This window comes from Gigantopelta aegis, unplaced genomic scaffold, assembly GCF_016097555.1.
Source record: "Gigantopelta aegis isolate Gae_Host unplaced genomic scaffold, Gae_host_genome ctg1976_pilon_pilon:::debris, whole genome shotgun sequence".
Lineage (NCBI taxonomy): Eukaryota > Metazoa > Mollusca > Gastropoda > Neomphalida > Peltospiridae > Gigantopelta > Gigantopelta aegis.
This window is the reverse complement of record NW_024532818.1, coordinates 4,028-76,116: the sequence shown is the minus strand read 5'-3', so window position 1 is coordinate 76,116 and position 72,089 is coordinate 4,028. Positions and strand designations below refer to the sequence as shown.

The 72,089-nt window shown below is 33.7% G+C and overlaps 2 pseudogenes; both read right to left on the bottom strand.

Moving 5' to 3' along the window:
* Positions 1-9,809: 9,809 nt before the first annotated feature.
* On the bottom strand, positions 9,810-19,652 carry LOC121391246 (annotated as a pseudogene).
* A 36,793-nt stretch (positions 19,653-56,445) lies between these two features.
* LOC121391245 lies at positions 56,446-68,006 on the bottom strand (annotated as a pseudogene).
* Positions 68,007-72,089: the final 4,083 nt, after the last annotated feature.

Below are 72,089 nucleotides of genomic sequence, written 5' to 3'. Positions count from 1 at the left end.
AAGTAACTTTATCATTATTTCTCTTATAGCCATCGTCATGTGATATCAATAAAGATAAGATCTACGATATGATTCTATTGACAGAGGACCACAAAACCCAGCTCATTCAAAAGATCATCAGTAAGATATCATAGGAGCTAATAATAACATTGTAATTATATAGGTTTGGTACTGATGACATACATTATTTACTGGATATTGATATGATATACTAGGACAGGAATGGCAAGTAAACAATCCATTAATATACTATTCTTCCATCCATTCTTCTTTCTGCTCATCCAGTATATGAAAATACGCTGCTGATATTCGAAGAGATACTCTCATATACCTCACAAACATATATGTCAGAGACGAGCTCAGGTTAGTTATTAACTATTCCGTTACCATAATAGTTTGCTAAATATCATAACCACACTCTTATAATGTACTTGCCCAAAAACAGATTTATTCTTGGTCTACAGGTTCTAACAACTTTTCTTGACACAGGCAGAGTATATTGTACATTAATATTTCATACATTATATGAAATGAAAGCTCGAGTTAACATAAACAAAGAAGTAACATTGTTAAAGGAAAATATAATACCAGTGACAAACTGTGATATAACACAATGGTTGTTTGATCCTAATGTATTAAATAACATTTGAGCTTAATACATCAATGTTTAAATTCTTACATATTCTAAAGTATATTCAATTCTTGAGTGTGACTGTATATCTGTAATAAGGTATTCATTATTTGTCCTGGAGGAAGTCCATACACTTCATTGATATCGATCCCACCTCCCAAAGACTATGACTTCCTGCCGGACAAATATCTATTTCATTGAATGTTTTTACTGAAGAGTATCTAATCTCAATAATTATTATTATTAATTATCAATAAATAAAAGAACAGATTTTGTAAAGATAAAAATATTTATAATTATAATACACGAAAAGGAGATTGAGAGATATGGAAAGAATTTTATAATAAAAGATATTGTTTTTTAATATAATATATTTTATTTAATGAGTAATAATTATTATCACCTCAATTGTAATGAATCAAGCGTTTGTTGCAATAAATAAAAAAATATTTTTTAAAATAAAATGAGGAACTTTTATACGATGATGTACTTACTCCAGACTAGAATTACTGTAGAATGTTCGATTGTGGATTAATATTAAAATGGAAGACTTTGTAGAGAGAAAGAGAAGAAATAAGTAAACGATAATAGTCTTTAGATTAATCTGCTTGATAGGTGTGTCAGCTGACTGACAAGTATAAAATCTCTCAATCCAGTTTGTTCACAATTTTCATCAATTGACAATATTCTGTTAATCGCAGGAGCCATGGTAAGAGATGCCACTCATACAATGAAAGTTATCTCTTCCACCCATAATTAGTAATCATTACAAATTGACATATTCTGTTTATATCGGCTAGGAGCCATGGTAAGAGAGCACTCATAAATGATAGTTATCTCTTCCACCCGTGATTAGTATCATTACCAGATAATGTCTTCATTTTGAAGTATTTACTACCCCATAAAACTGGGGTGATGTATGATGGCTTAAAAATGAAGTCGCCATTGAGAGCGATTCAAAAATACGGCAGGATATTTTAGAAGTGCATTCAGGACATCGTGGCACTACCTCCGGTAGTATCATCTGTGTCTGAACTGCCACTGACTGTAAGTGGATTGGTTACACGAGGTGAGATTCCACGCCCACTTAGGTTATCTATGCTGTCATAGATTCCTGGAGTTGGCTGCCGCTCTATGTGGTCGTGATTTATAATAGGATCGTGATTGTACGATGTAAGGTAGGCGGACATTCTGTGGTGACATAAGCTTCACCTTCCTATACAAATACAATTTAGTAATTAAGCTTATCTCTTTATCAGCTAAGACATCCATTTTGTGAATTCCCTTCTGATTATTTGTTCCATCCATTCATCAGTTAATTCTATGTACTCTTACTCTTCCATCTACCACTCTTTCCATCCATCAATTGGTCCATACCATTTAGGTGATATAGGCGATCCTCCATCAATAACACTAGAATCTCGTCTAGTAACACTGCCACTTCTCTTCCTCTGATTGCCCCTATAACAATAAGAGAAAGTAAAGGAATGCTATACAACACTTAACACTGCAACTACTATACTATGGATAAGTCACGTGATAGCCACTTTCATAGTTGTTATCATAACACGTATGCTGAGATCAGTATTAGTACACGTACAAGATTATCAAACATGCAATTTACAATTCAATACATGCAAAATAGAAGTTTAACGTTATAATACATATAACATTCATTGAGAATAAAGTGCTGAGTTTTTTTGAGGGTGGGCATGGCAGACATATTGTTCGGGCTGGCTCCAACATGCAATCACTGACACTGCAACTATTAGTTATTTGTTTTAGTTGGGGTATCATAAAGATACTATTCTTTGTTCTAGTTCCTCATCAACACCCCTTATTTTATGATTCTGATAAACAATCACTATGACACAACTACAAGAATCATTAGCAGAAGAAGAATAATACCCCTGCCACGACAACAAACAGCACTGAATGATTAGAATCACAACAGTCCATACCGGCTACAGGGTAGGTTCTGAAGTAACAGTTGGGTGTTATTGACAAATAGGATCGCCAGCAGAGGATATATTGACAGTACAAGAACTATCAACGCTAATTAGTAGCAACTCCTGAATATAGCCCAGACCTTGATTTTACCCAGTCAGTTATATAGTTAACAACTATTGAAGATGATACTACGTCAGCTGTACCAACTACATAAGCTCTGTAGATAAGTTCATTTGAGTTTGATTCATACAAAGAAAGGTGCCATTAACAAGATGGGATGATGGGTAATTGCAGTTACAACGCGCTGATTTTCTTTTGAGATCTCATTTTTCATGAAACTTTCAAACCAGAGATGAGTCTAACACCTGTAGCAATAAAGGAAATGTTAATGATGAGGGGAGATAGATTTATATTTAATATAATATGCTTGGAAATATACATGTCGATATACTGTACTCTTCCATTACTACAGCCTCTAAAGGACCAGCTTTGACTTGAATAAGAGCTGGAGGAGAGAAAGGGAGAGAGAGAGTGAGTGAGTGACTCATGTTTAGCACGCATACAATCCTAATACTAACTCTATACACTTACAAGTTTTGTTGTCTGAAATGAATCTACAGCAGACTTTGTCTCAGTATAATTATTATAGGACACCACTGAATAATATAGACTGCATTATGGATTAAGTGTTGTAATGTTATTGAATATGTTTTGACTTTTAGCAGCAATATCATTGGCCGCCATTAATAATGAGCTAACATGTTTTATTTTGTTGCTACTAAGTCCGTAATCTGATGTAATAGGTCTCAGGAGAATAGGCTATTGAGAGTACTGTCCATTGGAGGAGAGCACTGTTATGGTTGACATTACACAACATAATACCAGTATGGTATTAAGAGGAGCACGTGTCCTAAGAAATTATATTTAAGGTTATTATAATTGTGTGAACTTCATAATGTCTAAGTCACTATGTAAGTACTGAGTTTACTAGTCTAGAGCTTACTAATGGTCACTATCCTAGGTCACATGGTAAGTCTGATGTTTACTAGTCTAGAGCTTACTAATGGTAACTATCCTAGGTCACTGGTGGTAACTACTGATGTTTACTAGTCTAGAACTTACTAATGGTAGCTATCCTAGGTCACTGTGGTAAGTACTGATGTTTACTAGTCTAGAGCTTACTAAATTAGCTATCCTAGGTCACTGTGGTAAGTACTGATGTTTTACTAGTCTAAGAGCTTACTAATGGTAGCTATCCTAGGTCCTGTGGTAAGTACTGATGTTTACTAGTCTAGAGTTTACTAATGGTAGCTATCCTAGGTCACTGTGGTAAGTACTGATGGTTTACTAGTCTAGAGCTACTAACTATGATACTATCCTAGGTCACTGTAGCAAATAAGCTTACTGATATTCAAGGTTACAGGCTTTAGAGAGGTCACTGTGGTATGTTAACTCCAAAAAGCCTCAAGGGTCAAGTGAGCTAATTAACAAATGTGGTGGGTGAGAGGGGGCTGGCTAACTGAAGTTGTATTAATACAAGGAGGAGTTTCCAGAGGCCATTAAAGGTACTAATTAAAACACAAGTGTGGTAGTCACAGTATGAACAGGTGCACAGAGGAAGAAAGCTAACAAATAGAGTGGAATGATTCATGGTCAAAAAACCTGATCACTTGTAGACCAGAAACATTACCACATATAATCTGTTAGACTTCTTTAAAAAATCACACACCATGCACAACAATGTAATATCAAGCTAGTCATTAAAGTACAATAAGACTGTGGTACATTATTCTCTTACCTCTTACTGTAACTGTTGCATTGTGGGTCAATGTCAAAATAGGTTCTGGGCCCCGCAGGGAGATGTCTAGTTTACAAGTGTATTTATCAACACCAGGGTTATTGGCTGCCAAGGAGAAGGATACTTCTCCTGACATCACTGACTATGGAGATACCATTAGTACCATGAACTAATGTCTGGTTTGTATTTTTAAACCACTGGAATGTAACAATAAGTGATAGTTCATTTGGAATATAGTTAGCTTAACAATTAAATTGAAGTGTATTATAAGGATGGAAGTTAGGTACTGCAGCTGATAGTGGTGTTAAGTGAAGAGTGACTGGGGGAGCTGGAAGATAGAGAGGGGAGAGAGAGGAGAGGAGAGAGAGGGGAGAGGAGAGGATGAGAGGGAGAGAGAGAGAGAGAGAGGAGAGAGAGAGAGAGAGAGAGAGAGAGAGAGAGAGATCATGATCAGAGATCAATTCAGTCACATCATAAAAACTTGAACTCAGTACCCTAACGACTGAGCAAACAAACAATTACATTATAACAAATATTACTATCTAATGTCTAAACAACTCCAAATATGACAACTATTCATATTTTTTAACACAAGAATGATTTCTCTGGTACCACAAATCTGCTATATAGTAAATATGCTTACTCCTACAAATAGTATAGTTACATGTCTTCAATTAAAATTTGTTACAATTTCTTGGCAGTTTTACATAATAATATTAATAAGGCAGAAGGCGTTATAAAAATATTTGTTAAAGTAGTGTTACCAAGATAACAATACTGATAATGATGATATGATTGAAATTAACACACGTTTATATTATAAGATTACAACAATACATGTCTATGTAATTATAATAATTGCTATAAAATTCTTTTCTTGCTTAATACTGATGTATTTAATGTACCTTCAATCCTTAGAGGTGTCACAGGTGACGTCACTACGGAGCTAACAAAACTTCCAGACACTGTTTTTTCAATTCACAAATATAACTACCGTTGTCTTGAACAATACTTGCTTGACTTAACGACAGGGTACTTGAATAGGTAAGCCCTCCATTATGACTTGCACTAATTGTGACATCACCAGACTCCAAGACTTCGACGCCATTTTTCTTCCATGTAAAGTTAGCGGAGAGAGAACCAGAATAAAAGGACGTGTCTTGAAGAGTCCCCTGACATGTAAGCATCACTTGACTTCCAGCATATAGAGGTCCAGAAGATGGTGATACAGTAAGAGAATTGATAGAGGGAGTTGGCACTGTAAAAAGAAGAGGTTATATTTTAAAATATATTGTGGTAATTTGTTAATTGTGTAAACAGATGGTATGATTAATAGAGAAGGACACTCCCATTTAACATATTGTCACAACAGGACACAGCTGGAATAATTGGATAGAGCACAAAAGGATGAAATGAAAAGGGGACAGTTCATGACTGTGGGATTTTGGCATTATATTACAGTTAAGAGAATGGGGTAGCTATATATGATAACACTATTATATACATCTCAGTAAAGGGAAACCATCCCATTGCTATACCCCAAGTATGCTTAGCACAAGATACACCCCCAAAATGTTATCTAAGATCCTCCAAGTCACATGAAGCTATCAAAGTTGTTTTGTCTATGATCTATTAGTGGGTGGTATTTCCAAGTGGAATGAGATAGACTATGAGAACCACAATCCCATGACTCTACTCAAGTTTATTAAACAAGATGAATATATAAAATGCTTGTGGTCTAGTAGACACTCAAATTACATATGAATTATGTTGCAAAGTACCACCCACACAAGTACAGTATTCATAGCAACATTAGTATACTGAGGTTTGTCTAGTGAGCAAACAAATGTCAATATTTAGGCTTGCTTAGAAAGGAAATTACTACAAGATTTCTAGACTAATGTTACTTACTATAGTGACATAGTTTAGTTACCATTAGTAAGCCTTAGATTAGTAAACATCTAACAACAGTAACTTAGACTAGCTACCACTCGCATTAAGACAGTGAACATTTCAGTTACTTACATAACACTTCCAATGTATAATACTCAGAAGTTTGATCAGCCTCATTTACAGCTTTACATCTGTATCTTCCACTATGATTAAACATAGTATTTGATATAGTCAGTATTGATGTATTAGTGTTAACAGTCTCAATATTGTAACCACCAATACCATCTATAATATTAGTCGCATCTGTAGACCAGTAAAAAAGGGGGCTTGGTGATCCTTGAGAGTCTATACAAGTGAGAGCGACATTATCACCAATTATGATAGGTTGACTTTGTGAAGACGACAGAGTGAATGGAGATGCTAAGGAGGAGAGAGAGAGAGAGAGAGAGACGAGAGAGAGGAGGAGAGAGAGAGAGAGAGAGAGAGAGAGAGAGAGAGAGAGAGAGAGAGAGAGGAGAGAGAGAGAGAGAGAGAGGAGAGAGAGAGAGAGAGAGAGAGAGAGAGAGAGAGAGAGAGAGAGAGAGAGAGAGAGAGAGAGGAGAGAGAGAGAGAGAGAGAGAGAGAGAGAGAGAGAGAGAGAGAGAGAGAGAACAACATGTTAACTAGTAGTATTGTCTAATATGTATTCAAAATGTCCACACCTCAATCATATAGGCAACACAAGGAAAGTAACAAGACTAAAACATTCATTGTTGACATATAAACTTTCAAAGAAGTATATAATTACAAACAACTATGGCAATACCCTAGAACTCCTACTACTGCCAGATAAACAAAGTATTATGTCATAGCATTTAACGCTTTCATGATGTTGTCTTCCATCTAAATGAATTACCAAAACATCTACTAAATATTGTGGCTAGGCTCGCATCCAGTCTTCCTCCATTATGTAAAGTGTTTGGGGAATGTAGCTACACAGCGATCAATGTTATGAATATAGCTATAATGATTGTTTAGGTATTAAAAGGAAGAATTGAGGCAACAGTCTTAACAATGTATTAAGAACAGGATTCCTATAGTACTCATAGCAATGGTAGTATATAACATAATAGTTTATACTATAGGATAGCAACAAACCTATATAGTATAGATAGTAGCTAGACATTGTTTACATTTTACAGTAATGGCATTTATTAGCACTGATGCAATATCCAATTACATGTCTTCAGTTATGTAAGTAATTGGATCACTAGTGGCCACTTAACAGGTTTTGATAACCAGTTGCACAAGGCATGTAAACAAATGACCATATATGGAAAAAAAGGTGGGCGGATGGCATGTAAACAGGATACACGATTAGTTATACACAGAATGAGTTATGATTTTTGGGACAATGGCATCAGTGGGCATCAAGGAAGCAAGTCTATTCACAGTAATGTCAAAATACTATTAAAATGTTTCTTAAGACTCACCTTGAATGACAAATTGTGAAAAAGTCTGTTGCTGACCAAATTGATTAGTAACATTAACAGTATATACACCGGCATGTTTGAAATCAAACTCTCCATCAAATGTTAATTCTCCTTTCGATGCTATTATATTTATAATTTCTAGATAGCCATTTGTGATAATATTCCCATTGTGCATCCAGACAACAGTGGATATATCTGGTTTAGGATTGCCCGAGATAAATATTGAGAATAGTCTAGTGTTAGCATCACCATGAATAAAGACAAGAGTGTTATCTGATGCAATCACAGAGGGATTACCTGATAGAGAAAGAGAGAAAAAAACAAACACATCCAAGTTTATTACATCAATGATGATGACATAGTTCACAAGTTATGATATCTCTTCAATTACATTTTACACTTAAAGCCTTCTTACATCAATATACCATGCCCTTGTATTACCATAATAAACAAAACGGTTGCTAACACAAGATCTTAAAACAAACAAACAAAGATTCTTTTTCATCGATCCACTATTTTACTGTACTTGCTCTCAGTAATGTATTAATATTAATAGTACCTTCATTGATAGTCAGAGATTTGTTGAGAGTAGGTGATATACAAACATATGTGTTTGTCATAGAGCTAGCGAAGTTCTGTAATCTCAGAATCCATCTGTTATTATCATCAGGATTTGGCTGGAACATGTAGACAGCTGACTCGTTATTAGATGCTGGAGTATTTTCTGTTATAGAGGTTAGTGTACTATCAAGGTTCACAGTAAACCATTTTATTATCGTTAGTATTAAATCCAGCAGACGAAGTACATCCAATGTCATATGATCGTCCAGGTGATAAAGTAATAGATCGTTCTTTATTGTTCTCGACCATGATTGCTGTCTGAGGTTCTGTGTTACCATCTTCTTTGATATCAAGATCTAATTTGATAGGTTGAGCTGAGGAAGGAGAAAGGACGATTACAAGTTAAAAACTATAGTAATAGACCTACTAACTCTTAGACAAATGAATATAATTATACTCATACAATGTGATACTGAAACAGTAGTCTATTACATTCTTTCAGTGAGATTATGGCAAAAGATCATTTAAATCGATTGACTTTCTAAGCTTGAAAAAATATATCTTGGTGATCATGTTAGGCTTACTAACAGCCATTATAATATTTTTGACTTTTAATACACTTTGCTACAAATCCCAGAGGACTTAATTCGTACGGCTTTCGACAGTGAATATTATAACTATTGTCTTTGAAAACGAAACTCACCAATCGTCTCTCGATGGATAGAACACATCAATAACATTGATACTAGCACTATACTTGTCGTCATGACTTAAAATAGATATATTTATAACTATAATCTTTAGACAATAAAGCGAGAGCTATAGTTATAGTCAACTTAGAAATACTCGTAATAGCTGTCTTATCGTTTCTCTCTTTCCAGCTGCAAGAGTGCTAATTCAGCAAACAAAACGCGACTAGGTCTTAAAACTGGATAGACGACGACACCACTTCTTTTTCTGCTTCTCTTCCCTTTGACTTACTCTCTGTTAGTATAGCAAACACATTCCTAGAAGCTATTATCGTCTCTATCACTATCTTTTATACCGCCATAATACATACCGGCAAAACCTGTATTGTGGCGCGAAGTAATGAATTAATCATCACGTATTGTTTTGTAAGGAAGTCTAAATTAGCTCTCCTCAAAAGTCACCCGTCAGGTTTGCAAAACCTTGTTAATATACGAGTTATATTGTATACACGTGAGTAGCTACAATATTTTTATAAGACTTCTGAAAGTAACTTACTTTATTTAAGTAAACATTCACTTTATCTAAGATTTTGAAATTATAACATCAAACAGGTGAGGCCATTTCTAGAACATTCCCACTACATCAGTACTTTCAAAAAATAATTGTCAGACTAAAAATTTACAAAAGTTATAGAATAATTAAAACAATAAATAGATAATACACAATAAAACTACAAAATTATTAAATATTACATTTTCACACAATAAAACAACAATAATATAAATTAATAATGACTACATCTTAATACTAAGCTTTATGATCCAAATTCTTCAGTAGAAGAATCGATCTGTTTAAATTCATATGCACCTCTACCATCAAGTTGCATTACATATGGAGCAGAGAGAGAGAGAGAGAGAGAGAGAGAGGAGGAGAGAGAGAGAGAGAGAGAGAGTCATTAGTATTTCACAACACAATCATAATTATTATCACTCCCATTGTCATTCTTTCCTACTTCCAACAATCTATTGTTAACACTATCTTCAAATATACATAAACAGAAACATATAGACCAGCTGAATTATCCTATCCTTTGATAAGATAATAACCAGCTGGCAGGGTAGGCAATCACTAGAGATCTCAGACATGTTGACAAGTTGATAACCAATAATAACTGTAGTTCTCAATAATATCTATCTATCTATATATATATATTCATTAGTAGTTAACTAAGGTCTGTTGAGGGACTGTTGAATGTTATTATGGAAAGTTTATAAATGTTATTAACGTATGTAAAGGGGATTATAATTTCTTAATTTAGCTAATGTAAAAAAAACTCACTTCATGATGTTTCCATAGTGATTTACGATGTGACACAGTAAACAATGTTATTCCTTTCTGTGTTTATGTGTGCGTGTGCGAGAGCGAGAGAGAGAGAGAGAAAGAGAGAGAGAGAGAGAGGAGAGAGAGAGAGAGAGAGAGAGAGAGAGAGAGAGAGAGCTAATACATTTAACACCACACAGATGATAATTAAAAAATATCCTCAAAACATGAAGTCACACACAAAAGGTATTAATCCACTAACATCCATTACTCAAACTCAAGTTTTGACCTTATCCCATCTCACCACGGCAACTAATATTCCTAAGACAACACATCCAACACAGACACCACACACTCACACTCCAGATAACTGTAGTAAACTAATGTCTATTGTCTAAGGCCAGTACATATGCTATGATAGTTATGTAAATGTCCAGCTTTTTAGACAATTAGGGTGATAGAACAATGACAGGAAGTGTTTCTAGTGGAGACAGTACATAGCAGTGCTTTACTAAAATCAAGACAAGATTGGGTATTAAGTGTATATAGTTGTAACAATAGATGTGAAAACAATTGAAGCAATGGATGAATACAATGAAGCAATGGATGAATACAATGAAACAATGGATGAATACAATGAAGCAATGGATGAATAGATTTAATGAATTGATTAATGGATAGTGATTAAATGGATGGGATGGCAAATAGATAAGTTGTATATTAAATATTTAAGTTGATAATAACAAATAAACAAACCTCACGACAATGGGAATAAATAAATCCTTCAACATCGACACTAACCGCACTAGTGCACTCATCAAGAATAGCAAATTGGGGTTGATGATAGAACAATCTAGCCATCTAGAGAGAGAAAGAGAGACAGAGAGAATCACTGCAATATACAGGTCAGTAAATAAGAGACTTACAGCCATCCTTTGTTTTTCTCCTCCACTTAATACATCCATCCAATCCTATAACAGTAACACAACATTATAGATTTCAACCACATCATTAAATTCTACCTGAACACTGTCCCACCCATTTTTCTCGTTCAAGTAGATAGTAAAGTTGGACCCTAGAAAAAGAAATACTAACTTAAAACAACACCTTGATATATAAATAGGTGTGATCACAACAAAGTAACAACCAGATGCATGCATGTGGTTGGTATTAACATGTGTGAACAATGTGTGTTAATAACAGCTTGTATTGTGTTTGAACAAATGAATATCACAAGCTTCACATGACACTATTAGTAATGAATATGTGATATAATTATCTATATGTTGCATCATTCATCTCATTGTTTATAGTTTGTTACATATATAACATTACAATACACAAAGATCACTTCCTACTATACACTATATATGATATTATTATCCAATTACATCAAAGTATAAGGTACTTTTATAATCAAATTATTACTACATTGATATTATGTGAAAGCTATTTCTTGTATGTGTACATGTTATTTGCAGAGGACATATTTACTGTGTATAGTTCAAACATCAACAATTCCTTCAACAGTTTGGGAAATCTCTCCTCTCTTTCTCTCTCTCTCTCTCTCCCCACAGTTACCATACTACTTATCATCATAAACCACACAAAGACACATTCACACACAATTGTAGTAAACATTTAATACTAAGAGAAATATAATAATTCATTTCAAAACAGAAGCCAACCATTTCTCATGAATATGTCCTTAAACAGACCTATTTAAATACAGATTGTGCCAATGTCCATATAAACAGTTAATATTATTACAACAAACATTATTAACAATTTGTTTGGACTACAAAGTGTTAAGATATTGTTAAGTGCTTATATTCAGTCTATACATGAACCTACCTAAAAGAGGGGGAGAACCTACAAAACGTCAAATGTGATTTCTAAGAATACTAATCAATTAACAACATAATTATTATAGTATATTATGAGGAAGTCTATTTCCTACACTTAGTAAGATAGTGTTATTGTATAAAGGTAACTATTGCCAGAAGAAGAGGAGGAGGACGATGAGAGGGTTATTCTAGCTACTCAATAAGAAAGGTTATAATAATTGTATCATGTCTAGACAGACTTTATATTTAATGTTGTCACTGAAAGTAAAACAATTATATTATATTATTATAAACTATTAAAATACAGATAACAAAAAACTATATAAATATTTACTATTTTGAAAGATTGTAATACAATTTTCTTTAATGACAATTAAGTGTATCTTCCCAATAATTTCCTTCAGTCACACTATAGACTGTCATATGATATGTCACATGACATGAATGTGACCAATTGTTATCACTGTGAAAGATATCACATTGTCTAGTGTCATATGACATGTAGCCTAATTGTTAACTGGTTGTTATCACTACGAACAACATCACATCGTACACTGTTAGCTTTTTGTTTACTTGTTCTAGTGATGTTCAGTGTGTTTAAAGAGACAGAGAGACCGTCTGGTTAATACTCTAGACAATAGTATTATAGATAAAGGTGTCATATCATTTCAAAGTCTAGCAGTTATTACTATAATGGGATAAGGTTCTTAATAAGCTAGTGTACTATAAGTCAAAATAAACTGCACATAGTAACGACCATATGCTATACAATTATAGGATATTTGAGTCTCAATTGTTCGAGTTAATTTCTAATGATACAAGCCACTCCCACAGACAATTCAATTAACAAATTGAGACTTGTAACTTTTCTAATATGTACAATGGATTCCTCTAGTTCAGTGTTTGTATTTTATGACCTTTTTAAATAAACAATTTTAAAACTAACCACATGTTATTATAATAAATTACATTAATTATGAAGTGAAATATTACCAAAATAACACCTGCACAGTTTAAGAGGATTTAACAACAATAGATGATACAATTCACACCAAACAAACAGAGAATACAACACTTTAAATCAAACATCTGGTACTTTCAAAGCACACGTGTTTAATTTACAAGGTCTGATACATGAATATGTATTAAACCTTGTAAATGCTACATGACTATCAACCAAGAATGTTCAATACCAAGAGGGAGTATTATCGTGACAATCATATGACAAACATTGTTGACATATTTCTTACTGTTATATGTTCTTATATGTATAGTTAACAGAGATAACAAAAGATGATGAAATAATGCCATTATTATATTACCTAATTTAGTAATAATGTAGTCAACAGAGACTAGTATTAACTGTCCTGAGACAAAGTTTAATCGAATTATGTTTATTATAAGTAATTAAATCAGTAACATTTAATTTCTACCGTAATGGAGCTTAACAAAACTTATTCGACCAGTTTCAGTGACTCAACAAACTAGTTTGACCAGTTTCAGTGACTCAATTAAACTAGTTTGACCGGTTTCAGTGATTTCTAAACTAATTGAGTGGTTTGTGTGATATCACATGTATCCATTTTAGAAATATCTATCTATCTATTAATTCCAATATAATGAATGGATTAATAGATAGATGACAGACAGAGAATGGATGGATGGACAAAAAGAACTAATGGATAAAGAAAAACATTATAATATCCTTCAAGTGACTTTCTTAAATATTCATCTAAGACTTCATCTGATATTCCTTTACGTTGTGTGATCGTCCTGAGTGTCTGGATAGAGAACTTGATCTCTTAACGTACCTAGAGTCATGTACGGTCGCTATGACAACAGAGGGCAAACAAATAAGGCGTGGCATTAATTATTTAAAGTATCTTACCTGTGAATGTAAAAAAGTTTACTTCTATGAGGTTTTGTCATTTTACCACCAAATAGAGGCCATAACTAAAAAGTATATAATTATAAGAATGAAATTAGTAGATGAATAGAAACTATATAGCCAAACTGAGAGAATGGGGTATATTATATTATAATAAACAATGTACCAGACACAAGTGGTATAATTATTATTGAAATTTTTTTCACATATATCTCTTGTCAATAGGGGGGATTAACACAACATTAGTATACTACAGTCTAGAGAATTAAAACAATTTACTAATGGTAGATATTCTAGGTCACTGTGTGTAAGTACTGATGTTTACTAGTCTAGAGCTTACTAATGATAGCTATCCTAGGTCACTGTGGTAAGTACTGATGTTTACTAGTCTAGAACTTACTAATGGTAACTATCCTAGGTCACTGTGATAAGTACTGATGTTTACTAGTCTAGAACTTACTAATGGTAGCTATCCTAGGTCACTGTGATAAGTACTGATGTTTACTAGTCTAGAACTTACTAATGGTAACTATCCTAGGTCACTGTGGTAAGTACTGATGTTTACTAGTCTAGAACTTACTAATGGTAGCTATCCTAGGTCACTGTGATAAGTACTGATGTTTACTAGTCTAGAACTTACTAATGGTAGCTATCCTAGGTCACTGTGATAAGTACTGATGTTTACTAGTCTAGAACTTACTAATGGTAAGCTATCCTAGGTCACTGTGATAAGTATTGAGGTTTACTAGTCTAGAAACTTACTAATGGTAGTTATCCTAGGTCACTGTGATAAGTATTGATGTTTACTAGTCTAGAACTTACTAATGGTGACTATCCTAGGTCACTGTGGTAAGTACTAATATTCACTAGTAACTTACTAGTGACCGCATTTTTAGTAACGGTCAATATCATGTTATTGATACTCAAATAGTAACTACTATATATATCCATTAGTAATATATTATCAAGTATATTACATTACATTTACTACATACTAACATTATATTATAAACCACTATACAAGTTACTGTCTAGTTTGACCAGATGAGGATACCAAGAAAGTTTACACTGGGTGTGTTTAGCAATAATTATATTAAGAGAGTGGAACAACCTTTGACCACAACTACATAATGCTAATTTTTAAAATTTGATTATGTATTGAATAGATAGATGGATGGATGAATTAATGGTTAAATGGATAGACAGATAGATGGATGGATGGATGAATTAATGGTTAGATAGACAGATAGATGGATGGATGGATGAATTAATGGTTAGACAGATAGATGGATTTATAAATGGAAGGAGTGGATGGTTAAAATGACTCAAACATGCATATTTTACTACTACATAATGTAGTAATTGATGATTTAGTCATATAAAATCATTTTATTAACTTACTTCTCCTAATATTCTAAAAAGAGAACTCTTTCCACAACCATTGGGGCCACATACCAAAACATTCATACCAGAACGGACCTGAAAAATATAAAAATACCCATCTAACTAAAAATCATTACATAATCATTAACATCATCATTGCATCACCTATCTCTTACTGTTACCATAACCACCTATCGACCATTACATCATCATTACATCATGGAAAAAAATACCTCAAAGTTCATATCTTTGACAAGAAACATCCCCATTAGGAGTAACCAATGGAACATGCTCAAACCTGTTTATAAAACGAGTTCTATAACAAGTAAAACATGTTTTTGTGTCCCATACCCTAATGAGGTGATCCACTTCAATAATTTCTCCATTACCGGGTACAAGCGCCACAGAGGGTTCTGTGATATCTATATATATATGACAAAAAGATGTATGATAACTAAATAGATATGAACTGATAGACAGATATATAAACTATCTAGTAAAAAACCTACAGAGGAGAATAGGGCTAGACTCAGCTGGCTAATAGATCAGATAGTAGAGCTGTGAGTATATATTGTTCAATATATCAGTGCTTCAAGCCCAGTAGAGTCCACATTACCTCCTAATTTTACAATTATTCTACTTCTTTTCAAACCAAAAGCTTTGGTATTCAAAAAACTATTATGAAAGAAAGCTTGGTTAATTATTAAGCTACATGTCCCATAAAGTATTTTGCTATAAGGCAACAAAGGGAGATAGCAGACAATATATAATGTACCATCTTTAGTTTTCTCATTGGAGGAGGACACCATTGTTCTACTGTATATACCCTTATGTAACTCTCTCAATACAACCATTAACTCGTGTACACGAGCTGTAAAACCAGACAGACGAGTTAATTCACGTCCGGCAAGTGTCAGTCGTCCAATAGCCTCTGCCATACGTACCAACATTCGACCACTTCTATAATAATCCTATAATTGAATATTGCCATGGTTACTAGGTCATAAATACTAATAAGATATTTTTATACCAGCATAATGTCGTGATAGGAGCTGTTCAAATGTCGAGGATTGGACAGTTTAAAAATGGCCGACTGACGGCAAAATATCCTACAAGTGTAGCAATATCTGTGAAAGAAATGGACGATACTAAACACAAATAGATACATGAAAAAATGAAATAGATGTATAGAGTGAATGAATGGATATATGAAAAAATGAAATGGATGCATAGAGTGAATGAATGGATATATGAAAAAAAGAAATGGATGCATAGAGTGAATGAATGGATATATGAAAAAAATGAAATGGATGCATGCTATAACAAATTCTCATCACACAATTGACAGTAGAGTGGTTATTATAAATTGGTACACCTGTAATATATAGCTATATGTATAGATTATACAATAACATTATATTTACACAATTATACGTACATAGTAACATTATAATCATGTTTAGTTACATTAAACAATAACATTCACGGTAATGTTATCATGTACATGTACATATACATGTATATGTACATGTATACTTACATTTAGCAACAAGATTGTCGATAAAGCCCATAGCAAATCGAAAATGGATGACATTTCTAAGATGATTGACCTATGAAATAAACATTATTTAAATAGAAACAATAGCTAATGTCAGCAATATAAGAATTGTATAACTTAAAATATAAGGTTTGAGAATTAGGGTTTTAAAGATAGAACTGAAAATATAGGTTTGAGAATTAGGGTTTTAAAATATAGAACTGAAAGCATAGGCTTGAGAATTAGGGTTTTAAAATATAGAACTGAAAACATAGGCTTGAGAATTAGGGTTTTAAAATATAGAACTGAAAACATAGGCTTGAGAATAGGGTTTAAAACTGAAAACAAAGGCTTGAAATTAGGGTTTTAAAATATAGAACTGAAAACATAGGCTTGAGAATTAGGGTTTTAAAATATAGAACTGAAAACATAGGCTTGAGAATTAGGGTTTTAAAATATAGAACTGAAACATAGGACTTGATGTTTTGATATTTTGAGATTATAAACTATAGGGTCAAAAAGTTGAATTATTAATGAATTGCAAATTGCTTACAGACTTGAGTTCAGATGACATGTAAAATATATGTAGATATAAAAATACATGTACATATAAAACAAATTAAAATAAGTGGTTATAAAGTGCACTATTTCACTATGGTTACTATAAAGTTATGATAACAACCTCTAAAAAGGAGTGTACATGTACATATATATGGGTACATGCACATATATATGGGTACATGTTTACTTGTACCTATATATGGGTACATGTACATATATATGGGTACATGTTAGTTGTACATATATATATGTATGGGTACATGAGAAACCACTTAATGGTGAACACATGTAAGTGCATTTCCTTCATTAATTGAACAAATTAGAACAAGTAAACAAAACTAGTAAGGTGGGTTTAATTAGATATATATATATATATATCATATACTAAAGAAGACAACCAGTTTCGTCATAATAGCAACAGGCTATCATGATCATCAATAGGTATGATTATTAATACATTTTATTATCTTATCAATATCTTTTTATTGTCATACTGGGTCTTATCAATACCTTTTATTGCCATATGGGTCCATCATACCCTTTATTGCCACACTGGGTCCTATCAATACCTTTAATTGTCATACTAGGTCCTATGACTCCTATCAATACCTTTTATTGCCCCACTGGGTTCATCAATGCTTTTTTTTGCCATACTGGGTCCTATCAATAGCTTTTATTGTCATACTGGACCCTATCAATACCTCTTATTGTCACACTGGGTCCTATCAATACCTTTAATTGTCATACTGGGTCCTATCAATACCTTTTATTGCCACACTGGGTTCATCAATACCTTTTATTACAATCCTACTACTGTAATACCTTTTATTGTCATACTATCAATGCATTTATTGTCACACTGGGTCCTATCATTACATTTACAGTCATACCAGATCCTATCATTACATTTACAATCACACTGGTCCTATCAACACATTTACACTCACACTGGGTCTTATTTACTTACTAATCGTTTGAATGTATTTTTTCAATTGTAAGTCTTTCATTAACACTGCCTTGATAAAATGAAATTTTCTTCACTAAATAGAAAACATAGCAGGAATCATGTGACAATCATATGATATTGATTTATGGTAAACTATATATGTATTACAAAAATTAGCAATGTCACATGACAATCATGTGATTTGTGTACCTATTTGTATATAACACGTGAATTAACATAACGTAGTGTACCCTCTAGTTGTTGTTCCTTTATAGTCATACCACCTACTGGAGCTCGTAACCTAAAAACAGGAAAGACAGACAATAAATAAAATAAACAGAAACGAATGTTAGACAGAGCAGGGTTTCCATTTAGGGGGGAGGGGGGGGGGGGGGGGGGCATTTGCCCCCCCTTGCTAGAGTCTTGCCCCCCCCCTGTCTATTTTTCTAAATGAAACCCTGCAGAGGAATAGTGTAAGAGATTATTTTATCAAATTTGATAAAACAATAGTAAAGGAAGACAACAAAAAAAATTAGAGTTTACAAAACTGGTACAAATTGATATATAATTGTACAGTGACAGTAAATATTAAAACAAAGAACTCTTGTAATTATGATTAATAATTAAATATTATTAATATTAATTAATATTAATTAATATTAATTAATTAATATTAATTAATATTATTATATTAGCTTACGTTGTTAGTAATAATCCAGAGAAGGCCAAATATGCTAACATTATAAATGGACCTTGAACTCCGATACTACTTGAAAGACGATAGAAATAAAGACACATGTCTAATAATGGTTTGCTTATGTTAGAATACAGTTCAGTTATGTATCACAAACTTGTCAACATCCTAGAGAGAGAGAGAGAGACACACACACATACACACACACAACACACACCACACACACACAGAGAGAGAGAGAGAGAGAATTTAAAAGACTGTGAACTAAATACGTAATACCTGTGTGAGCAACTGATCAGCATTAGCAATTCTATTATCCAAATTGGCCATCTTGTAAAATGTAAAACCTCTAAAATGACAGTATCAAGTATTAATTGACATAATAAGTTAACAAACTCACCCACTCCATGTATTGTTTGTATAAATATATCGATAATCTAGTTCTAAATCTTAACCTCAGTTCTTGTAATCCATACTGCATTGAGAAAAGAAAATAATTTTAATGTGTAAATTTCACATGCTAAATTTCAAATTAAATTTTAGAAAAAAATATACTTATTGTGGGAAAAATTTAGAGTGAATACTTAAGCTAAATGTTTCAAAATGGCCACAAAGCAACCATATATATATACATTCACTCTAAATTTTTCCCAGAAATAAATAAATTCTTTCAAAAATTGAGCCACACCATTTAATATCATAGAACAGCTGCTAGATAAAATATATAATTCCCTCCAAAATGATATTGTGATAATATATATAATACATATTATTATTATGCTTGCCTTGAGGAAGAACATTGACGAGAGAGATAAATGGCATTACACAGAGAAAACTTAAGCAATTCTCTATAAATAGAGCTCTATTACGACCAATGATTGATCTGCATGGAAAAGTAATAATAGACTGAAACCTATTCCATAAGACTGAAACCCAATCCATACTGAACTGCTCATTGCTATTATACTAGAATGAGTCTCATTAATTTATCATATATACTACTATTAAAGTTTGAAAACCCATTCCATGAGACTGAAACCCATACTTAACATCTACTAATAATATCACAGACAGAGACCCAATTTGTCTTCAGATATTCAGATCTTCACGATGTAAGACTTAATCTCTCAGATCGTCGTAGTCCAAATATTTCTCATCATCAGACACATACCCAATCATTTCAGACTGAGACCCATACTACACTACCCTTCAACAAACTGATGTTCCATTCTGAATCATCCAGACATCAGCATATGTTCTTAATATCAACATCAGCGGGGCAATCAAAAACCATAAACCCAGCCTCAGGACAGAATGGTCCAGGAATGAGGACTTTTAAAAGACGAGATAAACGGCTAGATAAAGAAGGTATTTAAAATACTTGTAGAAAAAGATTATACACATTACATGAAAAAGCGCACATCGACAGCTGCTCTATCTTTTTTCTTCTTATTATCGGAGTCCTAACATAAGATATAGCAGTTAAGGTAAACCTCTGGTTAAATATATTTTAATAATTTACTAGACTTATATCTGTATACTAAGTCGTATATTTCAGGATACATATGGAATACTCCTAGTCTCATTCCTAGACTCTCTGACTTGTGAGCCAGGGAGTCAGAAGGAGACTGGGATATTTCCTACGGTGATGCAAGTGAAAGCTGTTTTGTTTCTATAGCAACATAATAATTGAACAAACTAGTTCATAATTCATTCAGGGGAATTACAGTTGTCTACATGTGGACCATGTACACATGTACATGGATGGGGGGTGGGGTCAAGTATAGAATTACAAATCTCTTCTTCCAAATGTTATTTGATACATGTGACTCACTTTAGCAATAAACACATTTTGATCTTTTCTAAAAAAAAAAAAAAAAAAAAATGGTTGTAAAAGGTCAGCTGCTGAAGCCCCACCTACTAATCAATGCACGGCTCGCGTTGCTTGCTTGTTTGCTTACGTTTTTCGATGTAGCACTTTTACGAACTGAGATATAAAATCCAGTCCTGCAATACAAGTTGCAATGGCAACCACTACTCTAGGGTTCTCTGCTAGCTTGGAAAAGACAGCCATCTTGATTGTGCAGCAGATACCCACGCACTTAATAACCACGCCCTTTAATGAGATTCATAGTACTTAATTAATTTTTAGTCCCACCTATTTTAATTAACCTTTCTTTTAACAACATTAGATAGCTCTTTTCCTTAAAGAAAACGATACAAGTTATCATTATGTCTAATTCGAACGTTAAAAAGCTACAAACTATTTTCCCAGACGCCGATCAAAGTCTGATTCGTGATGTACTACAACAATGCCATAATAATGGTAGTTAAATAAACTACTATGCTATCATTTAATATACTATAATATGTTACCACATTATTTGTTTTACAGTGGATGCTGCAGCTGAGAGACTTATAATGCTGACCAATGGTGTTAGTAATGTCCCAACATCTGGTACGTCTTTATCTCATCCTGTTGCCTCTGCTTCAAAACCATCTCCCTGGCCTTTGACACCCTCTGATATGTCCCATAAGACTCCAGTCTTACGTCCAATTAACAATCAGCTCCGCCCATATCACAGTACTTTTCAGCCACGTTCATATCATTCACATGCTAATCATCCTCGTTTACCTTCTTATCAGTCTAATATGAGGCCCCATCCACCTAATTACTATAATTTTGGTGTACATCCTGGGTCACATTTTGGTGTTCATAATCCCCCGCTGCAAAAAACCAGTTCCTCAAACTGGTCAGTCAGGTTTTGATTTCCATTCTTCAAGAGCAGAAAGGAAATTGATTATTTTACGAGGACTTCCAGGAAGTGGCAAAACTACATTAGCAAAGTAAGTATAAAAATGGATGGATGGATGGATGGATGGATAGATAGATGAATGAATGGATCTATGGATGGGATGAATGGATGGATGGATAGATAGGTATACAAGACATACATGTTGTCACTGTATATATTTTCAGACAACTTGTTAAAAGACACAGGTGTGATTTGTTCAACAGACGATTTCTTTTGTTGAGAATGGAAGGTATACATGTATAATACATTCATACAAGTTATTGATATCCATTAATAGATATCTGTTTGATCCTACAAAGTTGACTGAGAACCATCAAAAAAATCAAGACAAAGGTTCTATCCATTCATCTATTCATCCATCCATTCATCCAACCATCTATCCATTCATCATCCATTCATCCAACCATCTATCCATTCATCCATCCATCTATCCAACCATCTATCCATCCAACCATCTATCCAACCATCTATCCATTCATCCATCCATCTATCCAACCATCTATCTATCCATCATCTATCTATCCATTCATCCATCCATTCATCCAACCATCTATCCCTTCATCCATCCACCATCATCCATCTATCTATCTATTCATCCATCCATTCATTCATCCATCATCCAACCATCTATCTATCCATCCATCTATCTATCCATTCATCCATCCATTCATTCCAACCATCTATCCATTCATCCATCCATTCATCCATCTATCTATCTATTCATCCATCCATTCATCCAACCATCTATCCATTCATCCATCCATCTATCCAACCATCTATCCCATCCAACCATCTATCCAACCATCTATCCATTCATCATCCATCCATCTATCCAACCATCTATCTATCCATCCATCTATCTATCTATTCATCTCATCCATTCATTCATTCATTCATCTATCCAAAACCATCTATCTATCCATCCATCTATCTATCCATTCATCCATCCATTCATCCAACCATCTATCCATTCATCCAGCCATCTATCCAACCATCTATCCATCCAACCATCTATCCAACCATCTATCCATTCATCCATCCATCTATCCAACCATCTATCTATCCATCCCATCTATCTATCCATTCATCCATCCATTCATCCAACCATCTATCCATTCATCCATCCATTCATCCATTTCTATCTATCTATTCATCCCATCCATTCATTCATCCATCTATCCAACCATCTATCTATCCATCCATCTATCTATCTATTCATCCATCCATTCATTCATCCATCTATCCAACCTCTGATCTATCCATCCATCTATCTATCTATTCATCCATCCATTCATCTTTCACTATTTAGTACAACAAGCAATGAGAGAGCACAAATCACCTATTATTATTGACAATACCAACTCTGTTGCCTGGAAATGAAACCTTATGTTTCCATGGTAACAGAAACAATTGAAATATGATAATGTGTATGTCTTTTTTTTCAGGCTCTTTCCTTAAGATATGACATTGAATTTTATTGAACCAGATACTACATGGAAATTGATATTGATAAACTTGAACGGTATGTGATGTTAAATGTTTGCTCATATCTGTCTGTCTGTCTGTCTGTATTTCTATTTCTAATGTAGATTTAATAGCCATGGAGTTGGTCACGAGAGTTTGCAAAGAATGTTAGAAAGATATGAATATGACATGACTGTAGAGAAAGTTCTTGCCTCAGAGAAACCAGTACAACGTTCTCAGCAACAAGACTGGAAACGTCAGTCATATACTGGTAGTTACTATAGACATCCAGGTAGCCATGGCAATAGACAATATGGCAGCAGATACCCAAATGAAAGCAATAGGCGTTATTTGCCTGGTGGTTTTCAGACTCGTTCTAGAGGTTGGTCTGATTCCCAGACTAGCATAGGATTACAATCTCATACTGAAAGGCAAAGTCATGCTGGGTCCAGTGATGAATCAAAGGGTCTTGAAACTAATAGTACTTCAGAATACAGGATCAACTAGATTTCAGTCCCCCTAAAGTGTTGGACCCTTACAAATTTCCCACTGAAGTACCTCGTAAGAGATTTCTCCTGTTAAATCAGATGAGACAAAAATCAATAATGCTGGGTCTGGTAGTGGGTGGAGTCAATTGAAAGAGGAAGATTCATCAATTGTGTCTGCTAAAATAGAATCAGATATTCATAAAATTTGACAGGGTTACTGGGTCAAATTTGACAGTACAAGTGAAAGGAAGGAATGAAGATATTTCACCTATGGAAGTAGATAATTCCACATCTTTAAATGACAACACCAAGGAAGAAGAAGCAGAGAAAGAAGAGAATTCAGAATGGCCATGTTTAGAACCTGTCATCATTCGAACCTCCCCTGCTATGAGTCATAATACAACTGTATCTCTTGAATCATCAACTTCAAATATAGTCAAGACTGAGACCCATTCCAGCAGTCATGGGGCTCAGGGTCATTTGAAAGCCAGTACACCCACACACTCTAATAGTGATACAGCAGCATCATCAAATGAAGGAGGTAGGACAGAAGATGTCCCCATTGTTGTAGAACATGAGAATGACTTGGTATTTTTGAAAGGATGTTTTCCTAACTTTTCACAAGCTGTTCTTCATCTCTTATATGACAAAGCTAATAAAGATATCATGACGGCTGTTGATTTTGGCCTTCACATTCCTATCTCAGACCATGAAGAGGAGACACCCTTGGCAGCCAAAAGTGATAAGAGGACATGGATGTTGATAATGATGTTGACGAATGTAGATCGTCATCCGTCTAATGACCCTAGTTTACTAAATTCATCATTTGATGAACATACTCACGGTTCACCAAACAGTTGGCCACTTTTAAAAGCAACAGCTGATGTAGAGGAGGTTGGAGTAGTGGGTGAAGTCAATGCACAAGAACTTATTAACCGATGATGTTGTTTGGCAGCTGGGCTTCACAGATGAACAATATGCCAGAATATTGCAGGACCAATTACGAATTGATAACCACTTATGAAGATGAACAGGAATCAGGACACAGTCCCAGAATGAAACCTTCAAAAGAGAACTCTGGTATAAGACTTTCAGACAGAATCGAGAAACAAAGACTTCAGAACCTAATAGATCTGGAATGAGACTATCAGAATCTACTACAAAAATAGATACTGAAAAAAGTCATCAAGGTTATGATGAAGAAGACGACAGCTCAAACTTGGTGCTTCGTTGACTCCATCTTTAGCTAAACAACTACAAGCCATTTATGGATCAGTTACTCCTCACTTACCATCATCAAGAAGTAAGTATATTGTAACTAATATTTTGTTCTGACATTGATCTCTGTTTTTCTACCATAAGTTTCCCTTTTCTTTTTCAATTTATGATTATAAGGTACCAAATCATTACTATAATATAATTTAGTACAAAGTCTTCAATTATTATGTTTGACAGTTTCAAAGCTAGCTATATGATAATAAAAAATTATCATAAAAACACATATAAATATACAGATATTAAAAACCATTGAAGTTATTTATAAAGTAAATTATAAGGACTATTTAGTACATGTTCTGAAATATATGTACATGTACTTCTATAGACGACTTAGAAGAGGAGGATCTTCTTGTCTTATTGTCGGAAAATGCTGCCAGAGAGATTTATAGAAAGTGGATTGACACGTTACAAGTAATAGTGGAGATATTATCTAATTAGTTTGTAAATGTCCAAAATATTTTTAATTTAGGCAAAAAAAATTGAATATGAAATCTTGGGACACAAAGACATGTGTGTGTATACATTGAGTCACAGGAGAGAAGGATGGATGGATGGTGGATGGATAGATGGATGGATAGATGGACGGACTGACAGATGGATAGAGTTTCATATAGACTTGTTATTTTCATTGTAGCTACCAGTTGGTCTCAACCAAGACGCCATCATTCAGGACCTTCATTGTCTCCTGAAAGTGGAAGAGAGAAAAAAAGAAAAAAAAAGAACGTGTTCGTGTTGCTAGCTCACCCACGTTAACTCACAGAAAATTGGACTCATCCTGGTCCTTGGTGGGTGGGGCTAAACAAACTCCATTCTCCCAAATAATGGATGAACAGTTTGCTGATCAACTGGGACAGAATGAAGTGGTAGGTGTGGTAGTGTTAATTTTAACTCTTTAATAACTCCATTATGACATCATAGGAGCAGCTGATGGGGTCAAATTATTAAAGAGAGACCTGATATTAAATCAAAGCTAAATAATCTATATTCTCTGTGTTCTCGACTTAGTCACTCTGTGATACATTGGAATGTTTATAAGAGCAGGTCTGTCTGTCTGTCTGTCTGTCTGTCTGTCTGTAGTAGTCTAGCTGTCTGTTTAGTATGCTCCTATAATTAGCAGTCATTAATCACACTCAATTATCATTATTCATTCATTTTAGATTTGACTTTACCAAAGCACACTCATTACTAAACAAAATAGCCCCCCCACTGAGGTCCATCAGAGACCAACATATAAACCAGGCCAGGTCTCACGGACTAGACCTGAACCTATAATAACACAGGTATGAGACCACACTTTAGAAGTATTAAGAATAACCCTTGTATATAGATAAATGCTACTAGTACATCTGATGACATTGATGACCAAGATGATGAAGGTAGGTCACCACTCTCTCTTCTACCACCACCTCCATCACACTCACTTGTATCATCTCCTCCATCACACTCACTTGTACCATCCCCTCCATCACACTCACTTGTACCATCTCCATCACACTCACTTGTACCATCTCCTCCATCACACTCACTTGTACCATCTCCTCCATCACACTCACTTGTATCATCTCCATCATACTCACTTGTACCATCTCCTCCATCACACTCACTTGTACCATCCCCTCCATCACACTCACTTGTATCATCTCCATCATACTCACTTGTACCATCTTCTCCATCACACTCACTTGTACCATCCCCTCCATCACACTCACTTGTATCATCCCCTCCATACACTCACTTGTACCCTCCCCTCATCACACTTACTTGTACCATCTCCTCCATCACACTTGCTTCTACCACTTTCTCCATCACACTCACTTGTACCATCCCCTCCATCACATGCACTTCCTTCAGAGTATGATTATGATGACTTAAGGGCTGAAGCAGCTATACATGCTAAGCTAAGAGCAGAAGCATTTCAAAAGGCTGCTGAAGCTAGGTCTCGTAATGAAGGACAAGTGGCTTGGCATTATGCTCAACAGGTGAATCTGATGGTCATGTGACACCTGTATATTGTCATATGACTGTTATGTGATTTTTGTGTAGGGCCATCTTCATACTGAAAGGATGAAAGAAGCTAACAGAAGAGCAGCTGAAATGACATTCAAAATAAAGTTAGAACCTCCATCCATCTGTCTATCCATCTATTTGTACAGTCAACATCCTATCCATTTATCCATTCATTAATACATCTGTCCATTTATCATACAATTCCTTCATTCATTTATCCAGAAACAAAGGCAGACCTGATAATAATCTAGACTTACATTGTCTACATGTTGATGAGGCATTACAAGCACTGGCTGAAAAATTGTCTTCTCTTAGGACAGGTTAGCACTCTATTCTTGAATATCTCACTTTATTATTTGTATAACTTTGTTCAGAATGTTTACCATTAGTATAACTTTGTTTACTATTAATATACTATTAGTATAACTTTGTTTACTATTAGTATAACTTTGTTTATTATTAGGATAACTTTGTTTACTATTAGTATAACTTTGTTTATTATTAGGATAACTTTGTTTACTATTAGTATAACTTTGTTTATTATTAGGATAACTTTGTTTACTATTAGTATAACTTTGTTTATTATTAGGATAACTTTGTTTACTAACAGTATAACATTGTTTATAGTATATATATAATTGACAGGTTCTTGTTTATTTGTTATTACTGGGCGTGGTCTCCATAGTAAGGGTACTGCTAAGATAAAACCTGCTGTAACTAACTACTTACAGAGACATCATATAAAGTATTGAAACAATGGATGGTATTAGTAACTGTAGAATAGGAATGGAATAAAGTAGTATTGGAATGAAATTGTATTGGAATCGGAATGGAGTAGTATTGGAATGAACAGTATTAGAATGGAGTGGTACTGGAATGAAATGATGGGAATGGATTGGTATTGGAATGAAAGATGAAATAGTATTGGAATGGAGTGGCACTGGAATAGAATACAATTTATAATTTTTTTTTTAATTTTAGATATGAAGAAATTAATGCTGGATTACTAAAAGTCAAGAAATAGTTCAAATTAATATATCTCAGATCTGTAATTATAATAATCATTACCTATTATATTTTTTTAATTCTCTCTAATATAAACTACACAATTGGCCTGTTATCATTAATTATAAATATATATATACGTATACAATCTATTGTTTTTACGTTTGTTTATTAGAAATATCTTTATTTTCTGTATTAATTTTATTTTAAAATAAATACAGAGCTCCTCCCAATTAGGGGCACGTAGAAGGTTTCTTTATGTGGTCATGGACTCTGCGTTTGATCTCTGTGAAAACTGCTCGCATCGTTTCACACCCCAACAAGGCGTTCAAACTCTTTAGACGTCACAGCTACGAGATTTACAACGCCATTGTCGATCCAAGCCCGCTATCATGGTCGCTCTTCTCACAGAATATAATCAATAGATACACGCTTGAAAAAGTCACTGCTATCGGGATACCGAAATATAACCAAGTGTCAGCCATCTTAGATGGAGTTCTAGGTTGTATAGAAGTGTATCCTGAAGCTCTGGAAAAATTTCTTGATATCTTGAGGGAACATCCTCCAGCTGATAGAGTAGCTGAAAAGATTAAACAATTATTTGTTGGTAAGTAGGGTAAAATGCAAATAAGTATTAGAGAGTACCCTCGTACATTGTAGTTCCTCGCTAACTCTTCAAACAACATTAATTGTTATTGTTTATTGTTTTATTAAGGCTGTGTTCTGTATGTAATGACCTTTGTATTTCAATTGAAAAGTTACATGAAACCCTAGATTGAGCTTAAACTTTAAATCCTAGCCCTGATTGTTTTCATTTTGCACTTTTAAAAATACACAAACTAAAGCTTTAATTCTTGTAGGAGTTGTTCTCATTAAACTATAAAAATTGTAGTAATAATAGACAATGTTTTGTTTATCCTTCACAATTCTTAAATTTATAAACAGGAATGTGTAGTTGGCAATGAGGCTATATGCGTATGTACATGTATGCATTAGGAACGTGTAGTCGGGAATGAGGCTATATGCGTATGTACATGTATGCATTAGGAACGTGTAGTCGGGAATGAGGCTATATGCGTATGTACATGTATGCATTAGGAACGTGTAGTCGGGAATGAGGCTATATGCGTATGTACATGTATGCATTAGGAACGTGTAGTCGGGAATGAGGCTATATGCGTATGTACATGTATGCATTAGGAACGTGTAGTCGGGAATGAGGCTATATGCATATGTACATGTATTCATAGGAACGTGTAGTCGGGAATGAGGTTATATGCATATGTACATGTATTCATAGGAATGTGTAGTCGGGAATGAGGCTATATGCGTATGTACATGTATTCATAGGAATGTGTAGTTGGGAATGAGGCTATATGCATATGTACATGTACATTGTACATGTATGCATAGGAATGTATAATTGGGAATGAGATTATATAAATAAGTTCTTAGTTAAGTATGTATTGAGTATAGACAATCTGAGAATGAGACTATGAGTCTTAAAATCAGCTGTTATTATGTTACAACATATTAACTAGGAACTGATGGAGATCATGAGATGGCAATGGAAATTGATGAGGAACAAGCCAATGGTCATGAGGAACAGAGCAATGCTCATACTGTAGTATACCGTTCTGCCTCTAATCTAAGTGCAACATCAGATATCAGTATAGAATTAAGTAAGTCAATTGTCTTTATAAGGATAATTCTGTGATTTCCCTAAAGATTTTGCCATCATTCTAATTTAATTGTGAACTATGTCATTTTGTAGGCTTTATTGATAAAAACAAATGACAATATTACATATATTATGTATTTAGTAAACATCAGTACTTACCACAGTGATCTAGGCTAGCTACCATTAGTAAGTTCTAGACTAGTAAACATCAGTACTTACCACAGTGATCTAGGCTAGCTACCATTAGTAAGTTCTAGACTAGTAAACATCAGTACTTACCACAGTGACCTAGGATATTTACCATTAGTAATTTCTGTTCGTGGCCTTTAATCATTTTCTTATAGAACCAGTCATCATTGATGAACATGTTCATAAAGATTTCACAGTGATGCAGGGGAAACTAGGTGGACTAGTGAGAAGAGTAAAGAGAGTTGTTGAAAATGCAGTCACATTAGAAGAATTACAAGAATATCTTACATATTCATATATATACATGAAAGATGAGATAGCCAAGACAACGTCATTTACAGAAGTGTTTTATGTCGTCCGACACTACTGTTCTCTAACTAACTATACAATATTATGTGCTATAGCTAGTGAATTTCAGCTAGATCAAGCACATGATCTTATAGAGAAATAATAAACAAGAAGAAGGTCTTTATAAACGAAAGATTCTCGACGAGGAATTTGTCCTGGAGTTACAAGAGGAAGCTAAATTGTTACGGGACAAACCACAAATTTCCGAGACAATTCAAATAAAATTAGACTGGGACAATGTCGACAATGCTACTGTTGGTGAGTTTTTGTTCTGTTCTTCGTGACACATTTACGAACATGGCACGTTATATTCATCTCCATGACGTCCGGCCTGGTTGCATTCATTGTACTTGTTTTGCACCTGCTGTTCTGATGGAAGCTCTGAAGAAATTAGCTCAAGAGAAAGTAATGTCTCTTCGAAAGATGGGTGTGGTTTTGTTAACAATAGGGGAAATGGTTATATTGGATGAAACAAAGAAAAATAAAGTAGAGGAGGAGAAGGAGGAGAAAGTTGATCTCACTTCCAGTGGGGTAATCCCTCTAATTAAATATTAATTAATTTATTTTTTTTAATTTTCTACTTAGGGTTTTCAAGTGGCTTTACAAGCTATAAACATGGGTAATGGTTACCATAGTGATGGACCTGCCAATATTATTTTAATATCTAGTATATATATATATAGTTAGCATTAGAGATATTCTCATTGTGTGCATCTCACTTTGCTCATTTCACCTACTCTCATTTCACCTACTAGTATCACTCTGTTTATAATCTTGTAAGGTTTAGGATTTAGAGTTTAGTTATGTAGGTAAATGACATAAACCAGAGTAAGTAAAATGAGCATAATTCAACTCTTTCCAGACCTACCCACATAAGAGGAAATTGGTCTCATTCCCACACCTACATAAGAGGGAACATTGGTCTCATTTCCAGACCTACATTAGAGGGAAATCTAAGAATTAGACTAGTATCAGTATCTTTCATCTCCATTATAGATAAACCACCATTACTTACTCTCGAAGAAACCAACCATGTAGTAGTGGAACACAAACCCCCTCCCATAGCAGACCCAATAACTGACCTACTGTTCTATCAACATTAGTCATTGACACATTTAACAAGATACCAACGTCACAAAGGTTGTCGTGTTCCGTTGGATTCATGTGTACCATGTGGTGTAATCGATCATAATATACAGAGAATTTTACAAGCTCTCAATATATCAACCACACCCCTCCTTGAATCACCTCAGGAAAGACCCGGCATGTTACAAGTACTACGAGATGAGGGTATAGGGCGGAGCATATCAACAGAAAACTGACGAGGGAGCTAGCCTACCTGGACCTCAATCATCCAATACAGATGTTGAACCCAGTACAGAAACAGCTGAGTTGTCAAGGCGACGATCAAAAATGTTATATTCATCTATCATGCATGAACAATGTACACCAGAAGAGAGAGACTCCATGTGTTCCCTTGGTACATTTCCACAAAAAGATGGTATTTATGATAGTGGCATTTCAGTTGGTCAACAAAGTTCAAGGCAACCTTCTGTCAATGAGGAAGATTTTGATGAGACGTGGGGGTTTGAGTCACTTAAACATAAGAGAGGTTCTATTCCTGAAGAAAATGAAGAACATGTATACTAAAACTATATATGACATAATAATATTTGTAATGTTAATAGTAAAATTTGTTTAATATTAATTTGTTATTTTTCGTAAGTTATTATCTTCGCTGTTTATTTTCCGTATACTTCCGTAGATTTAATCACACATGTGACTTTTACTTTTTAACCCCGTGATGACTTACTAAACAATTGTTTCTGAAGTGATAACAAAACTGAAAGTCCTTTATTTAAACTCTATCGAGTCTTAATTTATTCAAGTATCAACCAATTTGAATTCTGAATAAACTTGGATCTTTTATTATTTCCTTAAAGGAAATAATGTCAGTTGAAGCTAGTGTGTCTAAGAGGGACTCAATATTGGATCCTGCTGGTCGGCTGAGGGCACTCAGTGAGATTGGAAGTTCAGTAATAGTTGATTATGAAGTACCTATACAGAGATATCTTCGTAGTGGGCCTCAAATGGAAAGAATGGTAAGTAGGGTGTGGCTTTTAATGTTAATGTTAATTGTTTCTGTTGCTAGGCAAAGACATACTATGCTGAAGGACAATGGGAACAAGCATTTATTTTATATAATAAGTTTGCAACGTGAGTATTTAATAGGACCATTGTCATTGGTAATTATGACATTGGTATAATGGAAGACATTAGCATAATAGTTAATGGATGACATATCAATGTCATCCGTTAACCATTATATCAATGTCATCCATTAACCATTATATCAATGTCATCCATAAACCATTATATCAATGTCATCCGTTAACCGTTATATCAATGTCATCCGTTAACCATTATATCAATGTCATCCGTTAACCATTATATCAATGTCATCCATAAACCGTTATATCAATGTCATCCGTTAACCATTATATCAATGTCATCCGTTAACCATTATATCAATGTCATCCATTAACCATTATATCAATGTCATCCGTTAACCATTATATTAATGTCATCCGTTAACCATTATATCAATGTCATCCATTAACCATTATATCAATGTCATTCGTTAACCATTATATCAATGTCATCCATTAACCATTATATCAATGTCATCCATTAACCATTAACCATTATATCAATGTCATCCATAAACCATTATATCAATGTCATTCGTTAACCATTATATCAATGTCATCATAAACCATTATATCAATGTCATCCATTTATATCAATGTCATCCATTCCGTTATATCAATGTCATCATTATACCATTATATCAATGTGATATATATCATTCAATTATATCAATGTTCACTTTTTGTTCCATTAAACATCCTGGATGGGCAAAAGCTCCTGCTAGTGATAAATCAAATGTAAAAAACTATTTAAAACCATTATTTATCATTAGTCACAAAATGAAAAACCATATGAAGAAGAAAATGTCATATTGTAGACAAAAAGAAACATTATATCAATGTAATTTTTATCTACAGTTACCCATAGCTACCATATCAATGACAGTAAACATCATTAACTAGGATAGCTACCATTGCTCTAGACTAGTAAAAATCAGTGTTACCACAGTGACCTAGGATAGCTACCATTTATCAATCTCATCCATAAACCATTATATCAATAGGATAGCCATTAGTAAGCTCTAGACTAGTAAACATCATGCCACCCAGTGACCTAATAGCATTATATCTAATGTAGGATAGCTACCATAGTAAACTCTAGACTAGTAACCATTTACTATCAATGTGACCTAGGATAGCTACCATTAGTAAGCTATATCTAGTAAACATCAGTCTTACCACAGTGACCTAGGATAGCTACCATAGTATATCTAATAGTAAAAATCCAGTACTTACCACAGTGACCTAGGATAGCTACCATTAGTAATCTAGACTAGTAAACATTTAGTACTTACCACAGTGACCTAGGATAGCTACCATTAGTAAGCTCTATCTGTAAACATCAACCTAGGATAGCTACCATAGTATGCTCTAGACAGTAAACATCAGTACTTACCACAGTGTAGGAATGTAGTAAGCTCTAGCTCCACTAGTAACATCATTATTTACCAATGTCATCCGTCACAGTGACCTAACCACTTAAACATCAGTACTTATGTGACCTAGGATAGCTACCATTAGTAATCAAAGTAAACATCCATTACCACAGTGACCTAGGATAGCTACCATTATAAGCTCTAGCTCTAGACTAGTAAACATTAGTAGCTTTAACTAGTAAACAGTATTTACCTTATATCAACCATTGTAAACTCTAGACTAGTAAACATAGTACTTATTCTAGGATAGCTACCATTAGTAAGGTCTAGACTAGTAAACATGTACTTACCACAGTGACGTAGGATAGCTACCATTAGTAAGTTAGACTAGTAAACCTAGTACTTACCAAAGCTCCTGCTAGGATAGCTACCATTAGTAAGCTCTAGACTAGTAAACATTAGTATTACCAAAACCTAGGATAGCTACCATTAGTAAGCTCTAGACTAGTAAACATCAGTACTTACCACAGTGACCTAGGATAGCTACCATTAGTAAGCTCTAGACAAGTATGATCAGTACTTACCACAGGAAGATATATTAGTAGACTAGACTAGAAACATCAGTATTTACCACAGTGTTTAGGATAGCTACGATTAGTGTTTAATTTTTATAGACACAGAACTTGTACCAGTGACCTAGTATAGCTACCATTAGTAAACATCAGTAACCACAGTGACCTAGACTAGTAAACATCAATACTTACCCACAGTGACCTAGGATAGCTACCATTAGTAAACTCTAGACTAGTAAACATCAGTACTTACCACAGTGACCTAGGATAGCTAGCTACTCATTAGTAAAGCTCTACCACAGTAACCTAGATAAACATTAGTAAGGTCTAGACTTAAACATCAGTTACCACTAGGATAACTACTAGCTCTAGACTAGTAAACATCAGTACTTACCATTTTTGCTATTTCAGATTGCAGAGCAGGAAGAAGCAAAGAGAAAATTTAAAGAAGAGCAAGAAAGAATAGACAAAGTAAAAACTGATCAACTTGAAGCTTTTCTAGCTGGTAAGTTTAACATATGCACATTTTAATAACTACTCTTTTTTCCAGCTAATGCCACACCCACCCTCGAGAAACCTGTGTCGTTTACCACACCCACTACTGGATTTGTTGCATCAGACTCAACTACTTATGAACCACACCCTCATATGTCTGAGACCCAAACGCCTGAGAATCAACCTGGGACCGGGGATCAGCCAATGAACTCACCTACAATAAATATTGAAGATGTGGAGATGCAAGAAAGTGAGGAAGGTGGTTATCCTGAGGACAGCTGGACTGCACGTGATGATATGTTACTTCTATCGAACAATCAACCATACTTATATGACGATGAAGAAGAATACGAAAGAGAGGAAACACCCACATCAAATGCTGTTCCCATGGCAACATCAGAGGCGGTATCTACACCCTCATCTCAGGTTGTCTCCACATCAGAACCCACAGGCCATGTTAGTTTGACGGCTACAGATGCTAATCTTAGTAAAGTATTGCCCGGCACATTTCAGTTTTCGTCACGGGTCCCCAACCAATTGCATCCATACCTGGTCAAACATCAGCTCCTCCTGTCAATTTACCAACAGCTGGGCCATTACCATACCAACCACCACCATCAGGTGGCTACCAGGCCCCACCCTCTTATCACCCACACCCAATCCAACCTAATTACAATCCGTCTATGATGCCTCCTGGCCCCACCCCTATGTATCAACCTCCCCCAACTTATTCTACACCGGGTCCTGTTCCTTTCACACCTAATTGGGGAGCCCCTGCCTATTATCAGAACCCGCATCCTATTCAACCCCCGTCTCAAATCCCTCATAATAATGTACCATCTTACCAACCCTATCCAGCTCCACCCACTGTGGCTCAACCCCCACCTCCCTCTTCTGCCGTAGTTTAAAACCCCTCCTATTAATCGAGACCTAAAACCTCATGTATTAACAAGTTTAGGTAAGTACACATGTAGTTGTCTGTCCATTCAATCATCTAGCCATCCATTAATCCATTTATCATTCATCCATCCGTTAATCCCTCTACCTATTAATCCATCCACCCATTCATCCATCTATCCATTAATCCATCTACCTATTAATCCATCCATCCATCCATTCATCCATTAATCTTTCCACCCATTTATCCATCTATCCATTAATCTTTCCACCCATTCATCCATCTATCCATTAATCCATCTACCTATTAATCCATCCATCCATTAATCCAATTCTTAATACATACAGTTATCTACACACTACAATTAATTAGTTGCTAATACCAATGTGATAACATAGGTATACAGCAATAAACATCATGTTTTTTACTACATGTACATGTAAACATGTAACCAATACCCCACATGCACATTCTACTAGGTTACCATGACGATATAAAAATTATGTTTTTAATTAATTAATTGCCTCATGGATTTAGAACATTTTTTCTCATAATATATTATGTAACTGCTTGTAATACAAGTTTATATGTGCATGCACATGAGTATACATGATCATAATAATGTCCTGAGGCTTTATTCTTGTAATTGATACCTTCATAGGAATTTCACTCTACATTAGTTATTTAAAGTAAACAATAGATTGTAACTTGTGCCTAGTTTATATGGGATGTAATTGATAATGTGAAGGTTTAATTACTCTAATATAATGTTTTACTAATATGTGTGCACTGTTATATCTCCAGTAAATTCTAGTATATTCTAGTATATTGTACTTTATAGGTGGTTTGGAGGGAATACGACCTGTCATTATTCCTGGAGATACTGTTAGTCGATTTCAACAGTTGGCGTCTGGTAATACACGACGAGATGTAGAGACTTGTGGTATCTTAGCCGGGAAATTGGTAAGGCAGATTCTCCTTGATATATATCCATCTGTCAATCCATCCATCTATCTATTCATCAATCCTTTTATCTATAGGCACAAAACAAACTGTCTATTACGTACATTATTGTACCAAAACAAAGAGGAAAGTCAGATTCCTGCGAGACACTTAATGAAGAAGAACTTTTTGATGTTCAAGATAAACACGACCTCATTCAACTTGGATGGATTCATGTATGTTGTCATGGTAACATTACATGATGGAAAGAATGAATAAACTTGTTGTTATAATAATAAATGGATAGATGGACGGATGGATGGATATTGTAATGTGTAGGTGAGCTAAAGATCGACAAGAAACCGCAACATAGATACCACTCATGATATTGTTTGTCAAAGTGTCTTTATCAAAATATCCATTTAAATTAAGTAATTACATATGTACTTTGGTATTTAATGTAAGTAATGTTGAGTGGGTTAATTTAGATATTGTGTTAATATTGGCAATATGTGTATACAGTCTATATGATATGTATTTGATCTTAATATGATCTTTTTTGATATATGTAGCATGTACATATAATGCTGTGTGGTTAAGAGGTTGTTGTACTGAAGGAGGTAGTAGTGATTGATGTATTCTTGTTCTGACCTTGGTTTCTATTCTTCTTTCAATTTTGTGTTTCTAATTTACATTTGAACCTCTTCATAGCAGATACTTTAGGACTATAGAAATTATCCTTTGTATAGGAGGGTGTCCTCAGGTGTCCTTAATATAGAGGTGTCCATAATATAGAGGTTGTATAATACACTAAAGTATTAGTATGTGACTAGAACAAGTGTACTCAATGTAAAGGTTGTATAATACACTAAAGTATTAGTATGGGACTAGAACAAGTGTCCTCAATATAGAGGTTGTATAATACACTAAAGTATTAGTATGGGACTAGAACAAGTGTCCTCAATATAGAGGTTGTATAATACACTAAAGTATTAGTATGGAACTAGAACAAGTGTCCTCAATATAGAGGTTGTATAATACACTAAAGTATTAGTATGGGACTAGAACAAGTGTCCTCAATATAGAGGTTGTATAATACACTAAAGTATTAGTATGGGCAAGTGTCCTCAATATAGAGGTTGTATAATACACTAAAGTATTAGTATGGGACTAGAACAAGTGTCCTCAATATAGAGGTTGTATAATACACTAAAGTATTAGTATGGGACTAGAACAAGTGTCCTCAATATAGAGGTTGTATAATACACTAAAGTATTAGTATGGGACTAGAACAAGTGTCCTCAATATAGAGGTTGTATAATACACTAAAGTATTAGTATGGGACTATCCTCCATGGAGAGGTATTTCTTACTTGTTATTGTTATGACTCATGTTAATTGTCTGTGGTAATAATACTTGGGAAGTGAATTTATAAAAGAAGTCATTATTACACTGAATGTAACTTGTGAGGTTTTTATAGCAGGAATTGTTTATACAGCATTATGGTATCCTCTTTCCTTTGGGACCTCTTTCCTTAGTGCAGAGGTTAAATAATGATACACTAAAGTATTAATATGGGACTAGAACAAGTGTCCTCAATATAGAGGTTGTATAATACACTAAAATATTAGTATGGGCAAGTGTCCTCAATATAGAGGTTGTATAATACACTAAAGTATTAGTATGGGACTAGAAAAAGTGTCCTCAATATAGAGGTTGTATAATACACTAAAGTATTAGTATGGGACTAGAACAAGTGTCCTCAATATAGAGGTTGTATAATACACTAAAGTATTAGTATGGGCAAGTGTCCTCAATATAGAGGTTGTATAATACACTAAAGTATTAGTATGGGCAAGTGTCCTCAATATAGAGGTTGTATAATACACTAAAGTATTAGTATGGGACTAGAACAAGTGTCCTCAATATAGAGGTTGTATAATACACTAAAGTATTAGTATGGGCAAGTGTCCTCAATATAGAGGTTGTATAATACACTAAAGTATTAGTATGGGACTAGAACAAGTGTCCTCAGTATAGAGGTGTTCTCAATATAGAGTGTCATTTCTAATAACAGAGGTGTATTAACTATTATTACTAATCCTCTTGTCCACCATTGGTATGTAACAAGACGATGTATTATATTAGTATGGACCATACATTACCACTGTCACATGTTTCTATAAACAGGTTTAAAAAACACGTTTAACCAGTTTCCTTATCTGGGAGGTCATCTTCATACTACTCATTGGTAACAAAGTTGGAATGCGTTCTCCTACACACCAACACATCATTTTGAATGACTTACATCTGAACAATACAAACTGTAGTCCTTATAAGACCAGGCAGTTGTAGACTGTGTAACGTCATTCATTATGCTCCATTTAAACACATCGATGACGTTATCCAAACTTGATTCATCACTTCAGCTAAACCATAGTATTAATTTCATGTATTGTACATGTATTTGTGTGTGTGTGTGTGTGTGAGCATCTTACGATGTACATCCTTTTTTTCACACACACACACACACACACTAAACATATAAACATATACATTATAGCATTAGTGGTAAGTGGTCATGTAGTTTTACATGTGTAATATAACATGTATTGATAATGACATATGTTCCTATGTCCTCCCTCATAAATGATAATAATATAAGAGAAAGAGAAAGGGAGATATAGAGTGGCACAAGAGAGGGTAAAACAACAATGGAGACCATATAGTTTCTATGCACTATTTTATCTGCATTCCTACAAGACTTTAAAACATGATAGTCTATTAGTTCCGAGTCAATTCAAAATCATTGCTAAGCAACCAATTAAAATATTTTAAGACTAATGATCGTGAAAACCTAGTGGGTGTTAAATGCATTTGCTCTATTCCTGATTGCAGATGCTTGCTACAAAATAAACATTACATCCTACATGCATAGTTCCTGACAGTTAAATCTATTATCTTTAGTAACACTATATCAACTGATGCATACTCTCTTGGATGTTACTAGGAAAAGAAGAGACATTACTGTATCCATTCATCCATCCATCTGTTCATTTATCCATTAGTCTATTAAGCTAAACCCTTCTTTTTGGACAAGCTAAATGGTACCTAAGAAAACAGTTAACCATTTTGTATGTCCATCTATTCATCCATTTGAAATACTAATGGATGAATGATAACTCACTTAACTCAGACACTATTATTTATAGGCCCCAATTGTCTGTGTGGTATGTTCTGAAAATGAAACAAGGCACTTATTATATCAATATTGTAGTAGCTGGGAACCAAGTAGTAATTATTTTATTGTTTTTAGTTTCCTTGTAGCACTGGCCACCTGACCTTTCTAGTATATAGGGTATTATTCTGGTAGTTTCCCTTAAAATTGACTGAGTAAACTGTAAGATTGATTACTTGTGGCATCAGTTTATATGGCTTTGTATAGGACAGGGCAAAAGGAGAGATGGATGGATTGATGAATGGATGGATTGATGAATAAATGGATGGATGGATGGATGGATTGATGAATAAATGGTTGGATGAATGGATAGATGAATGGATGGATGGATGGATGAATGGGCGGATGAATGGATGGATGGATGGATGGATGAATGGATTGATGAATAAATGGATGGATGGATGGATGGATGAATGGATGGATGAATGGATGGTTGGATGAATAAATGGATGGATGAATGAATGGATGGATGGATTAATGAATAAATGGATGGATGGATGGATGGATGGATAGATGAATAAATGGATGGATGGATAGATGAATGAATGGATGGATGGATAAATTAATTGATAGGTTAATCAAATTATCATTGATTTTAGTAAAATTTATTAACATAATGTTATTACAATAAGTAAAAACATTATCTTATAAAAATTGGCATCCAAAATCATTTGAAACTAACTGAGAAGATTTCAGTGTCTTTGATAAACTAATTAAATAAACTTGAGGGATAGACTTCAAATGATATGCTATCCATGAAACCGCCCCTTCTAAACAAACTATAAACCCTAATTCTCGTTTCAAAAACTTGTTATGCAACTTATAAAACAGAACAATAGCTCTGTAACATTATCTTCATGAAAGGCTATCTAGTTGATTGTTTCAGGATATTTTTAAGATCTGCAATTTGAGATCATGTATTGAAATAACATGAACATTCTTATCAAGTCTCACAATTCCTGTGAATGACATCTCTTTTGTCTAGATATTTAATTATTGTTAATGCGTACTCTCATGATCTCAAAGTCTATGTTCCTTAGAAGTATCTTATATAGACTGTTATCTCATTGGAACATAGTCCACCTGTACTGTGGAAGTCCTTTGAACTTGGACACTAGGGCTGGTTCACATATGCAGCTGATATATTGATAAATATTGTATTTTAAAAGTGACAGTCTTAGATTACTAAATGTATTGTTTAAGTGGACTATATCAAACAAAAACATTGTTTTGTTATACTTTAAACAGTTGTATAAACAACTCTGTCTGTCTGTCTGTGTTATTATTCTGGTCTATAACCTAATGCTGTACTCTTAAGGGCAATAAGTCTTATCACTTTGTATCTAGTCTCAGTCCCATGTACATGTATCTAGTCTCGGTCCCATGTACATGTATCTAGTCTCAGTCCCATGTACATGTATCTAGTCTCAGTCCCATGTGCATGTATCTAAATCTCAATCCCAAGTCACAATCCTATATATCCAAAAGCTCAATCCCATGTATATAAAGTCCCAATCCCATATATCTAAATCTCATTCCCAAGTCACAATCCTATATATCCAAAAGCTCAATCCCATGTATATAAAGTCCCAATCCCATGTATATAACCCAATCCCATATATCTAAAGTCTCAATCCCAAGTCACAATCCTATATATCCAAAAGCTCAATCCCATGTATATAAAGTCCCAATCCCATATATCTAAAGTCTCAATCCTATGTATCTAAATCTTTATGGAATCTAGTCTATCTTTCTCCTTACCAGGCAGTCACAGAGTAATACAGTGATGGTGTGTTTAGTACAAACATAACAATAATATTTGTACTAAATTAGTTTGGATAAGAGTATATGTTATTAAAATAATATTTATGATGGAATTAGTGGCTTCCAATAATAATATTACATAATTTTTGTCTCTTTATAGACTCATCCTTCTCAGACTAGTTTTATGTCTAGCGTTGACCTTCATACTCACTGTTCCTATCAACTGATGCTAGAGGAAGCCATTGCTATTGTTTGTGCACCACGATATAACCAGTGAGTGTTGATGAAATGGATGGATGGATAAGTAAATGGACAGACAGGGTGGTTAATGGAATGGACAAATGGAATGGTAAATGGACAGACAGGCTGGTAAATGGAATGGACTGATGGAATGGTAAATGGACAGACAGGCTGGTAAATGGAATGGACAAATGGAATAGTAAATGGACAGACAGGCTGGTTAATGGAATGGACAAATGGAATAGTAAATGGACAGACAGGCTGGTTAATGGAATGGACTGATGGAATGGTAAATGGACAGACAGGCTGGTTAATGGAATGGACAAATGGAATAGTAAATGGACAGACAGGCTGGTTAATGGAATGGACAAATGGAATAGTAAATGGACAGACAGGCTGGTTAATGGAATGGACTGATGGAATGGTAAATGGACAGACAGGCTGGTTAATGGAATGGACAAATGGAATAGTAAATGGACAGACAGGCTGGTAAATGGTAAATGGAATGGACAAATGGAATAGTAAATGGACAGACAGGCTGGTAAATGGAATGGACAAATGGAATAGTAAATGGACAGACAGGCTGGTAAATGGAATGGACAAATGGAATATAAATGGACAAATGGAATAGTAAATGGACAGACAGGCTGGTAAATGGTAAATGGTAAATGAATGGACAAATGGAATAGTAAATGGACAGACAGGCTGGCTGGCCTAGTAAATAACCTATAGAGGTGCAGATGAACTAAATAGTACTGATTTGGATGGCGCAATAAGTATGAAACAATTAATAGACAAATGGAATGATTTGCTATCTGATAATACAAATCTAAGGTTTGTCTAGCACTTGTGTGGTCACTCCACTATAAGGTCAGACCTTTAGAGTAGTGATAAGAAACTAGTAATGGTATGTGGATCAGTTGTATGGTAGCATTAGTATAGAGCTTTACTTAGTTACCATTAGAACTGGTAACCATTAGTACTTACACAGTGACCTAGGATAGCTACCATTAGTAAGTTGTAGACTAGTAAACATCAATACTTACCACAGTGACCTAGGATAGCTACCATTAGTAAGCTCTAGACTAGTGAACATCAATACTTACCACAGTGACCTAGGATAGCTACCATTAGTAAGCTCTAGACTAGTAAACATCAATACTTACCACACTGACCTAGGATAGTTACCATTAATTGATTTACATACTATGAATCAATGATTGATTCATGTAAACAAGTATGTTAACACTTTAACTCACAGCTTACAAAAGAACAGAGATAATTCTATTTAAATAGATTCCATGCTAGTAGTTTGATATATTTGGTAAATATTTAGTAAATGTAGTAAAAGGGACGTACTGTGTAAACCAGTAAATGATTGTATACATAATGGTGAAAACAAATTCGTGTGTTTGTCCTATGACATGTCTCTACTTGCCATTTACTGGATGTGGGTGTCTGGAATGAGTAGAAGAATTTGTTATTGAATGTTTGTTAGTAGTTTACTAACAGTGTTGGTTACTGTGGTAAGTTACTAGTCTACAGCTTACTATCCTAGGTCATTGTGGTAAGTACTGATGTTTACTAGTCTACAACTTACTAATGGTAGCTATCCTAGGTCACTGTGGTAAGTACTGATGTTTACTAGTCTAGAGCTTACTAAAGGTAGCTATCCTAAGTCACTGTGGTAAGTAACTAGACTAGAGCTTACTAATGGTAGCTATCCTAGGTCACTGTGGTAAGTGTTGAGTCTAGAGCTTACTAATGGTAGCTATCCTAGCTCACTGTACTAAGCACACAATTGTTATCATAGGATCCAGTAGTAAGCATTTTACATGTACAGGTGTCATCAATAATACACTATAATACACTAACTTTTAGTTGACAAAAGCTTTACTACAAGCTCGTACAAGCCCATGTAAGATACTGGTCTATACATGTTACTGATAACACTAAAATAAGATTTACTCTACAAAAGGAGGAGCCAATCCCTTAGCATTGAAGATAACCTGCTGTAGTAGGAGGTGACAGGGATAACACTGGCTCTTTCAAAATGTATGACTTAGCTTGTGGTTTAAACAGCTGTAGGCTACTCTTTAGCTCCAATTAATAGTATACATGCATGTATATGTACATGTAAATCTATACATGTACTACTATTTGTACATGTGTTGTCTGAAATGATATTATCCCTTTAACAAATTGTGCTGGTAGGGTTTATTACATGAGTGTGGTTTTGCCTTAGATGCCTGAGCTAAGAAGTGTAAATTCACTCAGAGTATAAAAGATTTAAAAGCTTAGTAATGATTGGAACCTCACTCATTGTATACAGACTTAAGACACTTGTTTAGTCCCATACTAATACTTAGTGACTATATGACACTTGTTCTAGTCCCATACTAATCATTAGTGTATTATACAACTCTATATTGAGGACACTTGTTTAGTCCCATACTAATACTTTAGTGTATTATACAACCTCTATATTGAGGACACTTGTTCTAGTCCCATACTAATACTTTAGTGTATTTTACAACCTCTATATTGAGGACACTTGTTCTAGTTCCATACTAATACTTTAGTGTATTATACAACCTCAAAATTGAGGACACTTCGTTCTAGTCCCATACTAATACCTTAGTGTATTATATAACCTGAGGACACCTCTATATTAGTGGTTCCCAAGATCATATAATGTCCAATATTAGATAATTTCACTTTATATACTATTAAAGCTTTTAATGAAGTAGATGTGGCATAAGGTCAACATAATTGATACCTTTTAACATCAGCATTGTTTCTTGTTTCAAGGTGGTCATTTTTGCAGCTGTACTAAAAAATTGTGTCTTTATAAACAGTTACAGTGACTGCTTGTATAGCTCACTCCTTTATACCCTATGACTTACCATAACAGTGATATTTAATCCCTCTACTATCTAGCCTCATTCTCCTTTATGCCCACACAGATGCTACTGAAACAAAGAGTTTATTCTTTTATTCTGTTGCTATCTATATTATGTAATTTTATACATATCTGCACACATGTGTGTGTTTTGTAGTAATTTGAGACTGGAGGGAGTTGCCCTAGCAACCAGTACTAAGCTAGGGAGGAGGTTATAAAGAGATGTAGTTCTGATGTGGTGATGTAGTTAATGAACTGTGTTAGAGGCCAAAGGATAGACTGGCTCCAGTATGTCTCAATGTAAGGGCTCCAGACTCTTTAGGTTTTTTTATGAAATTTTATGAAGTCCTATTGACAACAGCTAACCCCACTTCAATGGTAAATAGTGCATGTGTTCATTAGAATAATCTCACACACACACGAAGAGGGAAAGAGAGAGAGAGAGCATAGTGGTTATTCCAAGCCACATATATGCATTATATATAAGGGACCTACACAAGTTTATATATAAAGTAACTACAACTATGTTAACTATAAAAACTACACATGTTCTAATGTCAATTAATAATACTATTATCGCTTTTTGTGTCATTGACGATGGGATATTTATCAGTGTGCTAAATTACTCAGATTAATCAACCACAATATTAAATTCAATTTGTTAAATACCGTGATCACCCATCTGTATATTTTAATAAATTTGTTGATGTGTTTGTCCATTCATTTATATGTTAATCCATTCATCCATAATCCATTGTTCATTCATCCATTTATTGAACTTGTGTTAATCCATTCATCCAAAATCCATTTGTCCATTGATGCATTTATTGAACTTGTGTTTGTCCATTCATCCATATTTTATTGTCCATTCATCCATCTGTTAGACCTGTGTTTGTCCATTGCTCTATCCATTAATCCATTCAACCATATGTCCATCCATTCCCTTAAATATTTGTCTATTTGTATAACCATTCATTTACTCAACTATTTTACACTGTGCCCATTCAATTCATAATTTAATACATTACTCACAAAAATTCTTAGCTAATGAGCTGTAGTTAGTTGCCATGGGTATCAAAAAGCGTGTTCACTATTCCTTACATCATCATACTCTTAGGAAAACAAGATTTCTTTGTAAACAATTCATTTTCTCATTGGAAGGATTTTTCTTATTACTCTTTACCAATTTTATAATTTCATCAAGGAGTTGAGGATGATATAGAAAGATATAGTGGGTTTATAAAAATGATTTTAGTAGCTTTTTTATTTATTAGTGTCATTAACCACCTGTAGTAAATTGTCATCCTTGTTTAGTCTAGAACATTGTTTTTTATACAACACATGAAATCTTAAAATTTAAGATTTCATGTGCTAGAGTGACTCCACACAATGATAACAAGCTAGGGAGAACAGAGTCATCAAAACTTTGTCTTTTAAATAAACTGACTGATCCTTGCATGAAGTAACTGTGAACTGAGTCTCTGTAAACAGTTTATAAGCAAACTATAAAAAGGTGGTCACCAAACGCTCTCTCTTTTATAAACTATAATATAGAATAAACTAACATTGTACATTGAACTGATGTGGTAAGATTTAATGTGTTTAGACAAGTGATAACCTGTCACTGATAGTGTTAGTATTAATGTAGGTCCTCAGGTTTCATGTACAAGTATCACTTGGAATGTGTGCATATTAATATCCATTTAGTCACATGACCATCCATCCATTCATCTATCCATAGTATAATATATATGTCCATACATCCATTCATCTATCCATACAGTCACATGACCATCCATCCATTCATCTATCCATATTATAATATATATGTCCACACATCCATTCATCTATCCATACAGTCACATGACCATCCATCCATTCATCTATCCATAGTATAATATATATGTCCATCCATCCATTCATCTATCCATACAGTCACATGACCATACATCCATATAACCATCCTCGTATCCATCAATGCTATTTATTTATCTGTCCATTATATTATTATATACATCGAATATTTACAAATTAAAATTATTATGTTGTACATGCATTTTATACATACTACAAACATTTGATATGTACTATCAAGCATATTATGTTTATTAATATAATTATATCCCTTCCTTCACTCTGGGAAATGTAGTATGTAGTACACTAACAATAATTAGCTGAACTATGACAAGTAGTACGATATAATTTGTTATATTCCAACTATACCATACGAGTTAACTCAATTATATTGATGAATGGATATATAGATAAACTTAACAAATGATAAATGGACAGATTATTGGCAGTTAAGTAGTCCAATGGACATATACTTGAACGTATGGATGAATATTTGTGGAATTATTCATATTAACTTGTTTAATCCATCATCACAATGCATTTTTTTAGAAATATGACACTAATTCAATTTGTACATAGTGATTTGTTGACCTTTTTTACTTCCTTTATTGATTGTTGCCATGGTAATGTTGTTGCTTAGCAAAAGAACTTTATGACCCTTAGTTATAGTACACTCTGAAACCACCTATGTTAACTTGATATCTTATTATTTTTATTATGCATACTTTCTTTTATAGTATGACTTTATTAGAGAGAGACAGAGATAGACAAAGAGGGACATTACTATGGTGTAACGTAGCCTCTATAGTAGTACAGACCACCATGTAGCTAGCCAGCTGTATGAAGCACTACTTTGATCACATAATGTATTATATAACTTGTCAGAAAAACGACCACTGCTGAATGTAATGAAGCTATTTTAGCCTAAGAGAGAGAGAGAGAGACAGACAGACAGACAGACAGAGAAAGAGAGAGACAGAGACACACACACACACAGAGATAGTTTCACTATGACTCTATTATTCTCTTACTCATCAAATGTTAGTCTATCGTCACTCAGTTAGTTCTTTATCAACATACCTCATCACATTGGCACTACATTTCCAGTCATACTGTCTAAACTAACACGATATAATACCATTGAATACTATCTGACGATAGTACTCCCTACACTCTTGACAAGTTATGAATATGGTTGTACTATACCATTACAACTCTGTCAACCATCTGCCTATACTCTAAGTATTTATGGAGTAGATGTACATGCCTTATATGGAGTAGATGTACATGCCTTATATGGAGTAGATGTACATGCAATACTCACATGTTCCTATGGAATGTGGACGGACAGACGGAAGAATATATTAAGTGATAAACTTATATGAATAAACAAGTATCAAACAAATTAACAAAGAATTTTACATATTAATATAATATATAAACACTATAAATTATGTCACACATTTTAGAGTTATCGATAAGCGGCAAATTCCTTCTTTCTTGCCAATTCTGTTACTAAGATTTAACCCTTGAATCATTATAATTACAGGTCCACTTACTTCTTAATTTTTTTAATAATATAACAATATACCAGCCACAATTATATCAGACAATATTCTGGTGCCTGTGGTAAATAGCCATGCTTCCAAGGTGACCTACAACTATTCTTTAAGGTTGCCTAATCCAACCCCTAACCCAGATGTTATGTAGTATTGATTTAGCAGGTGTATTAATGTATAGCTGTATTCTTTGATGATGTCATTATATTTGTATATGTACATTTACTATTATGATTAGATATGAGGTTAAGAATTTAATTATTGTGATCACCAGAAATCAACTGTGGTGTATCCATTCATTCTCCTATCTGTCCATCCATCCATTCATCTGTTAACTATATCTCAGAGTATTATACTCTAGTAAATATATTATAATATCACTACACATATTTGTACTACACATACAATCCAACGCATTATCTATCAGTCACACGATTACGCTAGAAACCATATTGGTTTAAATAACTTACGACCAAATAAGGTTATTGGTCATTCTTGGATGGCACTGGTCCATGTTTCATCCTGTTTTATAGAGATATACATATTCTGGGAAAAAACAGCAGAGATTAAGGCCTTGATTTGAAACCATTTAATGTTATTTTTACAAGTGATATTGCTGTTTTGTTATTTCAAAACAATATTTAAAGATGTAGATATCGTTATGTCGTTTGTTAATGATGGATTATTGGATTATCATAAATTATCTACACTTTTATTGCAATGAATTACTTGAATTATTTTCTTTCCTCTGTTTTTATTATAACTACTTGTTTTAATGGTTGCTTTTATAAGTTACCTATTTCTTACATCAACAATACTTCAATGTATCCCCTGTCCTGGGTTTGTTCAAGAAATAACTTATATACACACACTTCATGTTCTTATTTTAATCTACTAATACTCAATATATAAAAATAACAAGGAATATTTATTATGTTTACATAGCCTTTTTAACAAGAAATAACTGAACCTCTTGAGAGCACCCCCTCTTTATATGTGCTTCTCATTAGTTACTCTTAGACTGCCTTGCCTCTGCTGCCCTCAAGACTCTCCCCTTCCATCCACTCCTGAATAATGACAGTCTTAGGCCAGCACAGACCTGCCCTTTCCCAGTATTCCTATACTCAGTGGGGCTTTTTAATGCTTTACTATTGTAAGTACTTTGGGTGACATACAATGGCCTCAGGCTGAATATTCAGGTATTACAAAGATGATCTGTTTTTATATGATAACTAATAGTGAGTTTTTTTATAACTACTTACTGACTTAATAATTTGGTAGAGTACTATGCTATCACACTTAACATAGTCCTATCTATAATGTAATATTTAGAGTCAGTAAACTGATTTTTTTTGCTGTAAAAAGTAACAATAAAATCAAATGTATTTTTATATTATGTGAACATAAATTAATTATTCCTTTAATTAACCACTAACTCAGTTATTGTCATAGGGTCTGTCAAAGTGTCTCCTTATATTATTATGTGGCCTCTGTAACCACATCGCCTAACTATTTGATATCCTTGCCATTGACTACTCGTCTCTTAATTCATCCATCCATCTATCATCTCATTCATTTATCAAACTATAATCAATCAATTATTAACAATCGAAAATTTGTAGACCTTTTAAATGGCCACAAGTACAAATGTTCTGGAATTTCTTGTCACAATATTAGAGTAAGGAAAGTATGGTATTATACAAACTTGCTTTGTAAGGAAAAGAGTGGTCTGTCATAGTGGTATTCTTGGAATATGTCATAGCTGGTCTGTAATAGGTCACTATGATAACAATATAATGGTTTAGTATTTGATCTCTAACTTTTTAGTAAAAACTTATTATTAGATTGTTTTTTTTTATAATTTGATTGTTAACTTAATTATGAGTCTCTCTCTCTCTCTCTCTCTCTCTATCTGTCTCTCTCTCTGTTTCTCTGTTTCTCTCTCTCTCTGTCTCTCTCTGTCTCTCTGTCTCTCTCTCTCTCTCTCTGTCTCTCTCTCTCTCTGTGTCTCTATTTGTCTCTCTCTCTGTCTCTCTCTCTCTCTCTCTTTATCAAGGGTTGGTATATATACATTAACACAACCTCATGGTTTAAACTTCATTACTAAATGCAGTGGAAAAGGTTTTCATACTCATCCAAAGGAGCCTCCACTCTACGAGGTAACCTCATTGTCTTCTATGATAACTGTGAATAACTTAATATGTAGTACTCAAGTCATTCTTGTTTACCATTGAGATATCTCTCTGTGTGTTATAGCTAGAGGCTGAAATTTGATACTTGAAAGTCAATTTCCTTTCCTTCTTACAAAAGATTATGTAACTGTAACCATAGCAACCATGTATACAAGTGTTACATTAAAATTATTAATAACATTTTATGGCTGCAGAATGGATACATGTTCCGTCTAGAAATGGATGAATGAGGCATAAAACTTTATCCATAATGGATGTACTTTTAGGGTCAGACCATTATCTGTCAAGCATGCACGTTCCCAGGTTGTCATAGCGACAAGCAGGTTGTAGTTGTTAACTCCCCCTCATGTACTTGTGTTGTTGAGTGTATATAGTATCATATAATTTAGTATGTGATTGTGTGAAGTGTAATTCTATTTAACATAATTATTGTTATAACAGGAATGATGTAGTCTATTGGATAACTGGATATATGGATGAGTAGATAGATGGAGAGATGGATGGTTATAGGATGGATTGACCCAATAGGTAAAGAAATGACAAACAAATTTATAGAGAGGATGACATACAGTTGGTTTTTAATTATTGCTGTGTAATTAGTACATAAAAATATGAATGTCATTTCTAGTAAGAGTTCTTAGTGATTTGGGTGATGCTTTTAAGGATCTGTTAAGACAAGAGGGGAGAGAGCCTGCCTTTACTGTGGCAGACAGTTAAAGTGTCCAATTAAAATTGATTTAATTTGTTCAGGGACCTACCCACTCTGAGTCTTCTAGACACAAACAATTAAGTACATATTAACCAGTATGTAATGGTTCCAGTAAGATACCATTCAATGTATGGCCAAAACACATTATGCAAAGAGCTATATTTAGCACCTGGTGAAGGTGTCTTACCATCAATACAGCACCGCCACTTGTTGGCGTCATGCTCAATTGATATACTGACCCCAATGAAGCCTGCTATAGATCTGTTTATCCAAATCCATCCCTGCTATCTATCTCTTATCTACCACTAGCGGTCAATATTTCCTGCCCTATTTTGTGGAGTCCATCCCATGCCTTGTCATCATTCCCCCTCGTGAATATCGCAGACATAAAGTTTGGGCACAGCTGTTGAGTATTTAAAGTAGAAAATGTATTATTTAGTGTATTATATATCTAATAGACTAGATATAATATGATAAACATATTCATAGTTGGTAGTGATCTTCTTATCTAGAAAGTCAAAAGTACACATACTGGGTATATTACATGTGCATGTACATGTAATATATGTGTACATTACATGTAATGCATGTGTACATTACATGTAATGTATGTGTACATTACATGTAATGTATGTGTGCATTACATGTAATGTACATTTAATGCATGTGTGGCATTACATGTAATGTACATTTAATGCATGTGTACATTACATGTAACGTATGTATGCATTACATTTAATGTACATGTACATATAATTTTTATATTACTCTAAGGATGATCTATTTCCTCAAATGTTTTAGATGTCTGACATTAATGAATTGAAAACTATCTATCTGTATTTATTTAATTCAGCTTATTAAAATTCTCTCTCTCTTACACACACACACAACACATAACACACTCACACGCACACACACACACACACACACACACACCCACACACACACACACACACAGGCCTGTAAACATATACAGTATGACAATCTACCAGTGTAAAGATTGTGGACCTAAGATAACTTCTTGTCACTACAAACACTCCTTTGAATCACACCTCATCAAAAAAAACCTCTTGCCTTACAAAAGCTGATGTATATATAATGCTGTGTTTATACCAACAACTAGTATTAAGAAGATGTAGTTTTTTGTAACATGTTTTTGTAAGCAAGTGTATAAGTATTATAGAAATTTGTTATAATTATTACTTTACTAATACTGATATTAATAATGAAAACAAACGTATTATTTAATTGTTTTATTAATTGTTCTGTGTTGTGTCAAAAATCTTTGAAAGAGAGTGAGTTATATTGAAATTATTATTAATAAAATTATGCTATTAGAAAGTTATTATAATGATTGTTCTACTTATAAAAAGTAATTATAAACAATTAATAACTATTATAATACACGCTTTTAATAAGTCATTAAAAGAGACTAATTTGATAATCACTACATTAAGAATGAAACTATCCAGTAATAAAATTAATATTAGCGTTGAACTATAAATTATAATTTTTAAATACCACGTGTCTATAATTAAATTTAATTAATACAATCCTCGTTTATTAAATCATCACTAAAAGAGGCCGTAGAAACATCTTCATAATATTAATATTGTTATATTGTATATACTGAAGAAAGCACTCCTACGTATAAATATCATCCCGGAAGACAAGGTCAACAGTCTCTGAAATTGCTATAATTGCAGTTCGTATCAAATACTGCGTTCAGTTTGGACAAGCAAAGTTTTCCAATCTTGTAACTTTGCAGAAGTGGACTTTATCAAGTTGATATTCTATTGCGTTTGATCTGCAGCGATCTCTCTTTTCCCTCTCTCTCGCTAGCCAATACTACCCAATTGTTACTGTTCTAGTTGTGTAACTATTGCTTTTGCGCAAGAGTATTTTGTGAACGAGGTAAGAAAATATTAATGTTTGTTGTTGTTTAATTCTATGCATTGAAATTATTATGTTTAAATTCGAATTGATAAGTTAGTATCCTTCGAAATTAGTGATGTGTGTTAGTATTTTTAAGTTGTTTTTTATTTTATTACTAAGTAGTTTGTTATTTTATTGTTGGATTTATTACAATGGGAGTACTTTTATAGATGTTATTTTATTTATACAATTAAATAAACACACAATTAATTTGTTTGTTTTGCATAATTAGATTTCGGATTTGAACGTCTTCTCTGTTTTACTGCATGCAAAATCGTTCGCGATCCTATTTTCAACAGTTTTTATCAACCGATATCTTTAGCTAACAATTACAATATCGCTGACTATCCAGAGACGACAGCTGCATACTAAATTCACTACAATACACCTCTTTGTCTGCACAATAAAGGCTTCTTGCATTAAGCGCTAATAGCATGAAATCGTATATTGCAGCCATAGAGAGATTGGTAGTAGGCCAATTAGACATCTGCACAACGAGAGTTAGTCTTTTATGGACCAATTATTCCTATTGGCTATAATTGGTGCCAACTTTGTACTAATAGCGTTAAATTAATTGCAAATTAATTAATCTCTTCCTCTCTATCTCCATCTCTCTCTCTCTCTCTCTCTCTCCCTCCTCCCTCCCTCCCCTCCCTCCCCCCTCTCTCTCTCTCCTCTCTCTCTCTATCTCTCTCTCTCTCTCTCTCTCTCTCTCTCTCAGCTCTCTCTCTCATACAGAATTACAATGAAATCAGAATAACAACAACGATAAAATAAAATGGACACCACACCAGCTCACCCCATTATCGGCAACAACATCCCTCCCACTACTCTCCTCCCCTAGACTAGAAAAGGAATAGAAGAATCTGAAACTAACGAACTTGCAGGAAAAGGATCAAAAGAGGCTGCGCAAGACTGACAGTCAAAAACGGTTCTCGAAGCAGAAAGAAACAGCCTCTGTTTCTGGAACAGAGTGTCGTGAAGATGATGTTAAGCCACCTTACTCGTTACATAGCATTAATTGCTATGGCAATATCACAGTCACCAATACAAAAAATGCTGACGCTAGGGGAGATATGTGATTTTTATTATCCAGCATTTGCTACTACCGCAAACGTTTGGCCGCCTGGCAAAATTCTATCAGACACAATCTTAGTCTTAATGATTGTTTTTTTCAAAGTACCAAGAGAATATGGATCCTCTGGTAAAGGTAACTTTTGGAAGCTTCATCCTTCTAGTGCAGAAATGTTTAAAAATGGAAGCTTTTTAAGAAGACGTTATCGCTTTCTTCATCAACTTCCTCAGAAACCTTATGCAGATGGCCTCACGTCACCAACTGCCATGTCTCCAGAGAATGGGTTCCCCCCACAAGGCATCAAATTAGAGATGGCTGTTGCAAGTCCAATACCCATTACGCCCACTGGGTTGACCCAAAGACCCTCTACATGCATATTCATGTTACCCAGACCAGAAATTTTTTGGCAAGCATGCCATCCAACACAGAAGAATTTTTTGCACGCAACAGAGGATTTACTTCGCCACCCGTGGAGAAATCCCGTACGAGTTCCCCCACCTTCCTCCCAATGCACATAGGGGGTTTCCCATGGCTACCCCCACCCCCACATTTAAAATCCTTTACGCCATTACCAACCAGGGGAATGTGTTACGCAACCATCTTGGGCTTACCCGCCACTCAGCAGTCAACCATCTCCTCTTTCCTGGTAATTGCCATGCCACCCTCCTTTCAGTGGAATCATCTCTACCCCACATACCGCAACATTACCATTTACAGCATCAACAAGCCTCTGCACAACCCAATGGACAACAAGCACCCTCGAGTCCAGTAGTCCCTACTCCTACTCGTACTCAGCCCACCCACAATGGAATGTAATGGTTTTTCCTGAAACATCCTCCTTTCATCTCCTCCCACGGCTGTAGATCCAGGCAAGTGTAATTTCACGATATCTAATTTACTAAAAAAATTAACTCTTATTTTTGACAAAAAGGCCTCAAAATTTATAGTGTGTTGTAAAAAAATGTGACCATTGTGTCAAAATTGTATTATGTCGATGTATTATTTTCTTTAGTCACAATAGTGATATTTATTTTTTAATAATTATGTATATTTTTGGTCTGCCTACCCAGTAAATTTATTATTTTCACAAAATTGCATTTATCCAACATTTAATCTCCATAATACATAATAATAATCATGTTACAACAATCATGTGACTTTTTATCCTCTTTAAATTTTGTGCATGTCCCTGTAATTTTTTTTGGTTTATGTTCAATTTTGAGGATGTAAACAGGTACAATTTGTCTGTGGTACTGCCCATTATTATTATTATTATTATTATATCTTTATTGATCACTTTTCATAATATAACATGTATTTTGTTTATTTTTCTGCTTACTTTTGTTTGGATTATTAATTCACTTTTTTTGTATTATAAAAACATTGTTGTCACTTTATAGTAATAATAATTAGGAATTATTTATTCTTAATTTGTCGTGTAGTTTTGTAGTTGTGAAAATAATTTTTTATAAGAGAAGACAGAGGCAATAACATTTAATCTACTCGTGCTATGGTTTTAAGAAAACAATTCACTAGCATGAGGGTAGTCTGGTGACGTCAACCTTTTTGTCTAGGTGAGCAGTGACAGGGACTGTTTTATCATAGGGAAGATAGAATAGGTCACTCCAGGTTAACTAGTCCTTAGTATCTTATTATTGTTGTTATCTCGTAAACATAAAATATGTATTTAGTATAGAAAGTGTTACGTCTTGTATTGTATTACTTTACATGGAAAGATACTTGGCACTTGCACCATTGTGTCTGTTCTGTTATGACGCCGATACATAGAACACCACGCAAGATTGATCAAATATTTTTTCTTTAAAATTATATTTTCAGTTTGTAGTGAATAACTTGAGCAAGCAAATAAATTTTTGGAATATTTTTGCGCACTTAATTTCTGCTTGATTTGTCTTGCTATAGTACATTTAGGACATGACTCCAGGTTATTTTGATATTATCAATATAATAATTATAATTGTACTATATAATAATAATAATAATAATAATAATAGATTTCTACACTACATGTAGTAATCAGTAAGTAAGCTAAAAGAACGAAAATTTCACTAAACAAAAAAACAAAGTCACCAATTAAGCAGGTCAAAAAAATAATCATAACATTAGTAATAGAAAACAATACTGTACAACAAGTTATATATAATATATTTTATATTATTATTGACAAACAATAGTGTCATTTAATTATTTTATTTTGGCGGGCACAAGGTCTTTATTCAAAGTTGTCACAAGATTTCTATCTCCATGTACATCATTTGCTCTACCACTACCAGGCCCAAACTTTAGTAGTTGAATTCAACCAAGGCTAAAGAAAGTGACAGTAATGGATGGATAGATGATGGGTAGATGGATGGATGAATAATGGACGATAGGTAGATTGATAGATGAGTGAGTCAGCAGTAATGGTACAAGATTTGACAGATGGATAGATGACTCAGCAGTAATGGCAAAAGATTTATAGTAAATGTTGAAAGTCATTTAATTTATAGGACACTTGATTACAAACCAATCTCTAGTACAAATCTCTTAAACTAAGTAATATATTAGGCCTAGATTTATTATAATATATATATATATATATATATTATATATATATATGATATATATATATATATATATATATATATATATATATATCTATATATATATATATTATAATAAAACTCAAGAATGTAGATAATTTTAGATTGTACATGTGTCCCAAAACTGGAGAAGATCACTATAAAAAGGTGTCTACTATTATAGTGCTGCACAACATGACCAGCTGTCATATTCAATTTTGTGTAGATACTATATGTAAACCGCCATAGTAAAAATCAAATAATTTTAGAGTAAGATCAGAACGTAAATGAGTTATATAGCTCTTATGTAATATAACTTTCAGTACTCAACTAGTATCTGTTTTCTTAGTATCAGTTTCTTAGTTGGTCTGCTGATATCACATGTTGAAACCCACCTGTTAATTATGCCAATTAGATAGATCACAGCCCTATTTGACTAGACTATTACTAACTCTTTGATGATCTTCATTAGAAGCCTCAACTATTTCGTGTTACTAGTAGCTAGACTTATTACTTGGCAGCTGGTGCTAGATCGTAAGGCTCTATCTCTTATGCAATAATTCCAGTTGAACTCAATAACATAACATGCTTGTTCATATTTTTGACTGATAACCATAACAAATTTATAATCAGTGGTCATGATTCAAAATGTGGTGTTAAAATATGATTATTCTATGTCCTGTTTTTAAAATTCTCTCTGAGTGTTGCTCCTAGCAACATCACGATTAAAAATTGTCTACATCACAATGAAGCTGTTACCACATTCTCAAAGTACAACCATACATTTTAATGTGACAATTACTATAGTTGCAGAACTAATCCTCTCCGCTAATATGAGGGAGGATGTGGGATGGACAGATTAATGGACAGATATATGGATGAATGGATACACAAATGGACAGATATATGGATGAATGGATACACAAATGGACAGACAGAGAGACAAAGATCAGATGGATTATATTAACAGATAGATGAATAGATGATCTTACTGCCGGAAAAGCAGCCTTTTCTCGAGAGTAAGGATGTTTCCAGACTGACCCAGTCACACATACATAGTATGAGGTGCATTCTGGGATAAAGAAAGAGAGAAAAAGAGAAAGAGAGAGAGGGGGGGGAAGAACCAAAAAACAGGATGAAAAACAGGATATATCAACTATCATCCACTACAAACAACAGTCAATGAAACTGTGTATATTATTGTATATTATAGTATACTATTGTATATTATTGTATATTATAGTATACTATTGTATATTATTGTATATTATATATACTATTGTACATTATTGTATATTATAGTATACTATTGTATATTATTGTATATTATAGTATACTATTGTATATTATTGTATATTATAGTATACTATTGTACGTTATTGTATATTATATAGTATACTATTGTATATTATTGTATATTATAGTATACTATTGTACATATTGTATATTATAGTATACTATTGTATATTATTGTATATTATAGTATACTATTGTATATTATTGTATATTATAGTATACTATTGTATATTATTGTATATTATAGTATACTATTATATTATTGTATATATTGTATATTATAGTATACTATTGTATATTATTGTATATTATTATTAACCCTTACAATAGTTTATATAACATGTTGTTGACTTACTACTAAAAACATGTACAATATACAAACTTCCTAGTGTGGTGCGTCATTATAGTAAATTAATGTCATCAATTCAAGAGAAACTGGACACTTATGTCATCAATTAGAACTATACAAGATTACTATACAAACAATTGCTTGTAGTAATTGAATAGAGTATTGTTATTATAAATAGTATTGTTATGAGATGGGCTGATTTTTGCTTCCTACAACATTGGTATAAAATATAATTAAGTACAAGGGAAAAAATGAATTAAATGTATACTAGTATGTAGGTTACTATAATGATGTTCACTAGTCTATTACTTACTAATGGTAGCTAGCCTAGGTCACTGTGGTAAGTAGTGATGTTTTACTAGTCTATAACTTACTAATGGTAGCTATCCTAGGTCACTGTGGTAAGTACTGATGTTTACTAGTCTATAACTTACTAATGGTAGCTATCCTAGGTCACTGTGGTAAGTACTGATGTTTACTAGTCTAGAACTTACTAATGGTAGCTATCCTAGGTCACTGTGGTAAGTATTGATGTCCACAATATAGGCTTATAGCCCTAGTTACCAACAACAATATATCATTAAGCCCTTACTTTTAATACATTATTATGTCTGTCATACTTCCCACTCTCAATCTCCTCAATTTCCTTTCTGATAGCTGTAGAGACAAAGAAGAAGGAAGAAAGTAAATAAACTGTCTTATCTTGAAGGTCAACTCCAAAGGAAGTAGATTGTAGGGCTGATGATCAATATTAACACTTCAATCTTATTTTATACTTATGAATTCTGAAGGGCATGCTACTGCAGGCCCAAATTTATATCATATGTTTTAATGAGCATATAATGGAGTTATTCAAAATCAAAAACTTTTTAAGAGAACCCTTCTATTTAAGCCGTAGCTATGCAATCATAATTGTTGCTATGGAAACATGTGGAATTTGGTATTTACTGACTTTTTGACTACCAAGTTTCATAAATTTGTGTAGCAATTAATGAAATGGAAAGATTTGCTCAAACGTTTTGATTTGAAATAACCCTTTGTCCAGCTAGATTAGTATACAATAGTTACATGTAACTAGTTACAATGTCCGGCTCTTACAACACTAAATTTCCATTTATGGTATAGTATATCTCAACATTTAGGAAATGAGGTATAAAGTACAAGTACATTAGTTTACGCTAAGTCAATGTGACTCCACTTTAATGTGGTGTTATAGCATGGGGGAGAATGGGAAATACCACTATTATCCTTTGACCATTTAGAGGTTGTATAATACACTAAAGTATTAGTATGGGACTAGAACAAGTGTTCTCATATATGTTACATGTATGTTACCATGTACATGTATATAATTGAAGGAAGAGATAATAAATGAACTCTTTCAAGTTGTCATACAGGGAAAAAACTACTTGTAACATTACTAAATATAGCAGCCACATAGACTGGATCTGATGAAATTACATGGAGAGAGAGAGAGAGAGAGAGAAGACAGACAGACAGACAGACAGACAGACAGACAGACAGACAGACAGACAGAGACAGAGAGAGACAGAGAGAGACAGACAGACAGACAGACAGAGACAGAGAGATCTTACATATAAAGGCATCACAATAGCGATCAAGTTCAGCTTTGCTTTCACTCTCCGTGGGTTCAACCATAAGTGTGTTAGTCACAGGCCAGGACACAGTAGGTGCATGAAAACCTGACAACGAAAGGTAAAAGTATTTCAACATATAATATGTGGGTTATTATCATACCATAATCTTGGAGTCTTTTAGCGATGTCGTTGCTTTCAATTCCTGCAGTGTTTTTAAAACTTCTTGTATCGAGAATAACTCGTGAGCATTAAAACCTAATTAATAATAATTATTATTATTGAAAGTTTATGAATATTTAATAAGTCTTTACCATGAGGTCCTTTGAACAGTATTTTTTGTAATGATCTTTAAGTCGTGCAGCCATATAGTTAGCATTGAGTATTGCAACCTACATATGAATAGATGGATAGATAGATAGACAAGAGATGTACTTAGGAGTAGAGAACTTACCCTCAGAAGCTTTTTTCAGGCCTTCACTTCCCATCATCAAGATATATGCCCAAGAAATTGGTAGATAGAGGCAGAGCCCCAGGCTGCACAGACACAGTTCCCAAATGCCTGCTCTGGGTTGATACCCATGACAGGATGAGAGGGGCAAGTATGGAGCAAGATGAGATTTACTGTCATATAAAGTATAGTTGATGACAGACATTTTATAAAAATTAAAAGATGTATTCCCATATTTAAACCACAGACTCATTAATTCATTCCTATACTTTCTCATATTTAACCCAACAACCCATTCCTATACATGTTGAGGACTCATTCCTATACATGTTGAGACCCATTCCTATACATGCTAAGACTCATTCCTATAGTTATAATCATAGCTTCCTAACAAACAGACACTCATTCTCATACTTACACTCCAATAGGTCCCATTCGGGACCACCTCCTCCGTGAGGAATACAAAATGTCTTGTGAAGATTGAGATGAGATACATCACCTCCATAATCACCAGGACGACAAAGGCCTACTTGTGCATTGAGGTTAGCACCATCAACGTAAACCTAGCCAGGTCAGAGGTATGAAAGAGTATCATTAAAACAGTGATAAATTATCTCCTCTAGTACCTACACTAATCCATTCCATCACACAACATCTCTTATTACTAGGCAAAATACATCTGAAATAGCTAGTGCCTGGAGTCATAATATACATGTAGATTACATGTACCAATTTCAAGGTTCACTAAGCTGACATGTATAGTATATGTAAGTACATGATTGCAGATGTTACCTCTCTATAAGTCATATTACCATTATTGAATATTGACAGATGCAAATTAATTAATTCCCACAATTCCAGGGGCATCCTTATAATACTTTAGCATATGTACTATCAAAAAACCTTATTAAATGCTAAAAGATTGTACATGTACATGAGATGTTTAGGTATCTCTGCTAGTGGGTCTTCATCTTATAGAGTGGTTCCTGTGATAATGATCATAATTATGAATCATTATCACACAAGAACACACTAGAGCATGATGTCATTCTTCTCAGAAAATTTTTAAATAGGAGGAAAAGCTTAACACATCAAACAAGCAGATTATGACATCATTGAAGTGAAAATGCGAAGGGAAAGTCTAGGATAGTTGTGGAGGTACAATCAGAGAACTGAAAGTGGTGGTCTAACTGGACAACCCCCATTAACTTCAATAATTCAATTAGTAGTCTAGTACTCTAGTGTGTAGAGAATTTCACTAACAAATGCCTGAATTGTGATCTCTCTCTCTCTCTCTCTCTCTCTCTGTGTAGAGAGGTACATTATGAAACATTAAAACAGGACTATCTAAAAATAAAGGTAGAGACTATGTCTTTCAAAGACAACAACATTTTCTGCCTTAAAGATCTGAAAGTCTGGGATAATTGTGGAGGGAAAGTCTGGGGATAATTGTGGAGGTACAATTGAAAGTGGTGGTCTAACTGGCAAAAAGACAGATGAGTAAATCCTTTAATTAATAATTTAATTAAATATTAAATAATTAAATTCTAGTGACCTGCAGTGTGTAGAATGTATAGTAAAAATATTTTCACTGTCAAATATCATGGGACCTCAAATCTCTCCATACAGAGAAGTATTAACACAGAACTAACTAAAACAGTAGTGTTCCCTTATAAATAAATGCATTGTGTCTATATAGTACTGGCTATATTTTGACATTACTGGCTATATTTTTGATATTACTAGCTGTATTTTTGATATTACTGGCTATATTTTTGATATTACTGGCTTATATATTTTGATATTACTAGCTGTATTTTTGATATTACTGGCTATATTTTTGATATTACTGGCTATATTTTTGATATTACTGGCTATATTTTTGAATTACTGGCTATATTTTTGATATTACTAGCTGTATTTTTGATATTACTGGCTATATTTTTGATATTACTGGCTATATTTTGATCTTGTTGGCTATATTTTTGATGGATCTTGTCTCTCTATTTGTATATCACTCTCTTACCTGTCCACCATAATAATGGACCATATCACACACTTCTCTAATAGTGTCCCTCAAAGACAACCACTAGTGGATGGATAAGTGACCATAATGGTAGCTAGATGTTTACCAGCTTCTTCGAGGTGATCTAAAAAATAAAAAAGCAACTGTCAAAATATCAATAGTTTAAAGTTGTTACTATGACAATGTATTGTCAAGGTAGCGTTACTATGACGATGTACCTTCTCTTTTAAGGCTTCTTTAGAGACTTCAACCTCTTTATTAGTAGGTACTTCGACTACTTTAAGACCAACCATCATGCACTGGCTGGATTTGTACCATGATCTGATGCAGGAACCAAACAAATCTAGAAATAAAAAAATTATAACAATATTTTTTAATACTACAAAAATATCAGGGTTTGAAAAAGTTATTATCTCAATTAAATTATTAATTTGAACAGTTCCCAGTATGTTCTTACACAACATTACTTACAACTATAATACAGAGTAGTTTAGTCCATCTGTTAATACAAGATTAAGCTTTTTAGACCACTACAAACTACACCTGCATAACAGTATTTACAAATTTGTTCTACATTGAGACTGCGATGTGTGTTAGCTGCTAGTGTAAATCCCTTCAACTTACATTCCTCTGGTTTTTCGCCTTTATCTCTCAAATAAGCCAATATAGACACAGTCCAGCATATTCTCCTTGAGCGCCGCTATTTGTTGAAAAGAGAAGCGATCGTAAACCAGTTATGTCACAAAGGTGAGCTTCAAGTTCTGATAACATCTCTTGGTAACCTAGCAACTGTGAGCTAGGTACATAAAGGATGTAGAGAATTGAACTCAGGCAGCAAAGAGACAGGTAGTAATGTACTGTGTGGATTGAGTTTCATAGTACAAGAACCCTAGAAAATAAAATCAGTATTTACAAGAACCCAGATTTATAAGAAAATAAAAATAGTAGCAAAAATTTTAAAAAATGAAGCAATGAATGATATTAATGATTGTTTTTAGAAAATATAGTAAAATTTTATTAGTTAAATTAAATTTTTATCATGTGCTGTGCATGTGCGTGCATGGCAGTCTGCACATGTTGTGGTTAGGAGCTTAAACTACCATATGGTATCCTAGAGTGTGTGCCAAAGAAAGATAAAGATTCTCAAGTCTCTTCCAATAGCGAAGTAATTCAGTCTTTTTTTTTTCAGAATGATAACTGGGAGAGAGAGAGATGAGAGAGAGAATAGGAATTATATTGTTACTCAAAACTTTAGAAACACATACCTATTCCCAATACAGGATGTTGTGGAGAAACTGAGCCAGTCCTTTTAAATTGACAACCAGTTAACAGCCACCTTCAGTTGTCTCTCCTATAGACAGAGACTCTAATGTTAAAGGATAAAATGAAAAAATAATAATCTGTCGTTTGTTGTCTGTACACTAAACGTACCAGGTTTCCGGAGGACATACCAAACACCCACAGAAGGTCACGAAGGTATTCATGGTGACAGTCTCATCCAAGGATATCCCAAACTATAGTAAAAATGTTTTAAATTCAATTAACAATACTTTCAATTTTTACTTACTGATCCATTTCAAAATGTCTAATATTAATTCTCTTCTCTTCTGCTCTTTTCAGAAACTCCAATATATCCTGTTTACAGCTGTTACTTTGATGTATCAAAAATAGTCCCTCCCTCAACACACAGTGGGACATGCTGCTTAAACCTAATGAAAAATCTGATATGAAAACAGTCCGACATGTACATATAAGTACATTACATATAAATACATGTACATATAAATACATGTACATGAATAAGTACATATGTACAAATAATATCAGTACATGCTACATATAACAAGTACATGTACATAAAGACAAGTACAGATAAGTACATGTACATATAAGTACATGTACATATAAGTACAATGGTAATATAAGTACAGTGGAGTCATATAAGACATGTACATGTACATATAAATACATGTACATATAAATACATGTACATACAAATACATGTACATATAATGTACTACAATTACATGTACATACAAATACATGTACATGTACAAAATACATGTAATGTACAAGTTACATATTAAAATTAATAAAAAATTAGTATATGATGGATCATTAATACTAATAAATTAATAAAATGTGCCATCTTTACCTTCAGCTAACAATAATGTAGCTTTATGAACTCTTTCTGCAATATCAATGAGTCCTTGTGGTCCATGATAAACTGTATACATCGCTGACATATTAGCTAGTATGCTTGTGCCGTACAAATATTGCTAGTAGCTTTGTCTCGTCGGATGTGGTTGTTCTCTTGTCTGAGCGAACCGGGGGGGGGGGTCTATAGGTAGGTACTCCATTGCTGTCCCTGTTAGTAGAGGAACATTAAAGTTATAACTGTTTTAAATGTCTCCTTTCTGATGATAATATTCTCTTCTAGCAGTACAGTAACCAGTAACAGAAGTCAGTGGAGTCTACTACTATAATAAGTGAATGTATTACATTTTAAATGATAAGAGATTTATAAGTCATTGATAGTTATCAGTATATTACATGTTCATATTACTCCCACCAAACAATAAATAAAACACTGAATCTTACTACTAAAAAACTTACATGAAACATCGAGGTCTTTTATCACATCAATAAATTGTACTTATATGATAATAAATTGTATTCTACTACTTACCATGTTCGACCAACTATTCTTCCTGGTACCAGTTTCTTCAAGTTGTCTGTCACTGCAAAAAAGCGGCATGTGGTCCTCCCACATCCCTGAAATGCATGTGATAGATATGATAGTCCGTGGGTTAGGAGTTCTAACTTACCCCTGGGTACTCAAAACGCTGGCCATTTCCAAAAGGCTATACTAGCACCAAGTTCTCCGGGACTTTTTAACAGAGTTAAGCCAATAAATCAGTAGCCATGCAACACAGAATCTAAATACAATAAAACAAAATGGATGAATAACAGCTGATTGATAGAAGAATAGAAGCACAATAAGACTGAGGCAGACAGTTGGAGGACAGACTGAGGCAGAAAGAACAGAACACAACAACAAACAGCAGAGACAGACAGACATTTACATTTTCTTCTTTTGCTCTTGCAATAAGTCACTATATATCCTCAATACGACCATCATAATATTTGGGTATTGTATGAGAGCTCCACCTATATCTTTGTCAAATTGGAAACTCTTATAGTCACCAATGATCATTCAAATATCTAAGAAGTCACTCTTTGTTTTGGAAACAGCAAGAAAATGTGAGTGAGTATTTTGATCACAAAAAACTTGTTTCTATAATGAGATGAAGATCACAATTCAAGTAAATCTTCTGATGACTGAACTAACTTTTTTCTCTAGCATTTCTCTGACATAATGTCATTGCTTAATCAGCTGCTGCAGTAGCCTCATCTAATAGTGAAGCATTAGCAACATCTAATCCAGTCAGATCTGATAACCATTGTCCTGGTAATTCCTCAGTGACTCTCAACCGTCCTTGAGCCAATTATGCTTGATAGGGAGTGTTACTGGGTGATCCTATATGATTAATAGATTGTGTATCCTAACTATCTCTCTTCCCTCTCTCTCTCTCTTCTTCTCTCTCACATCCAGGGTTTTCCAAGATATTTCTTTTGATAACAGGAGGTACAATACAATCATAATACCCTTGACCCAGGTTATGATCTGTTTAATTTGGTTCTTACTAGCTAGATCTTGTATCTCTTAGCTAATTCAAACTCAGCTGAAAAACAAAAGATGAATGAACAAGATAGATGGATGGATGAATGAGTTTAATGGATATGAATGAGTTAATAGATGAATGAATTAATGGATGAATGAGTTAATAGATGAATAGTTAATGGATGAATGAGTTAATAGATGAATGAGTCAATGATGAATGAGTCAATGGATAGATGAGAGATACATTGCTCAGATAGATGGATGGATAGAGGTTCAACTAGACTTACAAAGAGGTTCAAAAATGTTTAGTTAGTTCTTTTAATCTAATATCTTCTGGAATGGTCTTTGAAATAAGTTCATCCATTGACTATAAGAGTAAATATATCAGTATGGTCAATATTTTGAAATGAAATACCATTGTAAATTAATGTACAATTATAAATACTTTAGTTCATATAAGGATTTAATGTTTTAATGTCATTCAACAAGGAACCACTTCATGGTCTAAAGAAACTAATTATAACAATGTTTATGGCTTTGTATGTAGGCAGTTCTAATCAAATGTAAAAAACATTTTCTTTGTAGTATAAATAATTATTCTGGTTAATATATGTAGTTTATAAAACAATTAAATTGTTAGGAGGTTTGGAGGTTAGTGTAAATGTTAAGGTATTAATCTCCTGACAGTTAACAAGGTCAATCATTTTCCTGGTATGCAATAAACAATTTTAATTAAAAATGTGTGTAATATTTATTTTATATGATATGAATCTAAATATAATATGATATTCATGACAAAAAAATGCTTAGAGTCTAAATATAATATGATATTCATGACAAAAAATGCTTAGCTCATTAAAGCCCATCTTACAGGAACAAGTGGTGTTACTACAAAGTAGTCCATTGGTGAGTTTTAAATGTAGAACATTTTTATAATATGGAAAGTTATGTAACAATTATCACTATTATAATTATGATGTTAATGAGTTATCTAACCAGAGACGAGTATTGTTAGTTTTAAACATAATTATGGGATATTTTGTAGAATATCATGTGACATTCATAATGATCATTTTAGTACACAACACTCTTAATACATTATAGTTCCTTGTTAAACCAATGTTGTTTGGTAGCAATGACCATAACAACAGAAATGCAATGACCATAAACAACAGAAAGCAATGACCATAACAACAGAAATAAATATGTCATTTTCACTTGTACTTACAAATTACTGATCACAGGATACAACATATTATAATAATAATCCAATTATATAATTAAAATTGTTTTTAAAATACTAAATCAATGTTTTCTAACTCAATATTAACAATTGATAAAGTGGAGAAACAATGTTTAGCTTAAAACCAAAGATGCTGAAAACCTAGCCACACCTTTCTAATTAATTAAATGTTTACTTACTTGCACGCCACAAGTCTGCAACATAGCCATTGTATCATTCTCTGAAGGACTATGTGTCTTTTTGCAAAAGAGTTCAAGTGGAGGTAAAAACTTCTTTGAGACGTATACGGTACCTAAAGTAAGCGATCGAGATGTTCGATGTAGCTGGACTAATGGTAGTCGAATATTCGAGGAAAGTCTCCACCACGCCATGATGACGTGTATGATCTGTTTATCGCAGGAGCTGAGTTGTAAATTTAGGTAGAGGAAGAGTTAAGCTTTAACACTTCTTGCATAATATCACGTAACAAATAGCAAACGCCTTCGACACACACACATAACAATCGTCCTATGATTAACAATAGGGTCTCTCTCTTTATATTCCTATTTGCAACGCACAATATGTCTGTCACCAAGTCCCCTTACGATGAGAAAGAGTTACAGGTACGTACGTATGTATGTGAGTTGACAGCTACAACGCGTTCTAAACAAGATGTGGTAGAAGTAGACTATATTTTGTATTTTCTAAAGTGGGCGTGTCTTTCTTTCCCCTTAGGGTAATTACTTTGGTGAATGGATTGAAGACTTTGTTAATATCAGAGAATAAACTAGCACACATCCTGAATGTAAGCCAAATATTTTAAGCAAAATAGTTTTTTTGTAAATACTTATTGCAAGATATTTAATTTACTCTTGTAGTGTCCACCAATTACATGATTCCTTTTTTTATTAATATTATGTAAATTCAGACCTTCTGTTTATGACAACAAATTATTAACTCATTAATATTCTTTATATAAAATATTATTATTAATTCTAATATATAATATAGTTTATTATTGTTTGTTATCAATTTTAATTGATCATTTAACAAAATGGACATCGACCCTCATTATGAGTCAAATCATAAAATTTAAATGATTTTCATTATATAATTTTGTTATCTACATTTGCTCTACTGATTTTTGATGACACATATAACTAATTACTTATCTTTATCAATGACCCACATCACTATATTATAGTATTGATATTTCATTTAATTATACAACAAAAAAATTAATGATTAATATATTTCATATAATATAATTATGTATAAATTCATTTTTTAATGATTTATAGTTATAATACATTTATCATTGATGCTTGAATCATGATTCCATGCTGGTCAATATATTCTTTGACTTCAATATTTAAATCACATAGGCAAGGTTGATGATGAGGATGAGTCGAGGATGAAAGAGACAGATGATGAAATGAGATCATTCCAGTGCTCGTAGGAAGACTGGTTTCATTCTTGTAGTTCGGCGTAAGATGAAGCAAGTACCAACGAAAATAATGATGAAAACAAATCTAGAGGACGCATTATATCATGTGTATGTTTCATAACTATTCATAACTATTTAATAATTCACTATATTTGTAACTATTTATAACTAATAACTATTGTTTTCTTGTACCAACCTTTCTATTCATCCATTCTCTTAACTATCTATCGATCCATTATCCATGTACATGTATTCAATCCTATAGGCAGCCTGTGCATTATGCGTACATGTAGGATCCTTTCATGATCCTCCTGAAGTACCAGGACTAGCACATCTCCTTGAACATAGTGAGTATTATAAATAGTAAGTCTATTTTTAGAACATTATGACATCATTTTATTAGTGTTGTTTATGGGAAGTCAAAAAATACCCTGGAGAAATGAGTTTGATTCGTTTGTTAGTTGTCATGGCGGTATGAGTGATGCTTCCACAGACTATGAAACAGTATGTAATCAGGATATTGTTAGATATCATTAGGATATTGTTAGGATATTATTTGGATACTATATTTTATAGACTATTTATCATTTTGGAATTAACAAGAAATTTTTCCAAGAAGATCTTTGTTAAAATTTTAATAAGTGATAAAAATTATATATTATTTGTTAAATTTGTTACTTCTTTTGGAAGATTTGTTTTTTTTTTTCTATACTCTTTTCATTTTTTCACATCTCCTTTATTAATGGAGTCTAGTCTAGAGAGAGAAATTGAAGCAGTTGACAGTGGTGTATGATATGAATAGATGAATAGATAGATGGACAGCAGACAGATAGATAGATACATTCATGGTCAAATTGATTTCTTTGATAGAATTCCAAAATGCCTTACCAAAATGATACAGATCGGCTACAACAGTGTATTTTGCTCCTAGCTATTGAGGATCATCCTTTGAGAACTTCCATCCTGGGGTACTGATATTATCAGAGATATGAACGAGAATATCCCTGCATTAATATAGGTAATTGTAAGACATTGAAAGAAGTACCTTGTGAGAAGGTATAATGTGTCCACAGTATTTAAGAGAGTTTTATCATTCCTACTATTCTGCGAGTTACATGACACTAGTGGTATATCTGAAGGTAAGAGAGAGAATCTGAGTATTCTATCCATTCCATCATCCCATCCATTCATTCCTTTCTAGATACCCTCGACACTTAGAACAATGGGTAAAAGAATCATATCTCTTGTCTTCCTACAAAGTGACTAAAATAACCTTTGACCTTTGGCCTTACCCTTTCTTTTTATAGTGGCAAACCCTACCATCCATCAAAGATCACAGGTATGTTTGCATGGTAACTATTTAGTTTTTATTTATTATATTAGCCTGTGTTGATGATGCTGTGTTTCATCGTATTTATAAAGGTTGATCCATTTATCTTTTGTCTCTTGTTTTATAAATCCATTTGTTCTACCATTCATCCATTTTTACACTTGTCTATATATCCATTTCTTCATTTGTCTATACCATCTATTAGTTGTTTCCTGTGAAAGATATTCACTTACTCTCTGTAATGTGGTACTGCCTCTACCTTAAATCTCTACAGGTGGTTATTCCTTTAATAACTATTAATAACTAATAAATAAGTTATAATAACTAGTGAATAACTACTATTCTGTATAGAATCAAGCCAACACATTATATAGGATGGTTAGTAGGACATGAAGGCTATGGAAGTATCTTATCTACCTCAAAAAAAGTATCATTTTATAGTATTATATATATATATCATGTGATATCATGTGATATAAGAACTAAGCTCATTCCTATATTATGGCATAGGAATCCTGGCTACAAACATTAGAGGCTGGCACTGGTCGAGAGGACTATGAATTTAATACATGCTTCACTCTTTTCTCTTGCATAATTACTCTGACTGTTAGTGACTGTTGCCATAGCAAACTAATATGTGATGTTTTTTCTTAACTTTTCGGAAAAAGGAGTGGACAATGTATTTGAGGTAGTTATATTAAAAGTTATTAATAATTAATATTTTTTCATGATAGGTTTTGAGTGTCTTGTTTCAATATCTTAAGATGTTACAAGAGTGGGGCCTCAAGAAAGGTCAGTATACTAAATTAGATGAAGTCAGTAAATTATTAGTAAACTATAGGGAATTTTAAAGAGTTACAATCAATTGAACAAAATGAATTTAAGTTCAGGAAGAGGTAGACACACCCTCCACTAATTGTATTAATTATATTTATATTTATATAGTATGGACTCTGTGATTTAGTAGCAACATCTATGTGTTGCTATGCAAGTAATAATGACTGTTTTATTGCTCCACCCATTAATATATTTATTGGTAGTTTTATCCACCTGAGGATTATCTTACTGGAGATGACCTATATTTTGAGTATAATTCTGAGGTAAGGTATGTTTTTAATACAGTAGTCCCCTTTTTGAGAGACGTGAAAGAACTACCCTCTTTTGACCACAATTTGCTACCAATGCATTGCCCAATACAAAACACCTCTAGTCAAAGACACCTCTTTTGTGAGCCCAGAGACACTAACATTGTGCATTTTTAAGACATTAGAAGTGTAAATTGCATGTAAAATTCAATGCATGCACATAATTGCAGCTCATGTACTTATCATGTGACTTGCAGCTGTAGTTAACTAAAGTAGAACTACCAACCAGAGATGTCTCTGACTACATTAATTAATAAAACAATTCTTCAGTACTTATGCTTTTTAAATACATGTACATACAAATTGACCAACCCATTACCCCGCCACTCTAGTGGAAGACCACGCTCGTTTTGGGAGACCACTTTTTGTTGGATATGAGGGTGGTCTCTCAAAGAGGGGACAACTGTATTATATATGTATAATCTCTCTCTCTCTCTCTCTCTCTCTCTTCTTCCTCTTTCTCTCCTTTCCTTTCCTTCTCCCTCTTTCCAGGTCATTTCTGCTATACAAGATCTCCTTACTCCTGATAATGTATGATATGTATAACATCACA